Source organism: Amblyomma mixtum, chromosome 2 (assembly GCF_055824585.1).
Source record: "Amblyomma mixtum isolate Tamu chromosome 2, ASM5582458v1, whole genome shotgun sequence".
Classification (NCBI taxonomy): Eukaryota; Metazoa; Arthropoda; class Arachnida; order Ixodida; family Ixodidae; genus Amblyomma; species Amblyomma mixtum.
The window spans coordinates 271,776,921-271,848,097 of record NC_143013.1 but is presented as its reverse complement, the minus strand read 5'-3'; the positions used below and the strand labels follow the sequence as shown (position 1 = coordinate 271,848,097).

The window sequence follows — 71,177 nt, the reverse complement described above, 5'->3', positions numbered from 1 at the left end:
GTTCCCTAGGCTTATTAAACTGGCGACCAAAAAGCCCTACTTTTGACGCGCTAGGGACACTAGGGGGGCTGGAGTCCCTAGGTTCATTTTCTCATTTCAGTCGGACCCGGTTGCGCGCGTTTTTTCCCATTGTGGCTTGCTGCAGTGTGCGTATGCGCCACTTACAGACTACACTCCCAACTACATTACATTTCCACTATTTCGACCCTCTCGCTCTCAAAGTTTAACTTATGATCAGTACTATATTGTCATTTTAAATTTATTTACTAAAATAAATAAATAAAACATACACCTATACTGGCAACTTTTATTATTTCACTAATTAGCAAGCAATCCAAGCAATCCACAGCCGAAGCGGGGCCGAAGTCGCGCCCATCTCGAAATTAGGGGATGTTCAGTACACAATCTGTTGCTGCTTGCTTCCTTTTCTCACCTAACCTTCCACGAAGTCTCTAATATCGCAGCAGTTAAGCTATCCTTCTTCCTAGCTCGCTTATTGTCTTCACGCTGGACTTCTTCAACTTTTCTCAGCTTTCTGTGGCTTGCTAGCACTGACAACGCCGATGGGCACCTGCTTCCGTGGGTGTGCCCTACCACTTGTCCGACTGTCGCTGTTGTAGCGTTTTCTTCTAGCGCGTAGGTCGTTCATAGTGTGCTGTCGCTTTAACGGACAGCGTTTGGTTGCCGCTTCACATTTCTACCGATGTCCTGTGCTCAGGGCTGGGCAACTAGTGAGGTGAGCGAAGAATTTGACGTCATTGTATGATGCATTTGTCTTGGACGAGCAGCCGCAGCGAGGTGACGGAGTATACTCACCTGGTCAGCGGTAATGTTAACTGCTGCGTGTTGTTTCGCGCTGTAGAGGAAATGCGAGCGCAGCGTCGTATGATTATTTGATAATTTTATGAGGCGCCATTGGGCGAAGCACTGCGTTTTGGCTGTCTTGCAGCGCAATAAAACTTCATGATCGAAGTGTGGCAAAAGTGATCTGTGGGTGGAGAAATTGTTTGGTGTAAGGTAACAGAAACGAACTTCGTTATCGAGAGCCAGCTGGCATCATAGCTTTTAGTCATTGCCAATGCTTGTACTAGTTGATACAGAGCTGCGAACATGAGCGTCTGTTGAAAAGATCCGTCTGTGATGTTCAACGGCTTACATTTCATCGCCATAACATAAACTTAGGGCAATGATTTCTTGCTTTCTAGACTTGCTAAAAAAAGCGCCAGGAGTGTCATTGGTTGATTGCAGTAGCTATAAAATAAACGCCATGTGAAAAGAAAAAAAAAAAAGGGGGGGGTGAAGCAATGGCATCAAATCAGTAAAAGTAAATCCATTGGTGAATTAGTGCACTGTCTGAAAGTTTTCAAAAGGCGATGCATATGCTGTGCTCGTATGGAACTGAGGCCTTTTCCAGTTTGTAGTGTAGCTTCAACATGGTTACAGTAGTAGGTAACTAAATTGTATGTTGAGAACCTCATCAAAATTTAGCTGCACTATTGCTAAAGTTTATGAAGTGGATGCACGGTGTTGTAGATTGAAGACTGGTAATATTTGTATGAGTGCTTTGCTACCATAAATAGGAAAGAAATGCCAACAACAAAAGAACACTTCTACACAATGTTTGCAGCAGCTGTATTAACTCTACAAATGTTGAGGCCGCTAACCACGGACAAAACAGAACATTGAGCATTATCCGGCATTTCGTATCTTCATCTGTGGATCTTCGGCAGGCACCTATAATTCTTTATAAGGGAGCAAATTACTCATTGACATCCACTCAAGTGCAGCCAACACTGTTTCCAATTTGAGTTATTGATAAATCCGCTCTTATCCTACCATATTCTAGCCGCCCCAGTTAGCTCGGTGGGTAGAGTGACTGCTCCGGTGAAGCAGTTGTCTGGGGCTCAAGCCCCGGACCAGGACGAATCTTTCTTTAACTACAAAGTTTGTGTGAAAGCTGTATAGCTTTCTTTTGTAGCCATACAGCTGTGCTTGGGTAGATGCCAAAGCATAATTTGCTCCCTTATTACAAATTTATTCCGCCTTAGGGGATTCTCGTAAACATATGACCAACGCATAATTCTCCTTGAGTGACTACACTACTCATGAAATTTGTCTCACTTACCAAACAGTCGAATGTGCCATTACTTATTTTTTGACATTAAACTTTTCTGCTTACCCATTCTCTAAACTAGAATGCATCCTTCCCACAGCAAGGCGTTTTAATTCAGTACCTCAGTAGCAAAGATATTAAAACCGAGGGGTGCTCAAGGCAGGTGAAGTGGCTCTTCAAATATACCTGGAACCACAGCCTAAGTGTCCCTAGAGAGTGAAGCATTTTGTTATTACTGTGTGTACAGATATCAAAGCTCAGTACCTTCTTGGCATTACATGTGTCTTTGCTTGTGTAGCGCTTATTTAATATGATGGTTTCCATGACAGTATTGGGGTCGGCAGTTTTTATGGTTTCCATGCCAGTGTTGGGGTCAGCAGTTTTTAGAAAAGCTGTATTGAGGACATTGCTGATTTTATTTTAATTGATGATTTTAATGGTATGCTCTCCATTAATCACTCCGTGCAGGGGCTATGAAGATCAATGAGAAGAACTTGGTGAGCTTTGCACTGAGCCAAAGTACCGTTGACCGGGAAGGCTGGCTGCAGAAGCGCGGTGAAGTCAACCGTGCCTACCAGAGGCGCTGGTTCCTCCTCAAAGGGAACCTTCTGTTTTACTTCGAGAAGAAGACTGACCGAGAGCCTCTAGGAGTGGTCATCCTGGAAGGTTGCACCGTGGAACTGGCCGAGAATGAGGAGATGTTTGCCTTCAAGGTATACGCACTTCCTCCCAACATATAAGCCTGCCTGGTGCAGAAAGGAATGATCAGAAAAGCACTGCAAATGAACCATGGTGATGTGCACAGGTGTAGGTTGTGCTGCACTTTGGTGAACCAAGTGTTAATGGCATCTGCCATGTCAAGAACTTCGAGCTTAGTATTTGGTCAGAGTTCCATGAGTGAATGTTTACCACTTCAGTAAGAAAGATTCTGCACACGTATTGTGGTTGTTGACATCATTGACCGTGTAAAGCCCGTGTTATCACCTTGTAGGGGTTTATTGTAAAATACAAAAAGGAAGGAAAAGACTTTTGCTGGCTGTGGCATCTGCCATAGCAGCTAGGAGTACCTCAGCTGCGGCCAGTGGAGATAAAAGTGGCAGGCTCTTTTTTCTTTAACGGCTGTTGCGCTCAGTTGAGGAGTCACAGATGCAGCTCTTGCTGTAGAATGAAATACACAGACTGTTTTTCTACAAGCAAACTGTGATGTCAAGAACTTTTTGTTTATGAATCTCTGAGTCTAGAGGAGATGCCATTAACCACTTCCACCAGCCAGTGATCATTGGGTTCACAATTGTCTTTGAATCATGTGGTAGAAAAAAATGTTGCATTTTTAACCCTAAATTTCTCATAAGATTAAAGTATAATCTCTATGATATGATCCCGGTTGATGCAGGTTTTGAGTGCATACAAATTTGCAAAGTTCCCTGGCCAGAGTGCATTGCGTATGGGCAAGATTTCGGATGTTCCGAACACTGTCCCACACCACTACAAGTTATATGAATTAGCAGGTCATGATCACGCCATTCAGCACTATAGTGCTGCCTGTACGTTGCGATTTCCAGTCACCTGGTATATGCACCGTAAGCAGTTAGCAGTGGCACGCAGTCTGCACGTGCTGAAGTCGCGGTAAGCACCATGAGCAGTGAGCAATGGCACATGGCTGTAAATAGATCCAGTCACCCATAAACAGATCTGCATAAATGCATTTTCAGTGCTTCTGCATGTGGACTGTGTTAGGCTTGGATGATACGAATTTCAGATTTGTGGTGACCCCATGAGATTTGTATCATCGAGATTCCAGCGCAAATTTATTTTAGTGTGAAAGCACTATTCCAATGGGTAAATTCTGAGCAAGATCTCGCTATGTTTGTGGCTTTGTGCCAAGTATGTTGCAAGAAGTGAAATAAGTAAATAAAAATAAATCTAACAAATATTTCCGCCACTGGGATTCGAACCCGCGGCAGCGTGCACAAGTCAGCTTCGCTGGCCAGCGCTATTGCCGCAGCCAATCACGCCTCGTGTTAAACTGCCACATTCTTGCGCTGTGCGTTGCACATCGTCGTCTTCATCAACTTCCATCTTCGATATGTGGCATGAAGGCAGAGAATTCTCTGTCTTTGTTGTCATTATCGTTCATACAGTTCTGCTTTCACACATTTATGGAATTTGGACAAAAATTCTCTTGTCATTTTTTTTTTTGCTGTTGAATGAACATCAACAGAGCTTTTTAAAAAAGCTGTGCAAATTAAATTTTATCTGGAGCTAAAACTTAGGTGGAGTTGTCATCAGTGCCTCTTTAAAATGTTGTTGGCGCAGCAGAATTCACTAATAGAACTACCACTGCGTAGCCACAAGTGTGGTACACATGGTAATGAACACAAATGAGCGTCCAGAAACTTGTGTTCTGTGCTCCCATTTTGCACATTGCAATCTGATGCTCCTGAGCTGTCTTTCAGGTTTCAGTGAAAGCCCATTAACCTTTTAACCTCTGTACAGAAAAGTGCACAGTCTTCTCTGGCCTCATGACTGACACAGCCAGTCATTGGCCATTCAGAAGGCATGGCAACTACACTTCCTTAGTTACGGCTTTGTCAGCAAACAAAGCAAACACATGGTTTAAATTACATGGGTTGTGATAAGGTAACTAGCTTGGCATCAATGCGACCATGTGAATACTACTTACATCCGCAAAGGACAGAGGTGCTGCCACGATAGCTATGGCAAGCCGTGGACCTGTATGTTGAGCTTCATGTGACAAATCTGTTCATGTGTGCCGAGGTTTTCAATTTCTTGATTCAAGCAGCTTTGCATGATAGCTATTAGGGAATGGGGGGTGGGCACTGGATATGGTCAGTTAGAGCATTTGCAAAAAGAGCTACACATTATGACACTGGGGGCACTTTCTGAGGCAGAACTTCAGCCTCCCCCCCCTCTCTCTCTCTTTCCTCCTCCCTGTGTGGCAGGTCGTGTTCCATGGCTCTGGCAACCGGATGTACATGCTGTCTGCTGACACACAGGAGTCAATGGAGGCCTGGATGAAAGCGCTAGCATGTGCCTCTTATGACTACATGAAACTCATGGTTGCCGAACTTCAGCGCCAGCTCAGTCAAGTAGCGGAAGCAGAGCGGCTTGCCAAGTGTGGCAACACTGTGCCCCTGCTAATTGGGGGACAGCTACCTGGGAACCGTTCCGACAGCTGCCTGTGTGTGCGAGACACTTCATCCGGTCGTGCAGCACGGTTCAACCCTTTTGACCGCTGGAAAGAGGACGGCTGCAATGCCAGTGATAATGCCGAAGTGCCCAAATCCGGCAGTGCCATTGTGGCCAGCACTCCAGCGTCATCGCGCTCGTCGACAAAATACACATTTACCGAGCTGCATCGCCGTCATGGGATCCGGTTTCGGAAGCTCATAGAAGAGCGAAAGCGTAAGGAGGAGAAAGAGCGCGGCCTGGATTTGCTCATCGATCTTTGAGTGCTATGTGTTCTGAAAGAAATTTGAACTGTACTTGAACTGTGCTTGGTGTTGATGAAATGCACACAGTTTACAAGCCATGCAGTCAGCACCACAATCACCTCTACTAGGGCCAAATGTTAGTTCCTTATGACTCCTAAATTCTTGTTATTTCACAAACCAAAAAAATGTTTCTTGAAACCTCACTTTTTCATTTCGTTTTGGCACTCAGCGCAACCATTTTCTCTCTTCCACGAAGCGTAAAAATTTTGTACAAATGGAAGTGTAGTGCAGGGAAGTGTACAGATGTCCTCCTAGCTTCTTATTGTGGATGTGAAGTTGCATTTTTTTATGTGCACTGCAAAATTAGTCGACTCCCGTGGTCATGGCTGCATATCCAACTGAATGCACACACTTAAGTGTGACCTAGGGGGTTCTTAAAGTGTGACTTGTCGCTTTTTTTTAAAAAAAAAAACAGCGCTCGAAAATTTAAGACAGAGGCAGAGGTGTGTGATCAGGGTGCCAAGTTTGCGTGCTTCCACTTTTGTCGACATTTTCTCAGTGCTGTTTCTCATTTTGTTCCTCCATGCCTTACTAACTCGTCTATACATTCACTCACCACTTTTTTCTTGCCTTGTCAGCATTGCTGCGCTATACTGGTGGTAATTAATTGCTGTGTACAGAAAAGTGGCATACTATTATTATTAAAACAGACATCTTGATGCGAGTGAATGGGCTTGTAATGTTGATGGTTCCTCATGGGAAACTTGTGTGGAACGATCGATCTTTTTGAGAATGATGGATGCAATTAGCATGCAGTCTAGTTTATACAGAGCACTTGAAAGCTACTTTGAAATGAAGGCGACCAGTGTATTGCTAAACTGGGCCACTTCAGCATATCTCGTCATGGTGGGTCACAGCATGGTCTAGAGAAAGTGACTTGTCTCTTGCGGCCAGCCCGCCAAACGATGTAAAAGCTTGTGATTTTACAACCTGTTGCGTTTTTTATGTGGTGTAATTTTCAACAAACTAGAAACATTCGTAATGTATATTATGGCGCGATTGCTTCGAGGAGCGTTTTCAGCATGACAGTGACATAAAGATGCCCAACTCTGCATTGCATGCAATAGGTGCCAGCTGCTTTTTTTTTGTCAGTGTGCATGTGTTGCACTGTGATAGATCTTGGTGACGCACACTGTCTCTTGAAATTATTTTCATTTCAGCCGCTCTCTTTATTACTCTTGAAAGCTTTCCTAATTGGGTGCTGTGGCAGAGCAAAATGTCTGTTTATTTAGTGCAGGCAAAGCTTATTATAATGACACTGAAGAGTCACTGAAATTTCTAGCTTCTGTTTCCTAATTTAGGTAAATGACCCTCGGTTCAAATATTTATGCCAAGGGGGCTGCTCTTGAACATATAAACAGGAGCTGGCAGAGCAACATGTCCAGCAGCCAAATGACCAGATTTTAATGGAAATTTTCTTGACCTTTGCTGATAATGCATGCTGTGAAAAGAAAGAAATGCAAGAATTTAATCTTACTACAGTAGCAGTAACTGTCATTTGGAAATCAAATAAGTTTTGAACATTGCTCCATACCACTCCAGTGCAAACATGCACCATGAAAGGACTACTTCTTCCAATGGTTTTAGCTGTAGAAGAAATATAATTAAAGTAATTAAAATGAAGCATTGAATAAATGTGTTTCAAAGGAAGGGGCATGCGCACGGGGGGAGGTAAGGGGGCAGTGGCCTTGCCATGTTCTTCCCTGCTTCCTGCTATGCACAAGCTGGAAGGTGCTACAGTGGATTTATCCCTTCGCCCTTATCCCTTTTGCTGGTTATGATGAGTCTTGACTGTGTAATGACAATATCACTGGCAATATGTTTTAACCTTTATTACGACAAAGTCGAACTGAAGAGGTGGAACGAGATAAGGGAAAGTACTGTACGGCCCTCTTCTGTCTTTTTACTTTTTCTTGCAAATTAAGGCTTGAATTTTATGTTGTGAACCGGTATACTAGCGTTGCATTTCCTGCTGTTTAAGTTTGTTCATCCATTTCCATTCTTGGCAGTAGGAAAGCATCCAAGAGTGTTTGAAGACTAATGCTTATTGCACTACTATTGCTGCTTTTTCATGTGATTCTCACTACTGAATGGGGTTGCAGCAAATTGCACATCATGATGATGTTCATAATTTCATGCACCCCTTTGTGTTCGTACTATCAAAGTTTATTTCATTTAGATGGGCTCGGAAATTGTTCACTGTGCTGTCTTGGGGAAGTCTTCTCTGCCATTCCTGAAAAAGTTACTGGCTTTGCTCCATAAAGTGAGCAAAAAAGATTTGAAATCCTTTTCTACTGTTGAAGGCCATGCCCTAAAGTGCATTTACCGAGGCTCAAAACGAGCGTTGTGAAGGAGCATCATGTGGGGAATCGATGATAAAACGATACTCTTTGACACAGATTACCACACTCCGAAGAATGTGAAATGCTGTTATGTTCATTTAAGAGCTGGTTGAACCAATTTGTGATTGTCTCTTTTGCACTAAGATCCTATACAAACACAGCAGAGATTTGTAGAACGGCCATTTCTAGGACAGTGTGTTGGAAGGGGTCCTCCTTGTCTCGGTGACACTCTGCATTTCAGGGCTTCAAAAAGTGTAAAATCTGCGCTAAATATGGCTTAAATACACAATATTACTTGCCGTACTTTTATATGTGTGCCCATCCAGACATTTGCTAGTTTAAACCACCCTCACAAAATGCCATGAAATTATGCACAAATCCACCACAAATGCTTGTTTGGTTAGCTGGAGAGGTGCAATATATGTTGAGATGTATGTTGTTTTTAGCACCAAAGCATTCACAGAGTATAATGGTTACTTAGAGAACACTAATTATACACCAATTGAGCTCGTGTGTTGTCGGGGCTCAAAAACTATTGCAGAGTTACCTTTTACATGGAAGATTATACTCCATCTTACAGCTTGCTTGCAGCAGAGTGGAACAGATGAGCACACTTCTGCACCTTTGTGGTTGCTTATGCACTTCACCACTGTTGTTAAAGCTCTCACCTCACATTCATAGCTTCCACTTCATTCTGAACTAGTTGTAAGATGGAGTATGATAACCAGAGCAAAGAAAATTGCTGTATTCCAAGAGGAACAGACCTCTGGGCTCGATCCATTTTCACTCAGTGTCTTGCTTTGTCACCAACTCATTCAGCATTACTATATGCATCAATGTACGGGTTTTTATTAAAAAAAAAGAATAGAGCCACACTGTGTTATGTAGTGATGTAGAATCATTTTTGCGGCAGGCTTTCAGTGATGCAATTCTCACCTGAAAGATGAAAGGTGCAGACCTTCAAATGTGCATGCTCCACATTTTGCTTTTTTTTTTTCATGATAAGATAAAAGTGTGCTCTGCCAAGTTGTGTGCGTTCTCATTTGTGTTATTTTCACAACACATTTGACAGAAAGGTGGCACGAGAAAGTTCCAGGGTGTGCATCTAATGACTTTTTTTTACTACTGACGATGAAGTAGTGTAGCATTTTTGCTTGTGAAATTAGTTTTCTAAGTCTCTATGTGGAGTCAAATGAATGACCACTTGATAAGTGCAGGTTTTTCTTTGGTGCATTCTTTTTTAAGTCTTCGTACACTCCCAGAACACCCAAATCATGTCTGGACCCAAAACATCAACTATGAATGTACCTTTCAAAATAACCCATCTGTAACTCCATGTTTTGCTTTTCATGCGAAGAGCGCCTTGCGACAGTAGCTTTGCTATTTTTTTCCCATTCTTGAAGTTCGGCAAAGGCTTGCTTCTGGAGACGGGGCAGACATACCGCACAACTTGGCCTTGACAAAATATAGCATGACGGTTGTAACCACAGATGTTAGCCAACAGAAATCCATGGACCTCATGGCATTATATAAGGATCGCAAAAGTTTCTTTACGGATGGATCAAAATTTCGTGATCATGTTGGCTGCGCTACAATAGGAGAGATCATGCGATTGATCAGACCAATAAACCCAAATGCATCTATTTTCTCAGCTGAACGTTTTCCCTTTCCTGTTAGATCAAGCTTTCGCGCCGCATGCACCCCTTGCAATCTGCCAAACATCATGTTCAAAAAATGTATGTGGGCTTCACATTGAAAAATGACGCTGCCATTCTCCTTTTACAGTTTATATAGTAGTATTAGTAGTACAGGTGGCAATGCAGTGTAGGCAGTTTATGGCTGACAAGAGTTAGGACCCGTAGCCAAACTTTTAGAAGTAACAAATGAGGTGAAGGGAGAGAGAAATATATTTACTCTCAAATCTTCTCTACACTTGCCAGTTGATGGATATTATGGAGAGAAAAGGAAAGGCAGGAAAGAGGGAGGGGAGTTGAAGGGATGTTTGAATTTAGGTGTAGGCTAGCATGGACTACTGTGCAATAATTAATGAATGTGCATGGAGGGCACTAATGTTACTACACCTTACGTTTTAATGCTACAATGAAGAAAGAGGCAAGCTCAAACTTCAAGTTCACCTCTGTGATACTCCTGAAGTTCTTGCCAGGTAAAAAAAAACAACAACTATTATTGAAATCTTTTCTTTCAGTTATAAAGTACTAGTTATGCCATGAAAACATACTCTGTTCGGAAATATGCTGCTTTTGCGGACAACGAGAGTTGAACATGCTTGTTACAAAGAGGAGGAGAGGAAGTAAAATAAGGTAGCTTGTATAGCTGTAGCTTGTATAAATAAGGAAAAATGGCTTTTCATTAATGTCCCCAAAATGAGCAGAAATTTCTGCATCTTGATGGAGAATCTGCTGACAGTTGTATGTTCTCTTATGCAAATAACCAATCTTACTCTCTCGGCTTTTCGGTCCATAGTGTCTTTTGCAGCTGTGGAGTAATATAAATAGCCGTGGAAAAAAAAACACCAACAAATGGAATGGCTATATTTGGCATGTGCTTTACTTACTCCACCAGTGCTACTTTGTTTTTGTAGCGAAAGCTACACTAGGCTAGCAGAAGCGTATTTCGCGGTGCCTGCCAAAGGCCACTACTGCACATGCGCCGTTACCAAGGCAAAAAGTACCATGGTAACTATGGCGCTGCACTGCGTATGCGCAGAGTCGTGCCACGCAGCTGGGACACAAGCCACAAGCGATGCGCTCGCTTTTCAGACGCGCACCATGGAGGAAGGAGAGCGGCCGTGCGCGTCACGGCAGCAGTACAGGCTGCATGAAATTGAGTCTTCCTACCCAGAAGTCGTCACATGGTGCAAGACCGGCCGACAGCGTGAAAACGAGGCGAGAAAGGCTAAGCGGACGACCGAGACACCCGAAGAACGAGAGGAACATCTTGCGAAGAGACTCTGCCAATCTGCTAACGATGACGACAGCGTGTGTTGCAACTGAACTGTCAGTAGATGAAACTGCTTTCGCTACGTATATCTTGGCTTAGCCGAGCTAAGCCACTGCCAATTTTTTTTCCATGTTTCATTATTTATTGGAATTCGCGCGAAGTTAACAGGCTAGAAGTAAAGCCCACATCAGAGGATTTCAAACCAATGCTCCGATAAGGCTTTGAAAGAGCGGTGGACTGCTATGTCTCAGAGATGCATATATTGGTACAGGATGGAAAAACAACACAGTTGGTTCACATACATATAGTTGTAGCACAACAAAGAACGAAATGCAGAACACATCCAGCTAAAGTTTGAATGCAATATGCTGTATATATAGCCTACTAAATGCTTGAAATGTACAGCCCCCGTCAAAAGTATACAGCCCAAGGGGTTTGCTTACGGGGCCTGCAGCGTGCCCAGTTATGCATCCTAAGCGACCATACTCTCTCAAACCATAAATGGCTTCGAGTCCTCAATCCTTCCAAGCTTTTGACTGCTATACATGCTAGGGAGCCGCGCTAAACAGTTTAGAAGCAAACCCCTTGGGCTGTATACGTTTGACAGGGACTGTACAACGCTATGAAATAAGTACAGTTCATAACATCCATTTTAATTCTAGCATAAATTGGTCAGGTGGCTGGCTTTTCCTTCATCGCAGTGTCCTGTACTTTTTAGTTGATACCTTGCATGCTCATCATTCTCTTTCCCTCACAGACAGCAGAATTCTGATCAAGTTTCCTTGGAATGTTGTGTACACAATCACTAATCACGGACTGTAATTTACAACCGACGTATATGCAATAATTAATTCAAACCAAGACTTTTACATGGCTTCAGTTCCTGAAATTATGAAACGGCAACTAGTAATCCTACGAGGTGGAGAAGTTGCAGTGATGAGTTAAGGACATAGATGTATACATCGACAGCAACTAAAAAACCAGTGAGGTGTCTCCTTCAAGACACCATACTTGGTTCCAAATGAGCTAGTGATGTCACATTGAACGCTTGTCTTTCATATCCAAAAAAATATGTAACCCATTGGGGCTCAGGTTTTCTACCTACCTTTCGATAGGCATGTTTTTGTACTACAATGCAACAAACTTCCAAATAAAACACCAGCTAAGGTCCCCGATAAATTTTCAGGGTATACTTGCCCGAATACAGTGTTCCCATCACTGATGATCAGGCATATTTTGTATTCTACAATGCATTATCAGATACACAAACCTTGTCACCGTTACCTCCAGATAATGCCAATGAGTAGCCATTAATGCAAAAGTGACGGGCAGGCATGGGCCACTACTGTACATACAGGTCTTTGATGACCTTTCACTCTACTCAATGCGAGTACCACTTGCACCAGGAATATTACACATACAGCAAGCACTATATTATCTTCTGCGCAAATGCTTCATATAATAAAATTCTGTACCAAACTTGGTGCACATCTTCAAAAAAGAAAAAAGCTGTCCTTTTTCTGATACTGCGAACATACACTGCTGCAGAAAAAAAATAATCAAGACCTGCTGCCGCAAAAAGAATGTTGGGAGAAAAGAATGTGGTACTCCAACTTTATCACACTCTTTTCTCTCCAATTCACCTACCAACCAGGCATATCTATGTCAAAATGTTCACGTTCCGAAAAAAAATGTTAAGCAGCAAATGATATGACTTTTACACATTGCCTAGTCCGTACACAAGTTTTCTCATTGTGTACAAAACAAAGTTACCATGTTTTATCACCACCATTTATGGCATACGAGTACAGCTGCCCAAGCTAGCACTGAGGTGGGACAGCTGGGAATGGTGCAGTAACTGTCTCTAACGGCGGACACCTGAACCGTGTCTTGAGGGAAGCTATGAAGGAGGAACAAGGGGAGGGAGAATGAAAAAGAGTAGCCGCAGTGGAGGGCTCAGGATTAATTTCGGCCTTTTGGGGTTTTTTAGCACGCACCAACACCACACAGCACATTTTGCACTTCACCGCCCATGAAATGCAGCAGGCACAACTGTGCTTTGATCCTGCAAGCTCTTGCTCAGCTAGCAAACACCGTAAACGTTTGCACGTGATGTCACAGGTGCCATGGTGGAGCACAGGGCATACCTTTCACAGTGCCCTACGTGGCAGGTGGCGATAATTGGATTAGAAAAAACATGCAGGCCCTCACCATGCCCCTAGTCATGAACATGGCAGCCATTAATAGCTCCCCCCACCCACCGACTCGCCAGCTAGATATCCCAGCTAACAAACTTGGCTCACAGTACTACCATTTAAGACCAGGGTTCTCGATCTTTATAATGTAAAAGCATTAGGAGGGCCATGCAGATGAAAACCGTCCGGTGTCGGCCTCCACCTGCCAAATGTGACAGGTGGCGTAAAAGGGACAGCGCCAGCCCTGTCCACTTCTTCGTTTGTTGTCTTTTCGCGCTGCATTCTTTAACAAGGGGTTCCCGCCTGCTTACCACCAGCCACCTGGAAAAATGGCGCACCGGTAACAAAAAGTGGTAAGGACGCTTCAGTGATAGGCGATAGTGGTAGGGTTCTAGTGATGATAGTAGTTTAGAGAACTCACAAGTGGCGGTAGTGGTCATAGCGGTACAGTTCAAGCTCCATGCTGCAAAACGACAGTACAAAGGAAGCGAAGGTAGAGAAGAAAACTCATTTCCTTACCCTCAACTACCTCTGTCGTAGAAACTGAGTTGCTGACGTTTCTTATATCGCCTCATGTTCGCCGCATGCAATTTACGATACTGGTCATGGCCAATTCCCCCTTTGGGTATGTGCCATTTCATCAGGATGACGACAAGCCAATTGATCGCCTCCCAATTCTTTTAGCCTCGGGGAACCCCAGTGTCTTTCAAAAGGTGCCGAAGAGCACCGCATGCCAAGGAACCTCACGTCTTGGGTTCCATCTCTTCTTGCCTGACATGAATGCAGACACGGCAACTCAGGAAATGTCCAAATTCAATCAATACTTATCGGCTGTACAGCAAAACAATCTGCTAAGCAATTGCAGTATGATTAGAACCAAAATAAAGTGGTAAAGGCAAAATGGCAATTGAGGCATGCATTTAGGTGCTTGGAGAACTGCCGAAGTGGCTCCAGAGTCCAAGGTGTCCTCAGAACCCAGTTTGAGAATCCTCTAAGATTGCACCATAACAAGAAGTAGCGGTTACTATATAGTAACATCTAAAAAGGCATTACCATAGCTATGCAATGACAAAATGCACCGCCTGTAATAGCACAAATGCTTGTCATGTTAAAGTATCATGATGCTGTAATTCCAGTTCCGACAAAAAAAAAAAGGATGAGTAAAGCTACGTCATGCACAGTACTTTATTGATGTAAAAACAGCAAGGGAATTCATTAGGCCTGCTACAGACAATAGGTTACAATGAGTGCACTATGCAGACAATGGGAAGAGAGACTGGCAGCATAAGCTGCAATGAACATGAACAGTAATCAGAATGCCTTACGCTTAAAAAACAACAGAGCTATGAATGGTCAACAGTAAAAACTATGCGGCCAGTCCAATGGCAAGAAAAAAAAGAACATGCTGCAGGCAGAAAGCCGAGAAGGTGCTGACATAAAGAGCACAAACAACAACCGCACACAGTAAAAGAAACGAGAGTGGCTAGGAGCAGTCCAGCAGATGAACCCTTTGTTCAGGCACTCGGGAGACACCGAAAGATGTCTGTCAGCCGGACGTTCGGGGTGATTCTTGACACCTGTTGCCACTGACGCAATGGAACGCGAACGCCCTCTATATTCACGTAGGTATTAAGTGGGTCACAGCCCCCAAATACAACGGTTGGTCTTCGGCAAGTTGATGCAGGGCCCCATGTCCTTCTGGCAATACCTGCAGGAACCTCAACTATCAGGTAGCAGGGGCTGGCAATTGGTTGCCGGTCCTTGAGGCTTAGACTGATTGATGCCTGAAGCAGGCGGTCAGATTCAGTGAACTGGTATGCCGACCAGGAGGGCACACTTTCAACTGTTTCAACAGGGCTGGTCTGTTTGGAAACATCTTTTCCGCTACCAACTGCACAACTGTCACCGCTAGCGCTGATGTTGCTAATGTTCAAGACATCAACATTGTCTTCATTGTCCAATTCTTTACCTTTCGGTGCTTTTTTAATCCTCTTGCTGATCACAACAGACTGTGCAGACCCAGCAGTCAGAGCAGACTCTAACATGCTCATATTCCCCTTCACGTTTGTTAGCTCAGAGGCTCCATCCAGCTCATCACGATTTTCATGCAAATTTTGTTCAGCAGGAGTGCTCTCACAGCTATCTGCTGGAAGTTTCTGTTGCGCAGCTTTTCTCTTAGTCTTACTAGCCAAGCTTGCTGCCTTTTTCTTGTTCACGGTCTCAGTATCTGTCGTGCAACTATGTTCAGAACCTTCCACATTTTGGTCCTTGTTATCTTCAAATGTTTCAACGCTTTCCAAGCTTTGTTTTCCTGACCTTCCAATTAGCCTCCTTTTACTTGGAGGCTCCGCCGACTGTACCCTGCTGCCCTTTTTCACCTGGCCGCTCTCTGCGACTTTCATAGCAGAAGTGGGTCCCCTAGTTGGACCACTCCTCCTTTTTGCGAGAGGGCTGTCACTTTCACTATCCGAAGCCAGGTTCTTGGCTTTGACTGCAGCTGTAGTTTTTCCTCCAGTACTCGTCGTTTTCTTCCTTTTTTGTGCCAGAGGAGTGTCACTTTCGCTGTCTGAAGTCAGCTTCTTGGTCCTGACTGCAACAGTGGGCTGGTCTTCGGAACGCTTCCGCCTCCTCCGTGCAAGCGGAACGTCACTTTCGCTGTCCGATGTTAAACACTGTTTTAGGTCCCGTTTCACAGGTGATGACTCAACAGAAGACGCAACAGAAGCCTCACTGCCATGGCGACGCAAGCGGCTAGGGCTGGTGGCGTTGCTCTCAGCCAGCTTTTGACTGACTGTTCTTTGGCGCGCAGTCCTACGCGGTGATTGCAGAGCTTCGTCTGGTGCTTTTATCTCGCAAGGTGAATTTGTGGCCTCTTTTGGATCAGCGTCTACCTCCGCCAAATTAGGTTTCGTCTCTTCCGACTTCTTGTCACTAGACTCGTCCGCAAGTTCTGGTTCTGGTTGTGCAACAACAGCACCAACGGCACCCGAGCACTCGGAACTTTGCTGGCTTTCCAACTCAGTAGCGCCGCCGTTGGTTGCTTCCGCTGGCTTTTCGCCGTCCTGAGAAGTAATTTCACCGGTGCATGGTACTGGAACTTCACCTTCCCCGCCGACAGGTGCATCGGTCAACACGGTGCTTAGCTCCGCTTCACTAAGCGTGGCCACCTCACCAGCGGTGCCGGGAGATGAAGCCATGGACTCTGTCTTGCGGTCCCACTGGTCACTAGAATCGCGGTTTGTTTGCCTCTCGCTCTCCAAAAAAACGTCGGTAGGCACTTCAGGAAGCGGTTCGTCTTTTTTGGCTGTAGCGTTCAGCTCCGATATGATGTCTTCAATAGTTTCCCCGCGATCGCCATTGCGTTCGACGCTCGATCCACTTGCGTCGTGCACAACGCTTACGGGCTTGACTACCTTTTGCGGCGTCCCGTTGACAGCATCGCTATTCGCCGCAGATTCCATCGCTGATCAAACGCAGATAATCGCAGAAGCGTATGATAGATGCAAACTAGTTCGATCAACCGAACAGCAAAAGTGTCCGCACACGACACCAAGAATGGCCAGGAAACGATCTTGTTAGACTGCCCGAAAGTCGGACAGTCTACACAGAAGCAACGTAACGGTTTGACGGTAAAGCGCAACAAGACTGCAGCAACAATTCAACTAACAGGCAGTACAGTTAAGTCTTCAGCGGCGTGTAAACATGGTTCGCCGTGATGGCCCTGCCAACGCAATTATGCGTATTACCTTGTACTGGGCTCAGTCAAACAGGCGCTACGACAGTGCTCACTACACGCGCACAAACAAAAGCAGGATAACAACGCAGAAACTTATAGGGCAGAATTTAGCGTACTGTAACTTGCGTTTACAGCGTTCTGTTCGTGCAGTAGCAGGGTAACCGGTAGCACGACAGCACAGCCTAGCCCTAGCGCAGCGTGGCGCGTCGATCGCGAAGCCAGCGCTGGCGAAGCCGTGCGAAGCGCGTTTCTCTCAACGCTACTCTCCTCTCCCAAATGATTTTGTCAGGATTTGACGCGGGCAACAGATTTGGTCGTTCGACCGCGTTGCTGGGACAATGGCTTTTATTTAGGTAACTCTGTAGTTGGCAAACTTTCAATTTGTCTCTGCAGTAGCCCAATTAGTACGGTTACTCCATGCTTGAACCTCATCACCCAGCTCCCTTTCTTATTTCTTGGCGGCGCGTGCGGCCGACAAAAAAAAAGGGGGGGGGGGGGGGGGGGGAGGGGCTGAATTTTTTTAATAAATGCTGTAAAATGGTACAGTGAAAGAGGTCTAGCCAGAGTGTGTTATAATATCGGCGGCATCGCTGATACAACCGGATTTAAATGGAGTCGCGGTTGGAGCAAGTTGTGCATGCGTGTGGACGCGCGTTTTTTTTTTGTTTTTTTTTTTAAACAGCAGTTGCGACGCAAGTTTCGCAACAGGAGGTCAAAGATTGCGCTGATCACAGCAACAAGGTCCGTTTCAATGCGACATCGGGCGCCATGAAGACAAGTTTGTGTCAAACATGCATTACTTGATCAAAAAGAATATATATTAAGTAATATTGAATCCCAGAAGCTCATTCTTGGAATCTTTGTAGATTTCAGCAAGGCGTTTGATACCCTCAATCATAACACCCTCTTTGCAAAACTTGAACATTACAGTATACGTGGCCATGCCCTAAACCTTTTCAAGTCATATATGTCTTCGCGTTCACAATATGTTGTCATTAATAACTGCCGCTCTGATGTCCTACAAATTTCAAATGGAGTGCCACAGGGTAGTCTCTTGGGTCCTATACTTTTTAACTTATATATAAACGACATCACTATTATAAACAACGAGATAAAATTTACTATTTATGCTGATGACACCACTTTGTTCTGTTCCTCCACTGATATAACCAATTAAACGATTCAGCGAACTTAGTATTGACTGCTCTGAAGGAATGGTCATGCTCAAACTCCTTGACAGTAAATAAGGAAAAAACAAAGGCGATAATATTTCTTGCTAAGGGCAAGTTGGTAGAGAATGCACCGCCTATCTTTTTCAGTGGCACACAAATTGAATATGTTCAATCATTCACATCACTTGGCGTAGACTTTACCCCTTCAATGTCATGGGATGCTCACATAAACGAGGTCTGCATCGAGCTTTCTAAATTCATAGGTATCGTCTCTCGCCATAAATATATCTTACCTACAAAGACAAAACTTGACCTTTACTGTGCATTCTTTTTTTCATACTTAGGGTACTGCTATTTGGTATGGGGAAATACTACAGTGTCCAATTTGCAAAAGCTTTTTCTTCAACAGAAGAAAATGCTACGAGTCATTACAAATTCCTGCTATGACGACCCAACTCGTCCCATTCGAATAAAATACAAAATAATTCCAGTTCCTAGGTTGTTTAAGTACAGGTTTGCCTGTTTTTATAAAAAGCAGACTGCAAGAGATGACCCCTTTTTGTCCCGTATTGTGCAGCTGGTACCACACAACATACCGTATGCCACTAGAAACGCTGAAATGTTTTCGGTACCCAGATGTAGAACAAACTATGGTTTTGCTATGCTGAAATATATACTACCAAGATGTTTGAACTCTTCTCTTTATAACAATATAAACACAATGTCTTTTCGAGCACTTCGTGAAACTTTTATTGATTAGGTTGTATTAGTACTGAAATAGATATGTCGACCGTTTTTTTCTTTCCTTGTCATTGTTTAATATATCTAACCCCCTACCTGCATTGTAGTACAATCTGTTTTGTTTGAGATGTGAATTGTTATTTGTATGCCGCAAGAACTGCCGCTGCTGTCATCGTCGACTTTTTCGGGTGACGAAGCCGTCAAACGGTTATTGTGAACCGCTTTTATTTCGTCACCCACGCTTTCTGTAATGGCAAAAAGCGAAATATTCATTCATTCATTCATTCATTCATTCATTATTCATTCATTCATTCATTCATTCAAGTAAACGAAGCACGCAACAAGTACGCTTTTATTTCAACTGTAAAGAGCTTAGGACACGCTGAACATTGGTTCCACTAACACAGTGTTACATAAGTTTCAGAAACTGCATACAATAATAACTTAGGGGTAACAGTATATATAGGCACTTGATTTTGTACACTTCAAAATAAATCTTCACAAGCACTAAAGCACTGAGAAAATGCATATTTGCAGACATAAAAGAGGGCGATACAAATGTAAACAACAAGAATCTAATGATGCAGGCGGAATGGCATGACTTAGACAAAGCTGTGAAGTCCCCCCTCCCCAAGGCTCATATTGGTCCTACAGGCTTTTTGATTTCTGAAGAGAAAAGAAACTTTTATACTTCACTGTTTGTCTAATCAAGGTCAATATTTGCTTAGCTAGTGCACTTTTCATCACAAGGAAAAGAAAACGGTGCACAGAACACATTATTTTCTAGCTTCCTTCAACTACTTCTCTTCGGTTTCCTTCCTATACAGCTAGCAACATACGTTGATGGGATGTGGGCTTGCAGAACAGAATTTATTTCAGTAAAGTCACGCTAGCCAATCATTCGAAATACCAGCAGGCATGAAAACACATGCATGCTCCATCCTCTGGGATCAATACCAGGCAAGTGGGCCATAATGAAGTGCTGCGATAAATAAGTTTTCGAGCACATGCATCCCAGAAATTTTTGTTGCCGACTATACATTTTTTTCATTATAATGTCATTCTGTCCATGGTTTAGTTGCGATTCCTCACGGACTGCAGGTGGAAGATCTAAATATAATTATTCACATACATAAACTAGAAGCTGTAAGAAGTTGCAGGGCCTTGAAAAACTTGTTGCAGTATAGAGCCAAATGGCCCATTAAATGCACTACAGTCGTGCTCAATATAACCTGCAACGTACGGCAGCGACTATAGTATGGTTTGCGCCTCATAGTAATGGAATGTGCCATTATAAATGCTGCAGACAGCCATAACACTCAGATTACAGCTAGATGCATAATCTTAGTCCACCACCGGGTTAAGACTGTTTTGTGAAGGAAGCTCTGACCATATCCCATATGTTAAGTCACACTTAGTGCGACTGTATGTTCCCACAGGGAGTTACCCCACAGAAACGCCGCAGCGAAAACCTACTTCAACCTCTTGCTGCTCAGCCTCCACCTGCTTAGTTCGAGTGTCGGGATTTTTGTACATAAACTTGAGTCAAACCTTAAATGCACAATCTACGTGCTTTTTCTAAATGACGTGGCACCTGTCATTTTCGCTCAAGAGCCAACAAGTGAGGACCCTTTTTCTGTGCTGCACAGCAAGGTAATGCATGATTTAATTTATGCTCTTCAAATTCCAAGCTTCACTTTGCACAATGAAGCCTGCAAATGCACTGATTATGGCTCAAAGACTAGCGCCTGGAGAGCGTTCTGTGGCACACAGTTTGCTACGAAGCAACAGTTCACTATAAAGTTAGTAATGCCATAACTTAACTATCTCCTAGAGTCCACTTAAACGTGACGCAAGTGGGTGTGGAACCGGGGTCTAGCACAATTACGCTGCGCCTATCCTTTAGGTGATAATAACAAGGCAGAAAACTTAAAAAGCTTGTCAGCTGTATCAGCTACAGCACAGCAGATACTATCGCACTCAACCAGTAAGCACAGGCCGCCGCGGTGGCTCAGCGGTTATGGTGCTCGGCTGCTGACCCGAAAGACGTGGGTTCGATCCCGGCCGCGGCGGCTAGAATTTCTTTGGAGGAGAAATTCTAGAGGCCCGTGTACTGTGCGATGTCAGTGCACGTTAAAGAACCCCAGGTGGTCGAAATTTCCGGAGCCCTCCACTACGGCGTCTCTCATAGCCTTAGTCGCTTTGGGACGTTAAACCCCATAAACCAAACCAAACCAGTAAGCACAGCACTTCGTACTGATAACGGCACATTGTTGCTGCTTTCGCATTCCACAGCTCACACACTACACACACACACATACTCTGTCGCCCTCTATTGTTTTTTCCCAATACCCATGGTGCTGTATATTTCAAGCAAGGGAATAATAATCACATCCATCCTAGTGCAGAAAGCTACAGACTTTTTTCAAACTTATAAAACTCTAGTTTTATGGGTTTAAAAAGCTTTATAGTATCTTTCTATAGCCAAACGGGACCTTTTTTAGTTCTCTTTAGTTCTTTTTTAGTTCTTCACCAGCACTGCTAATCTTTCTTGCTCCTGCCCCCTTGCTTTCATCCACTTGCTTCTCTCGACTTTTCACTGTGTCAGTAATAATTACATAGACATAGCCTAAGAGAGCTTTGAAACAATACAGAGGCTATCACCTTTTTGTATCTGCAGAGCAGGTAAAAAAAGCATGGAGAGGTCACTATGAAACCAGAAATTTTAAAAACCCATCTCCTCAAAGCCCAATGTAATCAGTGCCACTCTAAAACCATGGATCACACTTTGGTGCATTCTTACACGTTGCAAGTCACACTGAATTTCGGTACAACGAAAGAGACAACCAGATCTTTGATATTCTCAGCAGGGCACTGTGATATTTCTGCATTTTGGCACATGCTAGTCATATAAATGCCATGAACCCTGTCAGCTCATGCACTCACTTTCAGCCATGCTTTGGCAAAGACTGCTTATGTCTGCTATTACAACAGACTCTTGGTTCTGATGCTAGGCTTGCACACCTCGGAGAATCCCCGCAGGGTCTGTCCAAAGATATGTACTGCCAACTGCAGCGATAAATGCTACAGCACAAGTGTTGTGAACACAGCTGGTCTGTTCTCTGACTTGAGGCTATAGTGGTGGCCAAGATGTGCTAGCCACCAGTACAGCAATGGGGGACCGTTTCTGAGCTGCAGTTGTTAGCTTGGCCCACTTTTTCCTTAGCACAGCGTTACAAACTGGACACTTATTGCACTTCTCGTGTGCCCTGCTGCCAAGAGCTCGCTGGCGTGCTCTACTGGTGCAGAAGCTGTCAATAACGTCGGCTCTTCCCTTCACCTATTCACTAGCAGGGGGAAATTCATCCGACGTTCATTTGCAGCCACTTTCATGATATGGGCTCGGGTCGAGCACCAGGCTTGCAGATCCGGCAGAATCGCTGCACAGACTGGCTGATGACACGTCCTGGCAGAGTTTGGAATCACTCATGTCGTCTGCCAAGGCTTCGAGAATGTCAAGCAGGAGATCTTTGCTCAGACTTCGTATCTTTGGCAATCTCGCAACCTGGAAAGAAATGTCATAATGGTTGAACACAAAACAAAGAAAGGTACATAGGGTAAAATTTTCTTCGTAAATGAAGTTATGCAGCCAGCTCCAGCTAGTTGCCCACTCATACTGGGGTAAAATTGTTCCATACAGTGCATTTGGTTAGCTGGTTAACATATATCTAGCTGATTTAGTGCGACAAAACAAGGTGTAGGGAAGGACAGATAACACGCTCGTGTTGTCTATTCTTCCCTGTCCATCGTTTTTGTTGCCCTAAACCAGCAGAATTCTTCACGTTACCAAAACACGCTTCTAGTTCGCTTCAGCTAAATGGAACCGTAGGAAAAACTGTTCTGGCCAATTTCAAATCGCTCTAGTCATATCTCACGATTATGGGGCACCTTATGTTGCTAAGCACATGATATGGGATGTGCACACGTAGTAATAACAGATCGGTGTAGTTAAGCGTAAAGTAAATTTTTATGTCTCAACTTGTAGCAAGTTCCCTGATAAATTTTCAATGCAAGAACAACAAGAAATAACACTGCAGTATGTGAGTATTCACGGTCGTTTTATCAGCACCATGCTAGTGTAAAACAGAATATAACGAGTGCTGCATTTCTTGAGAGGGTTCTGAAGTAAACAAATATCGTCTTGTGTACAAAAATACATTGCTTGCTAACCTTTGGATAATGATGCACGATCAAGCTCAGGGCATGCTTCTTCATGTCAGTGGCTTGGATCCTGTCAGCTGCTTCCAAGATCTAATCATAAAAATAAAGAGAACACAGAATAAAGTCTCTTCATTTGAGTCAACCCAAGAACTCTAGTTACCTCTAAAAAATGAAAAGTGAAAGAAGAAAACACCCAGCTTAAATATGGGAGTTCACTCAAGTAACAAGTTATTCCAAGCAAGTCATACGCTGGGAAGAAGTGTTCACGAGGAATTACGTACACTGTCTACACAAGGATCTGGATTTACATTTGCATGTAGCATGACCCACAATGTGCTGGCAGTGAATGTAGAATAGTATGCAATTTACAGCAATTTATACTGTGCTGTAACACACCACACCACACATGCAGAAACAATGCAGAAAACCCTGCTTCTTCTGTTGGTGGCCAAATGCATGTCTCTTCAATGGCGACTCACACTGCTTTGTGAAGTGAGCTCCAACCACGTGCTGGTCATAACAACTGCATCTCTGTGTACAGTGGGAGCAGTGCTGCGTGGTGCAATATTGCAGTTTATACCACAAAGTGCCAGAGGAAAATGTTAAGACTACTGGTAGCTCCAGTAACTGATTCAGTTTGGTAAGGCTTGTCATGTTGAGGCATCTCAAGAATAATTTTATCTAAATAACATTACCTTTTATGGTTTGATTACTCAAATACTATCGCCATGCTGCCTTTCACACTAGCACTCTTGAAGTTACTTCAGGTTTCAAAAATATACTGAATTGTTTTACTCTTTGCTGTAGAAGTATTAACCTTCCTGAAAAATCACTTTCCTGAAAGTTTTGTTTGCCCTTAAACGAATTTTAAACATTAGTGCAATATCACCAATTTTTGCAACATCATACCAAGCATCTCCTGTCAGCAGCTGCTGTGTTGCCTTTGTTACCATAATGCAGTGGAAAACCTTAACACAATGGTTGAGTTGTGAGAAGTGCGATGGTTGATATCACCCTCTTGCCATTGGTAGTCTCTCCTTACAAAATGCACATGAAAATTTCCAAAATTTCCTTACTCCCTCAAACAAAGCAATTAGCTTAGCATGTTATTTTCCTGAAATAATGTCTCTAGTAGCACATCAAGCTAGTTTAACAAATGTGTAATTTAGTTTTAGCTTGCCTCTTCCCCATTACAAATTTGGTTTTGAAAATACGTGAAAAAGAAAAAACTCGACAAAAAGACTTCACACACAAGATATCACGGCTCCCACCAGCTCAAATCAGCTAGTGATGCTAATTGTGTTCAGCTGAAGCTATGAACGGATAGCAAGTCTATGTGTGAACATAGAAGTGACACTTTGCTTTATGAGCACAGCGTCTGGATGAAGATAAGGGAGCCAAAACATCTCCATCGAAGTTTGTCAACTATAATCGACACAAACATTTTCAACACATTCTCACATACTTACGCATGAATGCATTGCCATGTAACCCTCAGCTGTACGTCTTAGATAAATGTTCACCTGCTTTCCCAAACACGAACTTATGTTAAACCATTACAGAAAAGTTGTGATGCAAAATCACTATTTTGTTTTTAGTCCATGCTGCAACTGCAATGTTTAAAAAAAAACTGACATAGATGAATGCAGAGCTCATAAGCACACTCAAAAGCAAAATATAAATATGCAGCATGAGCGCTATATATATCACCTCTTAAAATAGCTATGGTGTCTTACACTCGACAACTTTTTATACACTAGAACCAAAGCAGCAGTCTGGAGAAATTGAAAGTTTGTATTAAGTGAGTCTAAACTGACAAGATTCCTCTGTACACAAATTTGCAGCATCTGAACAACCATGCATTGCAGCCCAACATAACAATATCTTCACTTAATCTATAGCGCAGAAATCCAGAGAAGTTCAAAGTGCCAAAGAATGGCTTTTTGCTTACCTGAATGACATTTTCAAAAGTTACATTCATCTCGAGATTTTCCTTGCAGAAGGCCTGCAAGCGATTGTTGGTAAAGCCATAGAAGTAAGGCGCCGAGAAAAGGTACCTGGAAACCGGCTGTCAAGGAAGATGCTCTGTCAGCACACCTGAATACAGACAGTAAAGCGCAATGCACAGCTAGCTACAACAGATCCAGGTTCAATGAATGTCGAACATAATGTTCCAATCTGACACGCTTGGTTGGTCTTGTTTCTACCATAGCTTTAACTTCATTTACCGTGTCTCTGGCTAAAGCGTACATCTGGATACAATGGTAGTAGGTCATCCAGCTGGTTTGCAATTTCGTACAGCAGATGTTTCGGCAGCAAAGAGTGTTTGTTGTCTTTAAGTATTCCTTGGTAACGTGGTGATGCATGAGAACAGCTGCAGCAATGTCTGTAGCTGCCATTTTATTATTATACTGCAATTTTATTATTTTACAACAGACTGAAATCTAGTACACTATCAAGGTCTGTTGTAAAGAGATTTTATAATAGTTCCACTGACAAACAAAATGACACATGCAGCTCCTAGCAATTTTGTCTACAGCATGCTAACATTTTCCACTGATCATTGGGAATATACTCCATGGGTTAGTGGGCTGCATGAGGCCTTCTATAACATGAAATAGAGGCCCCTCTATTTACAGCAGCATATGCACAATAATAAGTTTCATGCTCTGAGCAATTGGTTTATGTCGCCACTGTACCAAACAAGACCATTTGCACACTCACAGCAAGTTTTCCCAGAGCCGTATGGTACTAGACAGGCACTATGAAGCAGTTCACGTAAAGAAAAATGTCTAGCTATTCAGAAAAAAAAGAATGCTACTCAACTATCAACTCACAGTTGCTTTCTTGCTTTAAGCATGCTTCAACAGACTTTCTATTTTGACACACTTTAAGGTACAGTGCTTGGGGTTTAAGGTAAGTATAGCACAGGATGGCAGAAAGTTAGGTGGGCGGATGTGATTAAGAAGTTTGCGGGGATATGGTGGCCGCAGATGGCAAAGGACAAGGTTAAGAGGAGAGGCATGGGAGAGGCCTTTGTTTTGTAGTGGCTGGTGATGATGATGATGTGTGGGGTTTAACGTCCCAAAACGACACATCAGCTGCAAGGGATGCCATAGTGGAGGGCTCCGGGTTAATTTGGACCACCTAGGGTTCTTTAATGCATACTGACATTGCACGACACATGGACATTTTTGCATTCTGTCTGCATCAAAATGCAGCCGCTGTACACGGGATTCGATCCTGAGACCTTGGGATCACCAACCGAATGCCAAAGCCACTGCGGTAGGTTTGACACTCTTTAAGAATTCAGACAAATATTAAATGCTTGACAAAGCTTACAGGAATCTGTGGTGAATGGTGTGATATATATCCTTTCCTGCTAACATCTCGCAAACAATAATTTTGGCACTGCACAACACAAACAAGGTAAAGAAACAAATAATGTTGTTGCTTTTCACGTGAGAGCTGCAACTGGGTTACAAAGTGCCCCATAATGGTGGACTCTGAATTCATTATGAACCTCTGGGGTTATTTTAACGTGCGCTCAAAAGCAAGGGTGCTTACATATGTTACCTCCATTGAAATGTGGTCTCCCACATCAGGAAGTGAGTCTCTGAACTCACACTTAGCAGCAGAACATGACGGCTGCTAAGCCACAACAGTTCTGAAACACAAATGTGATAATCTTAGTATTATATTACCAGAATAATAACCCGCCCTGGTAAACACCCATACTGAGCTGCAGAACACTATACACCACAGCTCAGGGTGCCGAGGAACTTTGCCATGGCAAATTAAAACTGATGTGAACTGGGGCTGATCTCTCAGCCCAAAGAATATGTTTTAACCACATCACTACCAAGACAATGCACCACTAGAAAGTTTGGCACATGGAATGTACCTGCGCATATTTGAAAATCAGCATCACAGCTAAGTGTAGAAATAAGAGCCACTGCCAAGGTTTTGCCCCAATACAAGGATACAAGGAATCTTCTGGTGGCATGCTGACATCGCCGTAGTAGATGTACCTGAGCAGAGTGTTGAAGGACTGAAGAGATGGAATCATCTCGCCAATAGCAATCTGAAATTTGCAGAAAAAATCTACTCACTCAAAAGTGACAATGAACAGCACTTCCTTTCCCCTCACAGACTTCTTCAGCGGTCTAAAGTAAAAAAAACTTTGAGATCACTGCAGCGACCTGCTTGGAGCAATGCGAAAGCAAAACATCCACATACTATATTGACGTCCGTGGCTGTTCTGACGTCCGTGTACTATATTGACGTCCATGGCTGTTTTAACGTCTAAGTGTATTTTTTCGCGCTTTTTTGCGTTTAATTAACAAACTACTAATCGCACCTCATCAACAAAATTTTTTCCATGGCAACATTTTATCACACACTATCTGTCACAATCACACTTTCACACATTTATCTTCAGGGAACGATGTAATCGTGCGGACAAATTTGTGGACACGTTCCGTAGACACTTTTTGCTGATGTGATAAAGCCATATAATGCTCGCACATTAATGAAACATGCTGTGCAAATATCAGATATACTACACCCAGGTGTTCTTGCAACTTGTGCTGTGAAAAAGCAAATGCTCATGTCATATTTCAGTTCCTTTTTCGATATGGACGAAACATGTTTTAAACACTAAGCACTTTTGTTAACCCATTCTTCTCATCGCTCAAGGGCATCTCAGATTACATCACTGCATTGTTCCTGACCTCCTGCCTGCTCAGTACAAATAACAACATCAAATATACTAAATGCTTAGAATAAGCACGACTAGTGCAGATCCCTTTATGCAATGTGCCAGACCACTGACATTTGCAGACACGACTGCACAGTTTGATCTGCACTGCTTCACTTTGATAAATGACAGCATGCGAGAAGACAGTGCCCATCCAGCATAGAGTTATGACCGCTTACAGTTTCTTTTTCGCAATTCTGCTCTGAAACTCACAGAACAGAGAGAAAAGCCACATGCTAAACAGAACATAACAATAAACAAATGAAATAGGGAACACAAAGCAGAAGTGTAGCTACATCACCAGACAGACACAATAACCACGCATCAAACAATACCTAACAAATGTCTGAAAGTGACAGCTGAGTATCGGATCTTTCCTGAAGTAAATGACATTTAAAACTCCTGCACTCCCTTGCTGGTCAAAGTAGAATGTTATCAAGGTGGGCTTGAGAAATAACAGATGTGAAGGCCAAGGAAGCAACACTTCTCAAAGTATGTTATTCATATTATCCAAGTGGGCTTTGAAAAAGTGCACCCTCGTGAAAGACAAAATACAGTTGCTACTGCACTTCTTGATCCAAAAGGATGGCAAAAAGTCTCAAGTATGTTTAACCACTTGCCCACAATGCACAATAAAACATTCCGTAATGCACACACTTCTCCCTTCACCTTGCATCATTAAAAATTATTGTGATCCCTGCTTTTCACTCGTCCTTTTCATATTCAAGTGGTCTACCTCTGGCCAAAGCAGCAGTCTGAACACGTGCTGCATGCAGTGAGCTTTGCCAGGTTGCCTGAGAACTGAATTTGTAGGAAGAAGCAAGCATGCTCTTTTAATCCTCGGTTCAAAGAGCAGGCTACCTGCCCGATTACTTGCTTTCTGCATCATGGTGAAATGCTATGTCATTAGTGCCAAGTATTAATAAATTTGTGAGTGTAACTGCATTCTTACTGTTAATTTCTCTTAATCAACCAAACATTCACTGTACAAGAGACACTCAATTTTTTAAAAACGAGACACTATGCCAGCCAGCCATTTCAAACAGTAGACAATATTTTAACTGTAAGCAGCACGTTTGGCTGGCCATTAGAGAGAGAGAGATACAGAGGGGGAAAGGCAGGGAGGTTAACCAGAAAGGTTTCCGGTTGGCTACCCTGCACTGGGGAAGGGAATGAAAGGATTAAAAAGGAAAGAGAGAACGAACAAGAAACACAGTCACAATCTAGAAGTTTAAAAATATAAAATGAAGTTCTGGTTAACTCCTCTGCAAGGCCAGTCTATGATGAGCTGCTCCGTTCCAGCAAACATACTGTATTTACTAGCGTAATCTGCACACTTTCTTTCTTTAAATTAAGGCTTCAAAAATGGGGTGAGCAAATTACGCAGAGCTATTTTGTGACCCCGCCCTAAAAAACCTCTACAACAGTTGTAATGCGCAATATATATACCGCGTGTTACCACCTGTACGTTGCCCATCAACTTGCAACCTTCACCGGCTAGAAAATGTTGACTAAAAATGTTATGTAGTTCCCCGCAGGTCAGCATAATGGCATGTGCGCAGCTCAAAGCAAAAAAAATGCGCAATGAAACAATTGCAAAGCCAGCTCTCAGAAGCAAAAGGAGATAAACAGCGATAAACTGGCGCACTCACATGTGGCCCGGCTCACCAGCGGCAAACCAAACAGCAAACGATTCGGTAGTTTCAGATTTAAGTGCACACCAGCAGTTACCGGAAGTTTGCCCTCATAACTGTTTGTATGGTAAAGCGACAGCCAGTGCGAGTGAGCCCGGTAAACGGCACCCAATTCACCCCCTCGCCACTTGCCCCTTTCGTAGCCACACATGGTGACAGAGCCGCACCGACCTCTCTAAGCCTGCCTTGTGCACACCTGCATACTTGCTGGTGGCCTGGCTCAGCAGACAGCACAAAGTGTTCGAGTAAAGGTTTCTTTTTTAAATAACCTGGGTAATAATAACGGCGGAGTGAATTACATGAGTAAATACAGTATTTCTGGACAATTAAGCAGTGATACTTACATTCACTGTGTTGTGGTCGGGCATGAAAGACCTGAACATGGCTTCAAAGTAGCTGCACCGAGCCACAAGCACCGACTTGTGAGCAGGGATGGGGTGCCCATCAAGCAGCAGAGTGATGTCACAAAACTCTCGACCCGTCTCCTTCAGGAATATCTCCATGTCTTGCTCCAATGTTGTGCCTGCAGAGATGAGATGGCTCGTTAGAGGGTTTGCAAACAGTGGGGAAAAGAAAAAGGGATGATGCAATTTTAATTCCTCAAACAAGCTACTGCCCATACTCATAAGTTTTTTTTTTTTTTGTCATTATTCACTGAACATGTAACACAAATTAAAGCTTACCACAACACTGTTTCCTTTCAATGATGATTTATAAATGCCTGTTTTTCTACACTACTCTACGCATAAATAATGCACACACACACCACACACGACATTTCACTGAAATTGGCATGAGTTGTCATTGAGAAGTGAAATATAAGTAGGGTAATCAAAACAGAACATAAAAAGAGAGTTTGGTTGCTGAAGGTCAAACAATAGCATAATTTGTTTTAAATCATAGCATCACTTTACAAAACCAGACAGGTCCAAGTCTTGGTGTTTCAAAAGTTGCTGAAACAGCAGTCACAAGTGTCCATAGTAAAAAAGAAACAGAGGTAAGAATGTGCAACAAATGAATGACCCACGCCAGCCTTTTTGTTTCCAAACACTCGGTTTTCCTCACCATATCAAAATGACCTGCAATTATAACTACCATCCTCTTTTTTGACCTAGCTTTGAATCTCCTGGACACAAACATGCCAAGACAGAACACAATTTGTAAAAAAGAAAAAAAGAGGGGGGGGGGGAAAGGGAATTTGAACACAATGTTCTGCTATATTTACTTTTATTTATTTGTTCTGGCAAAAGCTGCCTGTTTACTTGGCAGATCTATTCTCCCAAAAGCAAACACACACTTGCCCACACTTGGAAGCTGTTAAGATCAGGATGATCACGGCTCTCTGCCCTACTTGCTATCACAGACCTCCCTATATAACCCACTGCATCATCGTGAGCAGTCTCAAATATTAAAGAACTGCATGCACGCAATCATCACTGTTCAAGAACAAAGCAAGCACGCGGTGCGAATATCTACTAGACAACACATCCCATGCAACGAAACAGAAAACAAGGTTTTGTGCAGATGTGGCCAAAATATTACGGAGTGTGCTTCGGCGCTTGAAATTTTTTCATGTGTTCTGTAGAGAAGATATGATGGTTTTTTGGGTTCACAAGCGAGCGTACCAGTGGTATGTGCTAAAATATGTTCAAAGTACTTCCTAATTTTCTTTAGGTAGGGCATGCCAAGAGTTTGATTACTGAATCATACTCCGTAATATCTTGGCCGGGACAAACTAACAACACTGAAGTAAACACAAGTAAGCTTTATAGCCTAGAAGTTGCATTCACGTTTACTTATCATATCATTCAGTCTTAGCTGCAACCTAACATTTTCCCTTTCCCACACATTTCCCCATGACACACTCTAAAATCCCTAATGGCACCTTAACAGGTTTATTTACTGATAACAAGGACCCCTTGCCTGCATAGTCAAACAGTGGCTCAAGCAGTGAGCGTACAGAGGGCATCTGCCGTCGCCGTATGATCTCCACCATGAGTGGCTGGGCGATAGTCTCAAACTCCTTGCTCATGACAATCTGGTTGTAGGTGCTCTCCTTCACAATGAACTTCAGGCAGAACTCCTGCATGCAGGGGTGGCACACAGGTTACAAAAAAGTCCTAAGGCACCAGGAATGCTGATACTCGCGTTAAAAGTTTTGTACTAGCACAACCCCCGATGAGAAGAACTGGAACATAGTGCAGCTGGACCCCTCCTATGGTCAATCCGACTGAAGGAACAAAATTAGGGAAGTCTTTTTGTTACAGCTTGATTTAAAGCACATGCTTTGCTAAAATCATGACCTCCGAAACAAAGACGGTCGCACTAAAAATTAAAAAAAAAAAAGCGATTTCAAGACCAGAAAAATGCAGCTGTAAGCAACAGCACAGAAACACTAGCTATACTCAGAAAATTACGTAAAGTTAGGTGAAAACAAAGCAATATCACCACCATTGTTTAAAGAGATTAATGCTTGCTACACCATCAACCAACCTTGATGAAATCCAGACGGAGGTCAGATGCATTTTGCAGAGCAACGAGGACATTACGATGGTTGATGGCTGCTTCAAGATACTGCACGCACAGATGTTCCAGGCGCCTCATGTGGAACTGCCAATGCAAAAGACAGGGCTCGTGAGAATATAGGTTGGTCCTCCCACTATTGCACAAAATACACATGTAAAACCTCCTCACTGACATGACGTTTAGTAAATGGGCAGATAACGACAATGTTAGAAAATGGAGTGATGAGGGGACACGCACTAAAGAAACTTGTCGGCACAAAATACAAGTGACATGTTCCAGCTTCCACATAACCTTGCTTTCACAACTGGCATGGCTTCAAGAGATAGCGGATGCCAAAGCAAGTTAGCTGCCGGAGAATGTGGTATTTGTGTTCTGTCAACATGGCCTAAGGAGGCTCCAAATGCCAGTAGCAGTTCTAAGCCTTGTTTAAACTGTTTGCAGCCCCCTTTACCGAAAGGTTCTGCAACATAGTTTTATTACGATTATGACTGAGACTATATTATGAGAACAAAAGTAACTGCGCAAAAGGACTACTATCACTACTATCCCTAGTCCCTCACCGCACTCTTCTAAACTTTTATGACTGAGACCCCTAGTTTCCCGTGATTCCATAATTACATGAGAAATAGCGGATTTTAGCATTTTTAGTGAAACTGTGCGTTGGCATCCACAATCTTTATTTTATATATTGTTTGTCAATGTCAGAGGAACACTAGAATGACGGGGACACAGAATCTGGTAAGGAAAAAGTTCTGCTGACGCCATGACAAGCTTGATCCCCAATTAGCTCAAGCAAGCTATTACGTCAAGCACTGCTGTTTTGGAAGCAACGTGCCCCCCTGTATCTATGAGATGAGTCATGGTACTAACATCTGTTGAAAGCAATACAACCACACTTGTACAAATATAAGGTGGGTTTTTTTTTTTCTTCAATCATCTGCTTCCGAAAGCAGATGATATATTTGGAACTACGAATATAGCGTTAATTTTTTCCCGCTCTCCTTGAAATACCAACAGTGAGTTCACCCACTAGACGCATGAACTGCAAGGGAAAGCCAACTCTCAAATACTTTGGGCTTCTTCTGTGCGAAAAGCCGCAAGCATTAACAAGTGCAGCAGGCGTGCCATGGAATACTGCAGAGTCTTTGTTCTCAGTTTGTGTAATTTTAAGATTTTCCGCCGTAAAAAATTAGGGGCCTTAATCATTACATATACAGCTGACAAATGTAATTATTTATGGTACCAAAAACCAATGTCAAAGCAGAGATACGGCTTCAGAGTTCTGAGGAATTCGAGCTAACCTGAACAGCCAGCCTGTAAACATCCATCATGAGAAGAACAATGCGGTCACTCATCGGGTCTCTACCTGAATCGAGAAGGAATAAGAAAAATACAAGGCACAGGACTCTTAGAGGTGCTGAGACAAAGTTTTCAGGTTCTCAAGGGCGTTCACAACTTTTCAGGAGTGCTCAAAAAACAAACTGAAAAAATGTGCAGCGTGCAATTAAGGAGGGACACTGGTCTTGAAAAAAAAAAGTTTTATTAATGAAGTCACAGTTACGAAATCTTCAGGGAATATGTATTTTTGTGTGCTGATTCTAAACATGTCATTTCATTTCATGTAAAACAATTCCTTGAGCACTTATGCACTTTTTATGCTAGTATTTTGCGGAGAGTTTTGAAGAAAATTTGCTGCGGGAAACTCGCTGAAATGTATGCCATTGGGTTCTCTTGATAATGAGGAATACAATAAGGGTAAAATTGTCTTCCTGCCTATCACAGAACTTAAGTTATAGAGTTTTGAACTTGTCGCTTCATAAATGAGAAGGAAAGTGTGTATGCCTGTTTCTGAAGTGGCAGCTTCAGTACCCTATTACTCAAGTTCTATGAGAGCCAGGATGATAATTTTACCCGTATTTTATTCCTTGGTGTCAAGAGAACCAAATGGCATACATTTCAGCGAGTTTCCCGCATCAAATTTTCTTCAAAACTCTTCGCAAAATACTTGCATAAAAAGTGCATAAGTGCTCAAGGAATTGTTTTACATGAAATTAAATGACATATCTAGAATCAGCGCACAAAAATACATGTGCCCTGAAAATTTCATAACTATGACTAAATTAATAAAATTTTCTTTTCAAGACCAGCGTCCCCCCTTAAACCTTTATCTTCTGGCCTCATACAATGTCAGTGCACATCAAAGAACCTCAGGTGGTCGAAATTTCCGGAGCCCTTCACTACGGCGTCCCTCACAGCCTGAGTCATTTTGGGACGTTAAACCCCAATAAACCAAAAAACTTTAAGGTCATCATCATCATCAGCCTGACTACACCCACTGCAGGGCAAAGGAGGACTGAATCGGCATTTTGATAAAACAAAATTTGAGAAACTAAACTTTATCAAAAACACTGCATTTTAAAAGTGGCCTCATACTTTAAGGGGAAGGTGCATTAAAAGTGACTACATATACCTTTTTAGAACACATCCTTTTGTTAATTCTGTTAAACTGAATATGAAGGCAGCAATGCTAAGCTAAATTGAAACTGCATTTTATCGATGCACAACATGCACACCTATTTTTTTGTCTTGCCAAAAAATAGGTCATAAAAGATAGGTATTGTCTAGTCAAGATACACATCTATCTTTTGTCTCAAAGCAACATGAGATGTTTTTTAACAGTTAATTTTCGCTGATTGCCCATGATGCTACAAAATTTCTGATGATACAATTTTTTTTCACAACCTTGCGAGATTCGTATCATTGAGATTCTACTGTATTTCATTCAGCTTAGTCATGCTGGATTAGTTAACTAAAGGGGTCACTGACTCAGTCAAACACAACCAAAACAACCAACATGACAAAAATGATTTAGAGGCCTATTACTACATCACAAGAGTATTTCATTCAAGCACTCTAAGAAGGGCTTTTTAAAGCTCCATAGCAAAGCCAAATGGTCTAATATTGCCTCAAAATGCTTGCAGAATAACATACACCTGCTATTGTAATTTACTTTAACTTTGGGCATCAGACTTTCACACCAATGTCACACAGCCAGCCTACTCAGTCCACTCCATCACACCAGGTTAAATTTAAGTGCTTGGACAAGAAACACCCACTTCAGTCAAGCAGAGTTGAGTTATTTTTCAGTCTCAGTTATGAGAACTCTACTAGATACATTTAAAGAAAGACCGCCAACACTGTTGAAAACATGTAAACAAAAAAAGCTCTCTCAATGCATAATTACAACCAAATGTAAACTGCACAGGAACACGCATATGTGTCAAAGAGAAAGCACAAAAAGTATAAAGCAATCAAAGATTTTTTCCTGTACAACATAACCAAACAGAGGAAAGTACTCCATCAAATATTTTTCACAAGAAGCAGACTCACTCTTTTTTGTGGGGTCAATTCGATCTGTGTAGATGTACGTGAGCACAAGTTCAAATGCCTCCGGCACAGCATCTGGCAACCGCACCTGAAGCATGGCTGATGCCTGCGCTGTGCCGCTGGCCCCCCATTCCAAACTGGCTTCAGCCTGTGGACAGAACACAAGGGATCCCTGCATGCACAGACATTTCGATTGGTCCGGCAAGTTCGTATTTCACACAAAGGGAACTCGGTAAGTTTTGCCACCTGGATGGCAAGTTGTTTTTCAAGTAATGCAGTTGAAAGACGCTACGTTCAAGTGAAATTTGGAATCTTCCCTATCCCAGGATCCCACACAGCCCCTAGTTCAATTTAGTCCCTACTGGTGGTAAAACACTCTAGTGAACGAAGCACTAGCCACTGCGAGCCATTTTAGCGGAATGATCTTCTTGTGAAACAGCCAGAAGTTTATGACGCAATGCCCAGGCTGTGAGGTGGGTGAGGAAGAATAGCCACCCTAATTTTTCTGTCTGCCAAAAAGCACTGACTAATGCAAAAGTGGTTTTGATTTGATTTGATTTATTGGGGTTTAATGTCCCAAAGCCACTCAGGCTATGAGGGCTCTGGAAGTGAAGGGCTCTGGAAATTTTGACCACCTGGGGTTCTTTAACGTGCACTGACATCGCACAGTACAAGGGCCTCTAGAATTTCGCCTCCATCGAAATTCGACTGCCGCAGCCAGCATCGAACCCATGTCTTTCGGGTCAGCAGAACGCAAAAGTTGCATTGGCGCAATGCTACTGATGAAAAAATTGAGAATTGAAGTGTTCATGGAAAACAAGGCATTTCAAACTTTCATTTGAATGCAAAACCTTTCAACTCCATCTGTTAATAAAAAAAAAAATTACGGCCCAGGAAGCAAAACTCACAAAAGGCTCCCTGTGTGTTGACAATTATGCTGGCTGACTGCTGGAGAGATATGCAGCCTACCTGGGCTGTTGCTTGAGCTTCTCGGGCTTTACGGATCTTGTCGCGAAGCCAGGTTGACCGGGCAGCCACGAAAGCAACATGGGCCACAATGGAGACTTCCTCCTGCACAAAACGGGCTTTATTATTAAACAAAAAAAAAAAGATACAAGTGGTGTTTGATGAAGATCAAACGACAATCTAGATAGCAATTCACTGTGGCATTGCATTAGATTTGAATAAAAATTTAATGCTTATTTTTTTATCACAGGTCATTAAACAAAAAAGGAAATGAAAAAAACCTAAAAATTTCTGGCTTCTTAATTTTTTTTTTTCCCCCAGTTTTTGTTTTAACACAGACGTAAAATGCATGTCAAAGCCTAGTCTAAACTAAACGAAAAGTTGAAACAGTTTTGAAAACAATACACTCAGGTAATGTACATGCTTCAGGACTACCTGTACAGGTAACTGCCATGCTAATGCTTAAAGAACAAACAACTATGTTATCTCGAGGGATATCATAACAAATGTTAGAACACCCCCCCCCCCCTTCCACGCCCTCCCGTTAAGGCAGAATTCACTTAATTTGCCACTGACAACACAAGCACTAAAATGTAGTGCAGGTACTATTCACGTACACAATGGCAAACAGCAAAGAAAAGGACACAGGCAAGCTTTTTCCCCTGTTGCTGTTGTTAAGTCACGGTACAGCATGAATTCATACAAATTAGCCAAGCTACCGATTTTTTTTGGCACTAATTATACAGCTTACTAGCTGGAGTCAACAAAACACGACATTCTACTAGTATCCTAGGTACACTACAATAATAATTTATTTTATGCTAACAGTTCCCAAGGCCTCGTTATTTGCTCCGGTCACATATGGCACTTAGTTCTGTATTCAATGGTGCTATTATGCCTGCATTTAAGTATGGTTTGCTCAGCTCACAGGCTGTTTTTTGTTATGTGCCCACTGCTTTTTGTGAATTTCACCCATCTACTGTACCACCTTCAAACGGTCCGGCTCATCAATGTAATTACAACAAAAGTTATGCAAATACAAAAAAGCTCCCATGCCACTTCATGCTGCCTATACAGACACCAATCTGATCCCACTCACCAGACCCACAAGAAACTGGACGTCACAGAACTGCTGTGTCTCAAGCAGGCGCCCGAAGTCATCATGCAGCGTGCACTTTGGGTAACAGGAGAACTGGAACCGGAACATCTCACGGCTGCGCACATTGTTGTCCACTGTGCCACCAAAAATATACTGAGCCTCCCCAACCACTGCTGCTGCATGGAACAGCCGACCGGAGGGAACCTGTCAGCAAGAGACACCCGTGTCACCATGCGGTACACGGTTCACTTCACACTCAATGGGCCAGGGTAAGAGAAAACGCCATTTTTCTGTTTACCTCAATCTTGATGTCTAAGATGATAAAAGTGACATGCCTGTTAGGCATTTGTGGTATAAAAAGGACACTTTAATTAGGCATATCCGGTCTGCCAAAACCTTCAAAGTAGAGAAAGTGTCAAGAAATAAAGTCTCCTTTAAGTTTACTTCGTGGTACTGAGCATTTCATCACAGCTAGGTACTAGAAGGCAAATTTTTTTTTTAGGTTACTCTGCCCTAAGAAGTTTGTGAAAGAAAAAATAATTTTACATTTTTTTTCAAGCAAAGCCTCTTCTCATTACTAATTGAGGCATCGGCAAATGAGAATGAAATCAAAGACTCTCACTGAAAGCTTACCTCGCTATCTGGGGATGGCTGGATGATAGACCATGTCTGGGAATCTAGGTCAAAGCTGAAACATGAGTAAGAGTTGTGAATTCCACGAACAAACAAGATAACTCTGCAGTCACTGCATATTTAGCAAGCAAGAGTTCACCTTTTATACGCCAGAATTATAACGGAAGGTTGTTAGACAGGAAATGCTCCTTTCTACATGTACCCATTCATGTCCAAGTCTACTGAAAACATCTGAACATTTGTGTACTTTTGTTATGCCCGGAATTATGCTGTATGCCAATTTTGCGCCATGGGCCAGAAGCTTCCACCTCATCTTCAACCTTCAGTTCCTGCTCCACTTTCTATGCAGAATGAAATGAAAATCAACAAAGAGAAGAAAATGGCATGAAATGACAGAATGATGGAAGCAAAACTGCTACATACATACTTGCAACACATCGTGTCCTGAGCTTATATCAGATGGTGTCAGATAAGTATATATACTAGTGCAACCGAATTATAGACTTGGTTTGCAAGCTTCTGAAACACAATCCACTAATACTGCCATTACTGCCATTACTGTGTCGTTAAGACTTTTCCTCTCGGCAGTGCTAGCAAGCTAGAAGATACAAGGGCTGGAAGACAGCAACTCACAAAGTGCTCATAATCGCTGGTCAACGAAAGGTCATTGGTGCCCCTTTATTAGCATAAAATGCTTGTAGATCAAAAACTCCTCGTTTCAGCCAAGCTTTCACAGAGACTCGAAGTTTTCAAACACATTCTAAATGGCCTTAAAAGTTTTCACAAAGCTTCATAGTTTCCTCAGAAACTTGCCTGAACCTGGTCTACCTTAAGTCCCAAAGTAAAGTCCCCACGACAAAGCCTGAAGGTTCTCATAGCGTGCCACTCAACATGATTCATCACTGGTTACTAAATATAATGAACCAAAAAACATGCAGAGCTGACCAAATTAAAATGTCAACGCTGATCTCAGTATTCAAGAGCCAGTGTGGCCTACCTAAGCCATTAAATACTCCGCAAAAGTGCTGCTTCTGGTTTATAAGATGTAGTCAAGAGAAGAAGATAATCCTCAGACAGGGTTGCGATGATGTATCAATCGCAGCAAACATTTACTGCCGTATAGTGAGACTAACTTTTCCCGTTAACTTAGAAGAGAATGAGTCAATAACGGCACTTGATATCCAGTGGTACAACAAAAATCATTCTAGTGCAATGAAGCTGTGAAATACAGAGAGAAGTTCAAAGAATCACCAAAATAGACTAACAAGAGCACTTCAATGACCCTTCATGGGGCACGTGTTATTAGCTGCGCCCATTTCAGGAAAATGGTTACGGCGCTCGGCTGCTGACCCGAAAGACGCTGGTTCGATCCCGGCCGCTGCGGCTGAATTTCGATGAAGGCGAAATTCTAGAGGCCCGTGTGCTGTGCGATGTCAGTGCAGGTTAAAGAACCCCAGGTGGTCGAAATTTTCGGAGCCCTTCACTACGGCGTCTCTCATAGCCTCAGTCGCTTTGGGACGTTAAACCCTCAATAAACCAAACCAAACCATTTCAGGAAAGGCAGAACTCACCAGTGCAGGTCATTGGGCAGTGTGCTGTCAGCGGTGCCTCCAAAGACGTACAGGTGTCGATCGAATGCAACCATGGTGTGGCCGTACCGCCGTGTGGGTGGTGCCGGCGCACCCCGCAAGATGTGCTCCGTGGAAATCCTGCTCCAGCTAGAAGGAAGCACGTTCCACGACACTTTTATTCTAGAACAATAAAATTTCTTACAGCACGCATTTAAGTGAAGTGCGGCACAGCAGCCAGGGTGAACAACTATGCAAATAGATATAAGCCCATCTGGTGAACAATGCAAAATAAGGCGCATAGAAGAATGTCAGCACTATCCTCTTGTTTCCTGCCTCCCTCTATTTTGCACTGTTTATGACCAAACAGCATGTGTTAAAACAGAACTGTAGAAGCAATTGGGGCACCATGAGGCCAATTAATACACACCATATAACCTTCTAAATAATGATTAATATCATTTATAATTATAACATTGTCATTATTAAATTATGGTACATAATGACAAATAATCATAATTATAACAGGGTAAAAAAAAATGACAAAGCTGCCAGTACAACCTCATCACAAGGAAACAGACATCATTACAGTGCCTTTCTACAGATGGTTCCACACATATCAACTGGTGATGCCAGTTTGATGATAAAGGTGATGACAGCACTGTATGCACATTACAATGCAAGCCCCCATGACATTTGCAAAAGCCACATGGCAGAGGCATGACAAGGGTTGGTCTGTTTGGCCATGCTCATCAAAGAAAGAGTACGCATAATTTGAACCGTTGCGTTGACAGGCCAGGGATTCATTCTTCCGTCAAACAAACTTAAATATGTCTCGTGCGGAAAAAGCCCATTTGTGGTGATTTTCCTCAAGGTGGGGTCAAAGAACCAGATCCCAAGCATTTCACCCTGAATAAGCCAAGCACCAGGCCAGGGGAAAGCTTGTACCCATTGTATCACCGGTGGGTACCCGGCGGCACAGGGGATCAAACCCCGCACCTCCCGCATGCAAGGCGGATGATCAACCACTCGGCCACCACTGCAGTCTATTGGCTTGAGTCAATCTACATGGACAAATAGGCCGCACTTCCTGATAGCAAGTGCATAGTGTAGCATGTACTGTTTCTTTTTGTCTGCCAATAACCGGAGCCCTCGGTTACACAACTGTGGTGTTAGCTCCGCCTTCTTTTAACAGGCTGCTAAAGCGCTTATGCTGACCTGAAACACATTAGTTCATACAGGCTTCATGAGACAAATTAAGGGGAGACGACACGAGATGTTCATGGGGCGAAAGTAGCAGTTTGAATAAACCAGAACTTCAAATTAAGCAGGTTCAAATTATCCGGATTCTACTGTGAAACCAAGACATACAGATATAATATGCACTAAGAGAAGTCTAGCGATATGAACAGAAAAGCTTCTGTGGCTTATGAACAGAACATTTTAAGCAGTGCTTACTAGTGAAGTATGATTCTAAACTGAAGTCGTAAGCACAGTGCACAACACTAAGATTCTTCTCTGAGTTTGGCAAACTGATCAGGTATAAATCCTATGCCAGTCAGTTGGTGGGCTATGACGGACAGGAATAAAACAGTGCAAACCATGTGCTGTCTCCATGCTCCTAATGTGCAGTCTGTCGTCTTGCACTGTTCTACTACCTGGTTTTGCAATGCGTAGCACCCTTTTAGTTTGGAACTGAGAGAAGGGTGAATCGACACTTCTTCACTCACTATTTGTCCTTGAAATGAAACTGGAAAAGGCTGTTAGTGATCTTTGCGCCGCTCTGGCCAGAGAAGACAAACATGCTGTCACGAGCCACGGCCACCGGGAAGTTGCAGCACGTTGGTGGACAGTCACCTCGCTGAGGTACCTGCAATGCATCCAAGCAGAATGAAAGCCACAGCTGAAGGTGGCCGCAGACACTCCCTGCATTGCAATTCCTTTAGCTTAATTGTGTCTAGCACTGAACCAAACCAAAGCAGCCAACCTAGACGGCAGTCAAAACTCGTTAGTTCCAAATTCTCTGTTTTACGCACACATCTATGGACTACGCAATCTCCAGACAAAGTAAGTGATGACAGAGCTGTTCTGCTTCTAATAGTAAATTTGGTCAGACAGATGCATATTAGTTTAAAAAAATGGATTGTATATAAAGCCACATTTCGAAAACTTATAACTTGACATCAAATTTGATAACGATGATCATAAATTTTAATGGTGCAAGGGCCATTTTGCCAAACAACGGCACGGCACAAGGCATTTGTGTCTACTCAAATTGGGGTCAAAGACCCGTTTTTCAAGCATTTCACCCCAGAAAATACGTGAACCAGGCCAGGGGAAAGCTTCTACCAAATGGAATCTGGTGAGTACCTGGTGACACTCGGAATCAAACTCGCGCCTCCACCATGCAAGGCTGATGAATGCCAAATTTACTGCATATGGAAAATTTTATGCACAATCCTAAGTCCCGCAGTATTTCAACATCACCCAGCTTAAAAAGTAATTTATGTAGCACTGCTGGCACGAACAGGCTTTTGAGTATAGTATGAAAATTGCTTACATAATCTAAGCAAAGCTGTCAATGTTGCTTCAATTAAATAAGTTCAGTTTAAGCAGGGTTTTCTGATAACTTCTGTCAACATCAATTTTTACACACGATGACGTCACATGCGGCAGGCACTGAGTAGCTGAAGTGTAGGATGAATAGTACAGCGACCTTATTTGGGACAAACAGCATACATTCCCAAAAACCAGGCACACAAGAAATTTCCACTGCACACTGTTGGAATCAGTTAATGCAACAACTACTCCAATGAAAGTGCAATGATTTGGGGTTGATGTTCTCTCAGAAAATATTCAGAAGTGTCAGGAGCAACTATAATGAAAAACTACACATAACGTAATTACTTTCAGTGCAGGTGGCACTTCATACAATTTTCGGTTGATACACTTTAACAGGTGAATCAGTCACAGATACAATAGAAAGCACACATTGTATACACCACTTAATGAATGAATGCAAAAGACAAGACAAAAGTACGCCCAGTATACATTGATATAGCTTACTAAGGTTAGCAACATGTGATCCACCCATAATATTATCACACAGTATCCCTCAAATGTATTATTGCTTGTCAGATTCAAAACAGAGGTGTATTTTATTTACGTATCTTGAAGTACCTCAGTACAGTACGGCTTCATCTGGAACAGCGAACCCAATGCAAGATTAAAGAGAGTCTGACACAAAAAGGCACAGGTTTCAACTAATTCACTAACAACTAAGAAATAATCTCTTTTTCATCATAGGTCCCATTCTGGATACAACTCATGCTTTTTAAAATGTCAAGACTGCAAGCAGTAACCCGCACTCATCATCTGTCATGTGACAAAGATGTAACATCGCACATTGGCCGAGCCACATGTTTTAAAGGGACACTGAGGAGAAATTGAAGTTGGCTTGTATCGACAGAATACCAGCTCCTGATTACAAAAACGCCACTCATACTGACAAGAAAGCTCTTGTAACGTAGAAAAGAGCAAGAACCAAAATACAGGTATCGCCGCCACAGGCCAAACTCGCAAGTACAAGCTTCATGACGTCATAGGACAAAACAGTGTTGCTAGAATCAATAGTTCTAGCAACACTAGGACACGAGAAGCCACGAATCACTGAGGCGCAGCAAATGCATGCGCAAATCTCCTTGACGTCGCCAGATGGCGCCACGTACCCGACAGCTACGCGCGCTCCCGCAGCGCCGGGACCAATCAGCGCTTGCTCACAGCGGTATGGGGGCTCCCGGTATTCCACTAACGGTAACAAGGTACACGGTATGCTAAAGGTGTCTATTTGCGAGAACTTAGTTGACGACTTCGAGAACGGGATCCATTGTAACGCTGGCAAAACGCCGGTGCAAACGTAAACGAAGCGACGGCCGCAATAGCCGATAGCCTTCAACGTGCGGCCGGCGGTAGCTTTCTTTACGGCTGCTGCTGGGCCGCACTGCTGGTGGCCGGAAATCACGGAGTCTGCGTTACGTCATGTGCACATCATGTTTCACGTCGCTTAGTCCTGTGTCGTCATAGGAGAATCCCAAGTTTGAATCAGAGCGGCGGGAAAAACTTTTTCAACTTCGAATCCAAATTTCTTAGAAATAAATGCATCTTTCGCTGCCAACAAAGTGGCAACAAAGCCATGAAATGCCGAACTATCGGATTTTGCTATAAAAAAAATATTAATAGAGCTCTCCTCAGTGTCCCTTTAACATACTTTTCCCGCAATATGGTCTATGAAATAAAATGGTGAACATTTGTGATTCGCCGCAAACACGGGGAAGTCAAAAAGCAGAAATCACACAAGCGATAATGCTTAATTAATTGCAGCTCAAGGAAAAAAAAAATGTTTACCAAGGAAATGCAAATAAAGCATTACAAACTTAGCCAAGCATATTTTTCTCAGCTTGTATTAGAAGGTGCCACTCAACTCAATTAACAACACTGCTCACAAAACTGTTAACTTTTGCACGAATTTTCGAACTCACTTCTTCCCAGGTCTTGGAGTCGCCTAGCAAGGAGACACACCACATGTCATTGAGCCGTGCATTGCCATCATAACCGGCAAAGATCCAGAGGCGACCATCATACACTGCTGCCCCATGAGCTGACCGAGGCACTGGCATGCTTTTGTAGAAAATAAAAAAAAGAGAGAGAGAGAGATGGCATGTTTACTCATTAACATAAACGAGCTTAGTTGAAAGCCCTGCCTCAAAAACTGTCATGGCTGTGTCAACATATAAGTGCTCTCATTCAACCTCTTCTGCAATCAGCTTGAGTAAGACTAGTTACAATTTAAAAAAGGAATGAATGTTTCACCATTTAATCAAGCTACAATTCTTTTCATGCTTATTTGCAAATTTATACCTTCCCCTTTGATCAACTGATACAGAAATCAAGGAACAATCCCTATCATGGAGTTTAAGGAGGCAAAAATTGGTGCCCCATATTACATTATACATTAAGACACAGCACAGAGCACGCAGGGTGCTAGTAATTTAGTGAATGAACCTTTATTCCTCCAAAGCACCTTGTCATTGCAATGTGTACTTCTGTTCATTTGTACGGTCTCCCTACAGTGATATGCGCTATAATGCCCCGCTGAAATGGTCTTCATGCATGGACCGTTCTAAGAGTCAAGGTACAACTTTAAACTTAGCATCAGTTGGCGACCGTTCAAGACAGCTCCAGTGATGCTAGAACCATTACGCTTCCAACACTGCCCCATTGATGAAGCTAAAAATGGCATCAGCTAACCAGAAATCAAGTTTTCATACTTCCTTTCAAAGACAACAATACGTGGAGCATGGCAGCTAGAATAATGAAAGGCAAAGTTCCAGTGAGTCACACATCTTACTTTACAGGCTAAATTTGACAAAATCCATTGCACAACCTATCACGTGCTACACAGATGGTAAAAGGTATGTGCTTGAAGCTGAACAGTGAGCAAAGTCACCATTACAGCGTTTTATGAGCACTTCATTCATCAGTGACACTGCAATACTCCCCTTATGAAATACTAAACCAGACCTGACAATAAAAGGACCCATTAAAAATTTAGCTATGTATGAATGTCTCTCTAGTCAATATCTCCTCTCCTAAGCTCCACTGCTAACATCATGATTTCATCACATCAGAGTTGAGTGTGATAGAGCCAACATGCATAGATGTGCAAGCATCTTTTCTGTTCTTCTAATAAGCTCTCGACTCGTGTCCTGTTAGATCTTTTTTTCATGTTTTTGTTTCTTCAACAATCAGTTTTGTTATGATGACAATTAGTAAAAATGTTCTGAAAAAATGCAGCCTATTTATAACATATGTCATACAGAAGTTCTGAAACAGATTACAAAATATTCAAATGTGCAAATGTCAGGATGGTACGTACCGGCCCTCGAACTTCCACTCAGTCCACTGACCAGTAGTGAAGTTGTATTCAAAAAGGTCATTCTTATTGGCCAGGTTTGAATTGGAGTGAATGTCTCCAGTGTAGCCCCCTAAGGAATGAAAAAAGGCACAATGACAAAAAATCGTTATAACATAAATAAGTGAATTTTTGCCAATTTTTCACGCGTGATAAAGATATTTATCTAGTGGCACTCGCACATTCATCTATAGGCATGCAGGTTCCATCAACAGGTACTAAAAATTTACCCATCTAGGCACTTATCCAATAGAGTGGTATAATTACAGTGCACATATGCAAAAAAAATATTAAACCCAAAAAACACACATTTAAATTGCTCTTTGCACATCATGGCTACACAAATCAGTTCTTTTGAAGGTTCTATGCAAGACAGTTGCAAGGACACATTTGGCAGTATATGGAGAAACTTCCAAGCCTTTCACTTTTTCCTGAAGCGAAGAACTAACAGCAATAGTTTTGCAAACAGCTGTACCTATAGTGAATACAGCAAGGTGCTTAAATCTGTCCCATTTACTTCCTGCAAGGACTTTCAAAAGGCATCCATTACAATGCAATGCCAAAAATTTTATTCAGATATATTGTTGGGTCATGATAACTTTATCTACATGGTATTTTTGATACTCATTAGCTAGTTTTGCACATTTTATGTATGAATGCTTATACATACCAAAAGAAAAGCATGATGCTCTCCTAGAGCAAATTTGACACTGCTCAAAGAAAATAAAAACTCACCAAAAACAAACATGCTTTTCTCATGGACAACAGCGGAATGGTGGTAACGTGGAGCTGGTGGGTTTCCTGTGGTAAATGCCCTAGATAAAAGCAGAGACAAATTATATTCAATCCTCTCAAAAGGTGTCACCGGAGAGAAGAAAAACAGGTGTAGAAGAAATGGTTGGTTGGTTTATGGGGTTTAACGTCCCAAAGCGACTAATGCTATGAGAGACGGTGTAGAAGAAATGGCTTGAAACTTGCCTTCCCCACGACTTGTCTCGGACATCAAAGCGCAGCAGATCGTTCAGCATCTGCTTCCCATTGTCACCACCAAAAACATAAATTGCGTCTTTGTACGCCACGACGGTGTGCTTGCTTCTCCTGGAATGTTTCCATTTTGACATCAGAACACACTGTGATAAGGACCGACTTGCCCGATGTCACAGATTGTACGGAACCAGCACTTAACATCCCTCTGATAAGGCGAAGGTGTACTGGCTGATATGGCCCGGCAACAACCAAAACAAGTCTAGGAAAAACGCCCCTCAGAGTAGCAGATTTCTAATGAAGGAATGATTAAAATTTGCAAGCCATCATGGTCTTGGAAGAGCCATCACTCCAGGTCTTCAAGAGCGACTGCCTTTGTTTGGCAGTCACTCCAGGTTTGACCTCTAGATGGGGGCGCACGTTTCCTCAATTAAAACGGTCAAAGAAGGCTGCAGTCCTTTCCTTCAAAACAGCATGACTACACTGGGGCCGATGCCGATAATCAGCCCTTTACAAACAAGTCAAATTGTAGTTACAACCACATGTATTACTGAAATTGACATCTTTCAATTCTTTCAAATGCTGCAGATATTTTCGTATTCATCAAGCGCTCACATTATGGAGTAAACACTGAGAGCAAGCTTAAACTGTTAACTATGAGCTGCACTGTGACAGCACTGCCTGTGGTTAACAGCCAGCCTAGAAACCTGATCACAGACAGAGTTCATATGTGCCAAAAGACAGCTCTAACAACATTAGGCGTAGCCAGCCAGCATATGCACAAGCATGAAAAATGATATTGTGTGTCCAACTATGCTGATTTCTTTGCATTTCCTTAATTTTAATGGAGCTAGCTAGAGCATACTGACGATGTTAAATTTTCCCTTTTAACGCGACAACATTATGGGCTCGTGTCACAGAAAAGTCAGCGTAGTAGGCCGTGGAAGAAAAATCCTTGAAAAATTCCGAGAGAGGTGGCAGGTGGGCCACCTAGGTCAAGTAACCTTGTGACATCATCACAACCTGCCTACAGGACTGTGAGCAAACTGCTCACCATGGCAGGCAGCAGTTAAATTAATGACTGTTCATGACAGGCTGCTCACGAAGAATAACATGGGTCTCACAAGCCCCGCTAGTAGCAGTGACACATCATTTAACCATGGCAGCACTGTACCAGAAGTGGTATGAGGCCACCCAGGGATCTATAAATGCAAAGTAGTGAATGACAAATTTCGCATATATCAGCATTAACCCAATAACACTATCATATCATACCCTTAATAGAGCTTAAGTGTTGTCCCCTCCGGTTTCTCCTTTCACAAATGGTCTACAAACTCATAGCGAATTAGGTTTTCTGTTGTCAAGAATATATTTCCTTTTTAATTTAGCCCACAAAAATTATCACAGAAGAAACAGCACAAAACAGCAATACGTGTTTACCGGCTGAACAAGGCAGATGTGCTGCCACAACACTGCTCTCAAGCTGCTCTCTGACCAAATCACTAGCGGAAATAACACTGTAAAAAGTTGAATAGCCTGCTCTAATCATACGAGCATCCGGCACACAAGCTGTACTCCTTAAACAAATGCTACCAAATGCTGAATCAAATCTGACTCAACACTAATCTCATTTCACTTAAATGTAGTTAGCCAATATTAGATATGTCGTGACTTCCCTCTCCTACCATTGAGGCCTAAAGGGCCACAACACTGCAACAGACGGCTTGCACGTGATGCCACAGGTGCCATGATGGCGCACCACATATAGCCTCCACCAAGCTTAAGTGATGCAAGTGGTGATAAGCAGATTATAGAGGTGCACAGATTTGCGGTCACTAGGGTGCAACTCAGTTTCCCATCATGCAGTCATTTCTTTTATTCACATCTGTATGCTGTAGCTCATGCGTGGCTTCTGTGTTTCAAGCAATGACTGGTAACAACAGGTGGAAATAAGTAAGCTTGTTGTGTTCGCCTACAACACAGAATAACCACACAGGTAGGCTACAATCTGCCCAGACCTCAACGTATGCCTGACTCGTAATGCGTGAGCACGGTACTCAAACGATTCGCATTGACAATGGGTGCGAAAATATGCAACACTGCGAATTCGTTCTGTGTTGAACCAGAGGAAGGCAAATACACAGCAACTGCTAACACAAGAGGATCCAACAAGAGGAATGGCAAGCTACTAGAAAGCTTGCAGTGCCCGCTTACCTTGCTCCCACAAATTCGTCACAGTGCGGCATCTGACGCCATCGGTGCACTGTCTCAAAGGGCCCAAAGTCAAGCGTGAGACATTCCGCACTTTCTGGCCAGTTGTAATCGAAGTCCAAACCAGGGGGCCTCGCAATGGCCATGTCGGAATCCTCTAATCCAACACAGACACCGCGCTGCGACCTGCAGAGCAAACGAGTGACATCGGCAAACAACAACGACACTCCGGCAGTACTTCAGTTTAGCTAGCCATGGTGGAAAGGCTTCAAGGGCATTGAAGGAGTACAGGCGAGCTCTAGCATACGTGTAGTACAGCAGCAAGCAAGCACAACAACAAAGTGGGAACTGTGCAAACACTTCACACAAGACCAAGCGAAACATCGAAACAAGCATACAGCACGGCAAATCTTCACCGAACTTCTTGCGCCACAATTCTAAAGCGCAACTTGCTTCCCACAACTAGAAGCACAACAGGCAAATAGAAACTAGAAACTACGTTTGTCGTTCGAAAATGACACATATGTTATCACCCACCTACGATCGAGCTAGGAAGCCACAGTGCGGGTCTCTGCACGGCGACGCTGCCGTACTTCAAGCCATTTTCAAGCAACCAAAAAGCTCAAACGCTCTTGGCAGGAATACGCATGCGAACTAGAAACCTAAAGTAACCTAAAGTGAGTCTTGTCGTTACGTTCACAGCAAAGGTGGCGCATACGGTGACAACAAAAACTACCGCATACACAACCCACGATGTCAACAAACCAACAAGCAGACAGAAAGAGCCAAGTGGAGTAAAACATGTGTGTGATGGCGCCTAAGACGCCTCTTATGCGATGTTATGCTTAATTCTGTAAAACTTCACACGGTGTTAGCTTTGAGCGGCGAGAATGAGATGACGAGAAAGAAAGCCTGCTATCATAATCAGATTCCTGCAAACTGCACTTCGAGATTTTTATTAAACCCTCAGAAACCACGTTTGACCTGTCAGTTCCTCCCACCTTTACTGAATTCATACATCCACACTATCTATACACCTGCTGCTTTGTCACGTGATAGAGTAATCACGTGGGCAGAAAAGCGAGAGCGCGGAAACGATCAAGGCGGAGGGGTGGAGGCGTGTACGGCGTGCTCTTCGAAACGAAATCGCGAAATCGTCGGCAGTTCCCGTGCGCGCGCGCACCGCTGTGCACCGTACTGCCAGCCGCTGAGCTACGCAGGCCGATCGTATCTGGTCTTCCTTGCTGCAGTTGTGTTAGTTGTGTGTCCCGAGTTTCCGGGCACCATGGGGATGAACTGTGTTAAGGCTACAGCAAACTATTTCTTTGAATACGACACTCTGAAAGTCGTGCACATCGGGAACAAAAAAATCGGCGTGCTCAATAGGCTCATTCAACTTTTCATTTTGGGCTACATCATTGGGTAAGCACGTACGTTTTTTGAACCTATGTCATTGTTTCGTTTTGAGGAAAGTGGTCAGTGCTGTCAACTGAACATGCCGCCAGGCTCATGATGAAAAACAGTTTGACATGCATTGTAACGTATGTAGCGTCAAATTATGACGTAGTACTGGATTTCGCGTTTTCTGCGTAAAATTGCAATGTGTTGTTGCAAGACCTTGCGATCGAGAAACCAAATTTGAAAACTCGTGTGCGCTGTTCGTAGAATTAATTGCTGCGGCAAACAGGCCGGCGGACACGAGCGGTGAAAGCTGTCAACTTCTTTAGTTGGTAGTAGTGTTTGTGCACCCTTGAAGGCGGAGTGCAGCATTTCCGCTCGATGAACTCTCGGTTCGCGTAGCGCGCTGAAGGCTAAAGGAAGCACACACGCTGAATGCTGCGGTGCTCCCGTGTGTGCGAGCGTTCCACAATTTTCGGCTCGCCCTAAAGTTTTACCACACCCACAAGACCTCACAAGCTTGACTAAAATGGACGGTTTTTTTTTTATCCACATACGTTCGTCCATAGTGCAAGATCAGTGCGTTCGTGTGTGTCATTGCAGCGCGGTGCGTCGAACCCTCGATAAAGAGCGGTATTGTTTTACGGACCTTATCTTCGGGGCGTCTTGCCGGTTTTCCACATTTCGTCGTCTCGGCGGCTGCTATACGTGACTATAGGCAGATTGCCCACGAAGCATTCTTTGTACTATACTGCAACAGCATATTCAAGTGGGCAACTTAACCAAATTTAATGAAAAAGAATTTACTCATGTACCTATGGCATTACGTAGTTATAGTTAATGTCTCTGTACCCTTATTAATGCTGTATTAGGTAACTGTTCTCCTAGCTTAAGCCCATTACTAATAATGCCACAGTGAAACTCGTCTCATGACAAGAACAGTCAGCGTCCTGATTAACACTGTTAGGTTCCTTCTTTTTCACGTACACTGGACTTTGTCAATTTTTGCTTCTGCAGCACATTGCATAATGTTATCGAAATCTAAAAATCAGGTTAAACCTGATTTTCGCTTGAAAAGCTGCCTTGCAAAATATTAAGCTTGCCCGCACAAATTACTGAAAGTGCTGTAAGAAAACCAGTAGTAGTCTTAGAGCAATTTTCTCTTTTAACACTTTCTATTCTCGCAAGGCTTCACTTCAGGATCAGTTCATGCAGTACTTAATCATTAAAAACAGGCCTTCAGGACACACTTATTGACAGCCTGCCGCATTGGCTCACTGGTTATGCTGCTTGGCTGCTGATCCAAAAGATGCGGGTTCGATCCCGGCCACGGCGTTCGAATTTCGATGGAGGCGAAATTCTAGAGGCCCGTGTACTGTGCGATGTCAGTGCACGTTAAAGAACTCCAGGTGGTCGAAATTTCCAGAGCCCTTCACTACGGCGTCTCTCATAGCCTGAGTCACTTTGGGACGTTAAACCCCATAAACCAAACCAAACACTTACTGACATCGCTAACATTGGTACTGCTGTTAGCATCATTGGTGCAGGCAGGGGCTTATTTTTATTTCCTTTTCGGTTGTCCCAACCTATTCTTTGTTAGCATTATTGTATCAAGTATTACCCCATGGTAACACAGTACTGCCCTGACACCGTTTTCTTATTTGTTGGTACACATCAAACCTAAAAAGAGATTTTCATTCACTGCAGTGGCTCAGTGGCTTTGACGTTTGGCTGTAGGTCCCAAGGTTGCGAGATCAAATTCCGGCTCATACTTGCTCGTAAATGGTCGTACTTACCGTAGTTAGCATATTTACCGTACGATGCTGCTAAAACACTCTAATAGTCGATTTCAGCCAAATTTAAATTGAGAATTAGTTGTCATTTTTATCCCTGAATACATTATTGTTCATGGTACACTTGTCATATGTAGTAATAATGGTCGTACTCCGTGCAGGTATGTCATCATCTACCAGAAGGGCTACCAGCAGTTCAGCTCCTTTAATGCGGCCACGACAACAAAAGTCAAGGGCATTGTGTCCACGAAAAACATATCGGATGATGCATTTTATCCATTCCTTTCGGACAAGTCCGTATACAAACGTGTCTGGGACATTGCAGACATTGTTGTTCCACCAGAGGTAAGGCACAGTTGTATATTTGCGTACTAATTTAAGGACTGTTTGTTTATTATGAAAGCCATCGTTAATAGAAAAGTTTCACTGAAACGACTTCCAGTCATATAATTAGCTGCGTGTGATATGGTCACTTTAAAAAGATATGGGGATGGGTGCAATTAGAAAATGTTCGAGTTTCTTTTTTTTTTGTTGGATGTAGTTTGTTTTACATTCTTTTTTCGTCTGTAACCTTGCAGCTATTTTATTATGGGTGAATCAAGTTGGTTTGTTTAGCAAGCTTGAGAATCGTATAATTAAATTTTCTAGGTGTACTCATTGCAGCCAAACAGTTCAGTAAACAGAAATTGGAGTCTGCAGCATGTATATAAAATTTTATTACCTATGTAACACCACAAACGGTATATCTGCTTGCTCTGTGTTCACCTCGCTTGAGTTGTTGATAGACAAAGTAGTAGAGGCGGATGGATGCGCTAACGTTTGCTGAACGCAACACATAGGTGGGATGTGGCAGAAGGGCTGACGTTAAAGTGACTAGAACTAAATATTTTGTAACTTTTACGCAGAGTGGGCACAATTTGTTTTTTCTTCAAATTAGAAGAGAAAAAGTTCACATTCTACATTCTCACACATACTTTATTGGCACCTTTTGTTATTAGTGAATTTAACATTTCAGCACCATTTGAGACATATTTTGCGGTGATTCCTTCACTGTTGCCTTCTGTTGTGCAACTGCCATTCTTCGTTACTCCCTGTGACATCCAAAGTGAGAACATAGCATACAATCAAGGTACAGGGTCCGTCAAAAGTTCCAAGGCCACAGGGTTTGCTTTTGAGCAGCATAGTCGGGCTGTTGAGAAACCCTCGAAGCTCAAAATATCTGTAGAGAATAGAAGAAGGATCGTTCTACCATCTCAAAACCTCGATAGCTGTATTGGAATCTTAAGTGCCAGGATATACCGATGAAAAGCGGACCATGTGGCCTGGGAACTTTTGACGGACCCTGTACATTACCTGCTCTCATATCAAGTGCCATGCTGTTCAATAAAGAGGCATAATAAAAGAATCATTAGAGAACACAGGCCTTCATATATTTGCAATGTATATTTGTTTTTGTTCTGACCTTTATCCTACAATGACTGCCTTAGAATTTCCACATTATTTGTAATAGGTTCAATATATCATGTCATGTTAGCAGACTTTTAATGCTAGCACGATATAACACTATATTTATTCCCATGAAAAGCTAGAGTAGTTGTTATGGTTTCCGGTGTCGGGGGTGACCCATGTGCTAGCATGATTTGTCCGCATTGCAGCAGTTTTGTCTGGGTCATTCAAATATAGCTACATTTGCATTGGCACCATTAAAAGGTTGAATCATACTTTCTATATGCATGCAATGTGCATGCTTGCTGGATCATGAAAAATTAAGAAAACACATCAAATTATAAACTGTTTTTAGCAGGTGGTGTTGTCAATGTTTTCATTTCATGAAACATAAAGCACACAATATATCATCAAAAGAGTTGCATCACAATTTTTAGGTAGCTCATTTTACTGTTGCATCTCGAAAGCAGTCAAAAACAGTTTTACTTCTGTGTTATGCTAGAAGTCCACTTTACTTACGGGATCATACCTTCGAGAATATGTTCCATGCAGTATTCTAGCTTGATGTTAGAGCTAGTGTTGCTTTTCAAAATGCAGAGGCTGTGATAACTCTTATTGTTATGCCGTTGTAAATATCCAGTGGTCATTGTGTGCCATTAATGTTTTAGCCAACAGCGTCAGCAAATATGAAGGTAAAAAAGGTACTACAGAATCTAAGCCAGTGAACATTATTCCTAAACAAAGTAGTTTAGGCCCACCGCCTGGAAGAAAAAAGAACATATTGAAATTTGTGTTTGGCATATATTTTGATGTTGCTAATATCTTTGGTTCTTACTCAGGAGAGTAACCAGTTCTTCGTTACTACAAACTTGATTATAACACCCAGCCAAGAAATAAAAAATTGTCCAGAGGTGAGTATATTTTCTACACCTTCTGGTACTAGAGACCACTCACTATGTTAGAGCTTTTAGATATTACAGGTCACCTTGGCAGTGTGACCACAAGTGATTGCAGTTGTTCAGATAATTATCTCTGGCTTCTAAGAAGCAAGCTAAACCGACTGATAGTTCCTGAAAAATGGGTAGATACCTTGCTGCATCAGGAACAAGAACTGGTATTATTTACTTGTATGAATTGTTTTTTGGCGGTCAGTTAATTACAGCAAGAATTGTCAATAGCATAGCCTATGGAACGGAATGGGAACATATAAGACACATGAGAAATACAGCATACTAGGAATACTTCCAGTGCATGAGCTATTTAAGTATACTGTGTTGACCCGCTACTATTATTCTAACAATTTTAAGCTGTTAGTAAAGAAAGATGTATTACTACGAAAAACTGAGAAATATGTTAAACCACAAGTCTTTACAAACTATGGAAAGAAAGCCAGAAATTATTATGTACCTCAGATATTCAATGAACTAAGTGAGATACTGTACGATTTAAAATCACGAGCTGTAATGCTGAGAGAAGTAAGGAAATGGTGTTCAACTTTGACTTGTAATGTGTGATTTTTTTTTGCCAAGTGGGAAAATTGACTGGTTTCTTTTTTTGATTTTTTTTACATTTTCTCGTTTTTATATTTTGTTCGCATAGGATTGTATTACTTGTATTTACCTTGTGTTATTATTTTTCCCCGTTATGTGAATATTGTGAATGTATATTGCTTTATATCCTAGTTTAAGGATGCAACACTGGCTGCCTGGTCTTCTAACAAGCACTATGTGCTTAGATTGACCAATACTTCTTTTTGTAGACTTTGTTATGAAATAAAGACTTCACTTCACTTCATTTAAGTGTCGCAATTATGTATTAACATATTGCTTGCTTCAGGACCCCAGCATCAAAGAGGCCCGCTGCAAGTCTGAGAATGACACAACTTCTTGTACTCCTGGGAAGTCTATTATGATCGGAAACGGTACGTCTTTGTGTGCTGCTGGGACGGGTTTTTGTTATTTTTTCTCTCATGAAGGCTTACATTTGTGCTGGGCTCTGCATTACTGATATTCATGCAAGTCATTCAAGTCATTCTTGACTCTGCTTAAGCTTCAAAAAGTATATTTTTATGTTTTGCCATAATGGTGTCAAATTGAAATAAAAGAAGCCTTAATTTCACGAGTATTTGAAATAGAGAGAAGTAATGGGCACTGTGTATGGTTCAGAAGTTAAGCTTGAAGCACTGAAAACACCGTCTAAAGCGCTGTTGCTCATTTAAAATAAAATGCACGTGCTTTATTAGCAGTCAAAATTTCCTATATTTTTTGTACAGTTATTTCCGTCCTCTCCACCACCTGCATATGCCTTACCCCCCATGCAGTCTCTCACATACAGACAGACAACTGTTTAAATGCAGCGACAGTGATAAAATGGCAACTAGTATTATCTTGTGGCGAAAAACAGCTCTTACATGAGACAGAGGAGAGTGGAAACACGGTGCTCTGTCTCGTGCAAATGCTATTTTTCGCCAGATAATGCACCACCCAGCCCCACTTTTTACTGCAAATTTTGTTCAGTTTTTTAAACATTTGCAATGAATATGTGTCATTTGAGAATAGCATTTGTTACTGTAATAAATTGATTTAAACCTGTGAAAACTATCATTGTCAGCCATGCTGTGTCCACTACAGATGAGACTTCTCCTGATGACCTGTTACTCTTATCGCGTCTCGACTGCGCTTAAGCTATCCAAGTATATTTCCCAAGCTTTTCCAAGGATCGTTAGTGCCTTAATGCCTCCTACTGTGTCACAAATTTGTCACCTTGGCCAGGTGTTTTAGAGTGCCTAGGGAGCGCTTGTTAGAAACAATGCACCCATTTTAAAGTTGCCATGCTTCTTGCTTGTTTTTTCATTCATTTTCTTTGTTGGACATGGCAAGGTTGGAGTATATGAAATATAAGGAATGCCACACAGTCTTCATGCTTTTGGCTAACAGGCAAAAGTACACATTTTCTGAGACCAATAATGTTAGTACTATACCCAAAAAACATCAACAAACAAAGAATTATACTGAGGAGCTATGTAGAAAAGAGAAAGAAAAAAGCCTGAAAAGTTAATGCATGCAAAATTTCAGATTATGCAGTTCTATTTCTTATAACAGGATTGGTGATGCTGATGAGGTTTAGTACTCTTACAACACTAGCAAGTGCCAAGTACATGGAAAAATTTTCGCTTGCTTCTTCCTTTGTTGATCGGATTCTGAGGCCTCAGTGCCTCCAAGAAAATCTCTTGATTGCTTCAATTCAACAAGCACTGCTAGTTGTCACAGTCTGTCATGGTAGCAATGTTGTTTTGTCAACTATTCTTATAGTATTATTAATAATCATTAGCATCCTTTTTTTCTGGAGGTCTTAAGCCTTCACAATCTTACAATAAGTGAAGAAGCGGGTGTTTTATCTGTGTATTTGGTACTTGCTAATGTAATAAGAGTTCTGAAGCTTATCCGCATGACGAATTCTCCCGGAAGAAAAGGCATAATCGCTGCACAAAAATAAAATGAAATCATATGTTGCTCTGCATCATATGTGGTCAAATTCGCAGTGGTCATCGCAGTGGTCATCACAGTGGTCAAATTCATCTCAACAGGTCTGGCAGATTAGAGCACAAACTCCTTGAGGAGTAGGATTTAGGAGCTTATGGTTCATTCTACTTTTCCTTTTTAACGTCGTGTGAGCAGTTTACAACACACTTTGATTGTTTGTTCTGCAAACTTGTTTTTTAAGCCTATGAGCGTTTGTCTTCCACCATGCAGGCGTCATGACAGGTCGATGTGTGAAGGCTGCCAAACCAAATGAAACTCTGCACGTATGCGAAATTTCGGGCTGGTGTCCAGTGGAGCAAGATTATGGCCCCTTGTAAGTATTAGGTGCTGTCTTTCTATTTCATTCAACTGAAAAATCAAAGTTAAAAAAAAAATAGCTGAGCTTTATTCGCCCAACTTGATTCTTTAAGGCCTGCCATAGTGGAGTGCAGTGCACTGGTTTTCTTGATCTCCAACAATATCTGACTGCTATTGCTAGAAGTGGAATGCACAAACCTTATGCTCAACTATAGAACTTGCAATGGCCGCTACAGTGGAACGCGGTAAAATCCTTATTCAGCAAACTTCAACCGACGGTACATTGCTTTTTGCACGGTGATTGGGTTCTTCTCGAACCAGTTTTGTGACAACTGGCACAGATTCAAACAAACTGTTTTGTGGCGCTGAGAGCTGTCACGGTAACGGTAACGTGCATACGGATTCAATTATCACTTCTCGAGATGTGCAGTGACCTGCTAATTGATGCCAGCCTATCTTTCATATGTATATGACAACATTCAATCTGCTACATCAGCAGGTACAACCTGGATTTCTCACCAATTCTCTGAGACTTGTTCGTGTATATGAAACAGGCAAAGCTCTTGATAAGCGTTGCTAGCAGCAGGGAAGTGTAGAGGCTTCAAACAATTCTATGTATTGCCCTACAGGCCTGTTTAGAGATCATGTACTTCATGGGACACATGAGGTGTCAAAAGTGGTAGGAGAATATTTGTAACAGCAAAAATTTTGTTTTTCCCGCATACCTGATAAACCAGCCAATATACATGTCTAAAACGTTAGCTGAGCACTGCTGATAGATGAGTCAATCGTAGCTGATGTAGCAGTTTTTGCCTTTCATATATTGTGGCATGGCCTTTCCAGACCTGCTGTACTAAAGTGAACCTGCTTATCACTAAATTACACCTTCGAGTGCAATATTCCTATTGTACTGTTCACATATTTGAGGCGCTACTAAGGCACTCAGCTTGGTTGCATCACCTTTTATCTTGCTGTATGTGGGCTTGGCTCAGGGGGCTGTTTTTACGGCAGTTGCTAGCAAGAAGGACAGAAATGGACAAAACGAAAAGAGCACTGTGCTTGCTCTGTTCATTTCTCTGCCTTCATCTATATTTTTGCTTTGCGTTATGAATGATATTTCATTTGTGTTTCACTGTTCTTCACTTGGACATGCAGCCCCTTAATTTTATCAGTTTTGAAAGATCACTGTGACTAGGTTTATTGGACAAACTTGAGTTTCCTAACTGTCGAAAGTGTGTGATTTAGCCACTAGTTTATCTTTTTTGCCACTTCATTCTACCAAGGAGGCCTCTACAGATAGGCAACGACATGTCATTGTTGTGAGCACAAAATTACTGGGTGTATTCACAGATGCAAGATGACTACGGTGGAATTCCACGCACCTCCGTGATGAGTAGTTTTTTGCATGCTGTAGCTATGTTGTAGCCACTGCACTGAAATTCACTGCTACTAGAAACAACCTAGAACTTGTTTCGTTAAACAGGCCTAGTTCCACTGCGATCCCATTTTAGTGCCACAAAGCAGTTTCTGTCCTTCATTTGATCTACTTCTGTACCTGTTCTCAAATAATGGTGCTGGTTTGGGTGCTCTTGACCATGTTCTGCCTCATCACATGGCTGTGACACTAGTAATAATACAACTGAATATCGCATCTATTGGGGTTTGTGAATAATTTGTCAGGTTTAGTTTAGTTTAACTGGAGTAACCAAGAGAGGAATTTTGATTATCAGAGACCTAGGAAACCAAGTGTACCAGCATAGCTAAGTTTACATGAAAGTCCTTTTTAGTCAAGTTTGGTCTACACAGAGCTGACCTTATGTGCACTTCTACTGCTCTAATCCATATGTCTTCTTCTTGTGCAGAAAGGATGGCACACCATTGTTGTCCGATGTCCGGAACTTCACGGTCCTCATCAAAAACTACATTGAATTCTCGCTCTTCCATGTTCGAAGGCAAGCATTCTACCCCTGCTGACTACCAACTGCTTTGATATCGACTATATTCTTTGTTTGATTTGGCAACAAGAACCATTAAGAGTTACTTTGGGTATCAATGTTGCAAATGTTTGTTCCATTCACTTTCCACCTCTAAGATTTGCTGGCAAAATCTGCAACCTGTGGCTTCAGCATTTAGTACATTTATAAGATCTGTGTTACGTGATCTCATATCAGTTGTCTTGTTGCCGTCAGGCTCTTGGTATGCAGTCTGAAATGCATTTGTTCACAATGGCAGATGCATATCAGCGGGCATAGTAATTCAGAGCAGGCTTCGGCATTTGAGCTTTTCTTGCACATTACGTAGACAAAATATAATAGTTCTTTGAATTTGTAAGCAAACATACCATGGATTTTGCTAGCATATCTATTAAGTACCTCCTAATCTTTGCTAAGTAGTGCATGAAAGAAATCTTATTCCGAAGTGTGCTCGATATCATTTGGCTGCAATTGTGCGCTTCATTTCATGTTGGTGAAGAAATGTGAAGGGCACTAATACTAGACAGCTGTTGTGCTTTGATGCTTGTGATTTGCATGTGAAGTCATTATAAATTAAAATTAAGGCTTCTTCATGTTGCTTCATTAAGAATGCCTTCCAGGCATCGGTTGTTACATCTTCTGACATCTTTTGCTTGCAGGAGCAATCTTCATGACATTGAAAACTCAACATATATTAAGTACTGCCGGTACCACCCGGAAAAAGACCCGCACTGCCCTGTGTTTCGCATTGGTGACATGGTGGATGCTGCGGGTGAAGACTTTGATGATGTCGCTACCAAGGTAAATTTACTGCAGATTTAGCTAACTTTGCGTATATCACAGATGTCATGCGGTTGTTACAGAAATATGCACAGATTTCAACAAGGTCTCTCGGATGAAACAAAGATACATATTTGAATTCTCTGCAGATTTGTTTTTGGCTCGCTAACTACACATCACAACCATCGTTTGGGCGATGAAACCGAAACAGTCAAGAAGTTCAGTTGTAAATTATTTAGTGGTTGTAGGCGAATACTGCGGGGTGATGAAAGTCTTAACGCAGCCTTTAAAATATAAAAACGCTGAAGCAAAACTTTGCTGCAGCTCTATAAGAAAAAATAATAAACTTCAGCAAGGAACTACATTTCACTGCATTAGAAGAGATGGCGTGTTTCGGCTCCATAGCTTTTCCTGCATTGCTAAAAAAGTTTTTGGGGAGTGTACGCACTGCTACCTGTCACTTGCAGGGGTATGCAGTCAAGTTAAGGCTCTACTTTATTATCATTCTTGCTCTGTGTGGAATGTTCAGTATAAGGGAGAGTGCCATATGAGTTTTATGTTCTCATCGAAGTTATTTCGAGAGCCTTCAGCTGAATCATTGTTTGTTATGATGCTGTGGTGCTCACTGAAGTTAATAAATACATGTTAAGCCTGGGAAATATGCTGTGCTTCTTTAGTGTATTAACATTTTATTCATGAGTCTGGATTCCCTTTTTTTTTTCTTCTTCTTACAGGGTGGTGTAATACAAGTGCTAATATCGTGGGACTGCAACCTGGATTATGATACCAAGTACTGCATTCCCAGCTATTCTTTCCTGCGGCTGGATGACCCCAAAACAGCACTTGCTAAGGGCTGGAATTTTAGGTGAGCTCACGCTAAAGGAGCCTGCTCTTAACCCTTTGTTGCTCAGTGTCATGAATTCATGACATACTTTTGCATGCTATGTACTTTTTAACTACATGGAGTTCGGATGGAAAGTTTAATGCCAACATGTCGTCAGCTAGCACTTTTCTGTTAAAATGTCGGTGTCATTGTGGGCAAGCTGTGTGGAGAAGGAAACGGCATGAAAGTGCAACTTGTTGCCAGCATCCAACAATCCCTTGTCTATAATTTTCTGAGAAATGTTGCAAGGAAAGCAGAGAGACATTTGTTGGAAAAAAAATATTGCTTTCCCTGGGTCTTCGAGTTGGTTTCACGCTTTCAAACAGCTCGGAATAGGCGTACAAATTGTCCCGAATGCTAATTATTGCTAAGTGGTAGCATACTAATTTCTGAAATATTAGCAATGCTAATAAAATTTGCATATTGGCTTTTGAGTGTGCAAACATTACACCAGCATGTGAGGTAATGATTGTTTTCTTGGGTTCCTTCATAATTTGGGTTTAAGTGTCAATTGTTGCTGGTCAGGCTGATTGTATAAAATATTTGCCCGGTTCTTTTCGTATTAGGAAGTCAACTTCATTCGCTTATTGTTGCTCATTCCACTAATTCTTTTCATGTTATGGAATTGTACTTCACTCTCATCTGATGCAGTTTTGCTAGTGAGGCTGGTACTGAAGGAATGGAATGAATTTATTTATCAACTTCTTCAGGGAGAATTTATTTCTGCATAAATTTCATATTTCTGTGTTAACTATGCTCTTGCCGATGTGCAACATACACAGTGAATGCTTTCTTGGCATGTTGGAGATTTTCTCACTCGTAAATAAAATATGAAAAATTGTAGTATCAAGTGAAACTACGATTCCTGAAATTGTATTGCACTGATTATTGGCAGATATCCCAAGTACTACAACGAGAAAGAGCGAAGCCTCGTCAAGGCGTACGGCATTACCTTTGTCATCCTTGTCCAAGGCAGGGCGGGCAAAATCAGCCCCATTCCTATCGCCATCAATATAGGTTCAGGCTTGGGACTCATGGTTGTGGTAAGTACATGAGGACACCCTCAACTGGTGCTTTGTACGATATAGTTAAGCGATGCTCTGTGAAGATTGTGTTGAAATCTTGCATTGTTCTGATGGGCAAATATAAAGCCATTTGCTAAAGACCTGCTGCTGTTTGGTAGGACACAGATTTGCTTGAGAGAAGCTGAAAAGCATGAGGGGGGCAAGGGGGCTCTGCCAAAGACAGTTTCACCTCTTTCCTTGAAAGCCTTCTGCGTGCCTACAAGTAGACATGTCGATAATTAGTTCACATGACATGATTTATTTGAATAGCAAGAGGAATGAGGGTGTGCTTACATATTGCTGTGCAAGTCAGCTCTAATTCATGTCAGGTAATTTTAGACAAAGGAGATGTCATTGGCGATACCTAGAACAGGCATCCGTCTTCTCTGCCTGAAACATGCTCTAACAACTGAAGTGTGCAGAGCATATTTCACCTTCATTGTGTTTTCCTTCCACAGGCCACAGTACTGTGCGACCTCGTCGTACTCAACTGTCTAAAACGCCGTGATTTGTACAAATCTAAAAAGTACAAGTTCGTTGCCAGTGAGGAGCAGTACAATGTAAGTTGACTTTATTTTTTTTTTTTAATCCATCTTTAAGGGAAAGTTCCGAACTTTAAACTTTCTCTGTTAGCCATTGAACGCAACAACTTAGTTTCACATCTGCTTTTTTTACACAATTTGCTGCTGTGCATGAAATTTATCCATTTTGCAAGGGTAAATCATTGGCTGTGCTCTTGCATTCAGTGCAAAGTGGCATATACCAATAACTGATTAGTCTGGTTGCATGTGGAATTTTAAGCTGCAGTGCCTCCATGTTCGTGGCAATGAGCAGAGACAAGAAAATTGTTATGCTACTTTACTATTTACTTGAGTCGAAAAAAAAAAAAGCTTAAACAAATCATCACTTCGGCTTATTAGTCTTTGGACACTTTAGGCCTTATAAAAGGAATAAAAGAAAAGAGCCATGCTGACTTTCACCTGCTTTTGCCCTAGCAGCCCATTTAAAAAAAAATGTGGCACACAGTTGCTCCATTGAGCTAATGATGCCTCTCACTTAGCCACCTATATTTTTAAGCTAATATTTCGCTTTGGGGCGATAGCTAGAAAACTTCGGTTACAAAGATTTAGAGCACAGAGACACACCAGTGAATATGTTTCTTTGCATACTCATTCCCTGCCAGAGCTTTTTTTTCTTCAGAGTTTTAGAATTTTGTCATGGCAAGACCTATTTCTTTCTGTGGCTGCATATCTCGTGCTACTTGGACTTACTGCATGCTTTGTCTAGAGCAGGGGCTCTCGAACCAGATCCTGCGGTCTGCTTTCGTTGATTCTTTGAGCACCCACTTCGGCTTGTCCCCCCTTTTCCGGTGCATTTCTTGCAGGCGCGTGCAGACAAACACAGCACATGGTTTGTTAAAGCACATTTCAGGGCGTTAGCTATTCTTAACTCATTCCCTGTCCACAGCACAAACCTTGGCAGCACGCCAAGATGCTGTGCTCCAGTAACGGCGCGGCATGGTTATGTTTTGATGGGAGGGCAGACTTTGGACCCCTCCCAGTTCAGGGGGCGCAAAGCTCTTTATTGAATAAAGTTCACTGCTACCACCACCGTTGGTGGTGGGTGCTCATCCAGTGAACTTGGCAGCGTGCTAAGACCGGGCACGTCAGTGTAAATACGTTTAGAATGCTAGCAGGGCGGTGCGGAAGAGGCATGACGCACAAGGCAACTCGCATTGGAGTACTGGCACTCGTCCGCGTAATGACCGTAGGCACGTGGGCCACACCGCCCCTCTAGCTAAGCCACCGAGTCAGCGCCGTGTTTGTCTACTCCTCTATCTCGTCCTGTTGTTTAGCGCTGTTTATATGTACTTGTCGCCATGGAACACCAACTCGCCCAATCTGCCGTTCTTCTACACCGAGCCAACACCAAAAAAGCGTGCACATCTCATGGGGCTTTATTCGGGGGAGGAGGCTATGTTCAGGGAGATTCCATGGCATTGGCGGCAACAGGGCAAAGTTTTGCTGCCGGCAAGCCCATTTTCGCTGGAAAGCCAGTGTCTGCTGAAATAGAAAAAAATGCCGACGGCATGCTGCCGCTGAAGCGAGCAACAGCAGGTAGCCAAGGAAAGCAGGAGAGTCGTCATGCTATTCTGTGCGCATCCCAGCCCCGGTCGAGCACGCGAGTGCAATGAATTGTTTGTCTTTTGACTGCAGTCTTCTGCGTTCTCATCTTGGAGTTAGAGGTCTGAGCATGAGTGAGAGATGGGCGTTTAACAAAAAAACTGATTTTCGAAAGCAGGAAAACAACCAAATGCTTACAAAAGTGAACAAGATGGTAAAAAGAAAGCACGAAGGGTCTATTCACAAGCAACACCAACTGTTTGTGACATGGGGTGAGATGTGGGGTGGGGGGAAGGAGATTTCCTGGCGCATATTGAAGACTGCTGAGGTTCCATGAGGCAGGAAGGTTTGAGAACCCCTGGTCTTGAGGATGAAAAAGGTTGTCGGGGTTTGAAGACCCGTGATTTCGAAAAAAGAAAAATATAATGCTCCACGTCTGTGCCTTTCCTGAATATGTACCAACAAGCCCAGTTACAAGTGCTTCTGAGATAGATGCTCTATTGGATGTTTTAATGCAGTAGGTTAAAGTTTTATGAATTAGACATTATCAGGCATAACATTTCAAATAATATTGCCTTCCTTTTTGTAATGATTGGGCAGTTTGCTTCAGGGAATCATTTGATGAAACTACAGCCATGTTCACAATCTTCTGTTTTCAGTAATTCATGACCTTTTGATTTTTTATTCCGCTAATGCCATTCAGTGAAATGCAACTTTGTGCACTCTGTATGTGACAGTTCTGAACAGATGTTGATGCATGCATCTCTTATTGGGTAGTTTGCAGTTGTGCAGCCTGGTTGACACCATCTTCACTTTCCTTTTTGTTCCAGGGCTTCACAAACCAGACATTTTCTTAGCTTTTTCAAACTCTCATTTTCAAAGGGACAATCAGAAGAGCCTCTGTGTGTGTGTGCCCTTCATGTAATAACCGAATCACGTACCTCTGTTATGTTGAACATTTTAGTGGGACCATTACTGTTTTACTATGTTTGGCTTGTTGAATTGCTGTTGGAAGGGAATTGACTATTTTGGGATCTTTATATATGTATGTGAAGGTTTTGAAAAGGTTTCATATATTTGTACTTTTATAGTCCTGAGAATAGCACTTTTATGACAATAAATCAGTACTTTCATGTTATAAGTAAGAATTTTATCTTGTATTCAACTTCAGCATGCATGTGAAGTTTTGTCTAAGTAGTTTAAGAAAAAAATGAGCTGTAAAGCTTTGTTTTTGACATCTTTAAATTGACTATGGTATATAAAACAGAGACAACAGGAGAAATGATGGACACTAGCAACAGATTTGCATCACCTGAATAAAAACATGCTATGCGGAAATGAACCTCACTTCTTTTTTCCATTTTAGTCTTTGTTTTGATCCTGCAGATCTCATCTTGAGTCAGGCAAGACATTTTCATTATCTGACAAGTGCAGCTAGTAATGACGGACAAACAATTTGAAAGGCCTGGGAAAAAAATTGAAAAAAATTCAAATTAAAAAAAAAACATTACATGAAAACTAGCAAAGGCCTTTCACATTGCTGAAAGAAACATTCGTGTGTCGGCCATCTCCCTCTTTGGTTGGTGGGTAATTAAGTTACCCTCCTTGACTCTGGATGATAATTGTAGGAGCAAAAGGGGAAGATTGAGATGGGACATAAAAGTGAGGTTTTCTTATTTATGGCATGTCTTCAGTGCGCTGAAATATGGTGTTAGTCAGTTCACATTGTGTGTTTTGTCGTTTCTTATGTGTCGTGCTGAATTAAGAGCTGTTAATGCACCTACACACCTGGCTACCTAGGTCGCTTTGTTTCATATTTGTGTTCTTAAGGCCCATGGGGTTTCGAAGACCACAGAGACAGGTGACCAAATTTAGAAGTTAGATGGTTATCTGGACTGTTCCCATTACCAGTTTCCTGCTTCCTTTTCATGACTTGTTTCATGGGCTATTTGGTGTACTAGGTAATGTCAAATTTATTATGGAGTACTACATGATTTCTTACATATACTAGATTTAGTGTATTTGGTGGAACTGTTGCATTTTATCAAACGTTCCATGTTCCACTTGGCCAAAACAGGAAGCTGGACTTCTCTACTTACCCCTAGCAACATTAATATTGAATAGCATTTCATTAACTGAGAGAGCGAATTAACTTTATTCAGCAACTCTAGGTTGTCACTGAAAATAGACAAGGGCTGGCCCTGAGCTCATCTAGACAAGCACAGAAACGAAACCTTGCGTTCATCTACATAGCTTGTTGTATATAACTTGCCTTGGTGGCTGAGTGGCTCCAGCTTTCGACATAGAGCACAGGTTTACAGGTGCAGTGCTGTCCATGGTAACCTCATTTTAGCGAAGGCGGAATGCAAAATTGCACATGTGCTGAGATTTCAGTGCACATTAAAAAAGCCCATGATGGTCGGAAATAGTTCGGAGCCCTCCACTACGTCGTACCTTGTGGACCGCAGTGTTGCTTGAGCACACAGAAAAACATTAATTTTTTTATTATTATTAACTCAAAATGTGCTACATGGCTGATGTAGTCTTTATGTTTTGTGCTGTATATATTTTGAATAAGTAAGCAGTGTTTGGCACTGGAATGAATTCTTAAATGAAAAAGGGGACCAAAGTGAACTGGTCTGCTTATAGCCTCATGCTGTATTGATACTATATATAGCTACACCTTTGATTGCATAGTGTCCTGTTCCAGCAGAACTTTAATCCTGCCCCGGCAAACTTCAGGTGTTAGCTGTGTTCTTTGCTCCAACTACTGGTTGGTTGGTTTATGGGGTTTAACGTCCCAAATCGACTCAGGCTATGAGAGACGCCGTAGTGAAGGGCTCCGGAAATTTCGACCACCTGGGGTTCTTTAACGTGCGCTGACATCGCACAGTACACGGGCCTCTAGAAGCTCCAATTACTGGCATTCTTTATAATATTGGGATGGTTGTCAATGCTGTGCATGCTGCGAGTTTGCGTTTATTTGTTAATTGCCTAGGATTTTTACTAGGTGTGACCGAAATTAATGTTTACCTGTTGCTTTATTCAAAATATATTAAGCTTTCCTTCTTTTCTTTTTGTTTTCGTTTCTGTGCTTGTCTTTTTTTTTCTTTATGTCCTTGTGTCACTGTTAGCAAGTGAAGGTGGCGTGCTTGGGAACTGAGAGCTTTTATCTGAGGTCGTGATGCAACTGCCTTGAAGAGAAATTACAATGGGTGACCTGAACATCAAGAAACTCGGCTGTGATGAAAAACTGTTGACAACAGTAGACAAGCTGTGCCTGCTATAACAATGCAAATTGTATTCTGTTTATGTATGAACAAGCAACTGTTTTTTGTCTGTGTTTAGCAGTGTTCTTGTTTTCGATTTTATGAAGCAATTTCTAGAAAGCAAATTATTTTTGACACTCTTGTCCAAATGTGAAGTGGAGTGTAAGAGAGGGCACTTCTTTGTAAGTGTTCTGCTTTGGGTGACTTTTGTAATAAAAGGTATGAGATTATTATGCTCTTTGTAGGTGTCGCTGCCCGTGATGTTTGCTTGTGGTTGTATCTTTAACTTCCTGGAGCAGTACATGATATTGAGTTCTGGGCAGGGTTGTCAACTACACAGTACAGTAAGTGGCTGACAACTATCAGTTTTATGAAGGGGCAGATTTATGGTGGGTGGCAAAGGTTTTTCTCTTCAAACAAAAAAATATTATGCAAGAAAATTATGCTGGACGCCATTTTTTCCTCAAACGTCCAACAACTACATAGCTGAAATGAGACCGCCCTTCTTAAGTGACCATAAATCTGCCCTTGGATTTATGGAATGTACAGTCGCCGTCAAAAGTAAATGGAAAGCGACTTTGTCAAAAAAATTCAATTTCTTTAAATCTAAAGCATAATGGTCCATGTTTGTTGGTGCACAGTGCAATTCGCACAATCACAATTAGTCTGCACATATGTGTTCAAGGATGCATGAATTGAGCGGGCAATGATTAAATTTTTTCGTTAATATTGCCTTCCATTTACTTTTGACGGCACCTGTACATATGAACTGAGTTCATTTAACATGCAGTGATTACAGTGTGTGCCCCTCAAAAGGTCTCTATTGTTTAGCAGCTTGACTTTAAACCTGCGAGTTAATGTGTTTATTCATCATCACCATCAGCTTGGTCAAGTCCACTCCAGGAGAAATGTTGCTCCATTAATCTCCCATTACCCGCTCTACTGTACAAGCTACAGCATTCCTATTGGCACAGATTTAACCTCGTATCTAGTCACCCGAATTTCTTCCATCTTGACTACATTTCTGTCCCCTTAGTATTCATTCTGTCTCTCTTCAGCAGCCACCAATTATCTGTTTTGCATATTAAATTCATTTCTTTCTTTAGGTAATCAACTTTTGATTGTTGTCTATTTCATGTCTCTCCTAATGCCATGTCTATGCTTTCCTTTTTCTATCCCTTGATGTGTTTTCTTGGTCACATTTCAAGCTTGTTCATGGTTCTCCAAGTTTTATCATCATGGATGAATACTGACAGGTTTTTGCTATTAGTGCATACGTTTCTTTTGAGAGATATTGGTAAGCTCGAGTTCATCATTTACAAGTGTCCACCAGATGCATTTCAACCTGTTATCCTGCTACAGTAGAACTTTAAGTTATAAATTATTTACAGGCATGATTTTCACATCGTGTAACCTTACAGCTCGTAAGTCTGATGCCGTGCTGGCTAGAAAGCTTTTGCTGCTGAAGCCTCATAATTTGTACAATATTTTGCAGTGCAGATGTACCAAGTTGGTGTCAGTTGCGTCCGCGGTTTTCTTTTTTTCCGTGCTACCTCCAGTTTCCTGGGAAAATATTGTTCGTTACATTCGTGACTAGAATGTAACCTGATAGTTCTGATAACACGGAGCTTGTCACAGTTGAGTGACCATTATCACCATGCAGATAGACATCGCCTGGGCATTTAGGTTATGCTGCTTACAAATCTCCACAGACTGTAAGAGGAAGAATTGACATAAGGCAGATGCTTAGATGGTCTGACACAATTAACTGCATAAGGAGAATGCTCTCTTTAATTTGATGCTTTTCCCTTTTCTTCGGCCCATTGCCTGAAGTTGTGCCAATTAATTTTGGTTTACTTTGGCTGGCTTTTATGGCTCGCTAGTGATTTTATGCTTTACAGTTGCTGCATTTACACTACTTTGGCTGACTTTATGGCTTGCTAATGCTTTCTTTATGCTTTCACATTTGTTTCATTGTGCACATTTCGCCTACTTGGCGCGCCGCGTTGGATCAGCCAATGACCCGCGTCCGCTGACGTGATCCGTTCCTCTGCCGCGTGCTCGCTTTCTTGCGGCCTTCCCCCTCTCCGCACTCGCAGCTCGCAGGGGTGTCGCTGCGCCCGCATCTCTGCTAAAGTTTAAGGAGCTGTACTCTCCTCCTCCACCGATGCACATTCCCCCTCGCGTCGAGGGACTGCTCTCGCGCTCAGCTCTCTGCAGTAAAGCCCCCCTCTGCAGGCGCCAGGCGGTCGTGCAGAGAAACGCACGTCGGCTTTTTCGCCTAACGGAACTCCTACTGCTTACGCTGTAAAATAAGCTTTTGGTCAGCGCCGTGTCAGGACAGTCATCTTTAGTCGGATACGACTGAAGAACGAAGCCGCTTTTCCCCTTCAAAGGATCCCCTTCCAGCCAGTGGCATCGGTCAGTACTCATGAGCCTGGTAGTGTAACAGTGCGAGGAGTTTCCTCCCTGCAATGTCACGCCGCTCCCTGCATTGTCACGTTAGCAGGCTCATTAGAATCGGCCGACGCCGATGGCTGGAAAGGGGGTCCTTTGACGAGGATAAAGACGCTTTTTTCTTGAGTTGTATCTGACTATAGGAGGCTGCATGCACAGCGCGTGCCGTTCAGATAGTTGTGTGCGCTTCCGGCTTCGCTTAAGTGGCCGACGACGTATCGAAAAATGCGAGGCCATTTATTAGAGTAGATCTTTTTTTTTTTTTTTTTCACCTTCGTCGCTCGTCGGCTTGCATGCACAGTCCCACGAGCACTTGCAGCTAACCGCTGCCAGTAAAGGAAGTGAGCGGTCACTTCATTTTATTTGTATATTATTCAATGCCTGCGCCTCCAGAGCGAATTCCTTTTTGTTGCTTCCCAATTGTCGCTGTGTGGCGGTTTGTGCCCATCTCCCCGTTGTGAACGTTCAAGAACGACATCTTGCCGGCGCCGTCACAGTATTGGCACGAACAGCACTACTAAGAACTCTGTTAATTAGCAGAAGTCTATTACAAAATATCCTCCGAATTTCCTCATTTTTCTTGTTTGACAAATATCAAGGTTAATGATCGAGTAACTACAGCCAGGTTACAGGAACCAAGCCATTGTCAGGCTTACTTGGTGTGCTGCTACGTAAAGCCATTAGCTTTGGCAGTTTTCAGATTCAGAAAGCGCATAAAACACTACGATCTGCCTTCGGCGTATTCACTGCTTCTAAAAATCATTCCGCTTGCACTACTTAAATGCTGGCTTCTCCTCATGTAAAGTACGTGCGCAGGGAAGCCAGCTTTGCAGGCTTGGACTATTTTTTTTTTTTTTTGCCGCTCGAAAGTTTACACGCGCACAGGTTTAAAAAAAAACAAATTGGCGGAGAGTAGGAGTGTGTAGCGTAAGCGCGCAGACTAACTCAAACACTTAGTTGCTACACAAAAGAAAAATGAAGGATAAGTTGGAAGTGAATGTGGCCCGTGCGGTCGGAATGGCGTGCTGAATACGCCTCAGTGGGTTCTGTTGCCGCTGCCGCCGTTTATGGCACAATCAGACATCTGCTGCAGCTCTGCGGAAGCAGGTGAATTGACACTCGCTGATTACTTTGATGCTCCTTTTTTCACTCTAAGCCGAGTTCACACACTCGAAATAATTTTTCTGGATGGTGGAAGGTGGGTGGGAGGGTGATCGAGGGTGGCTGGTGGAGGGGTGTGGAGACGGCTGATGGATGGTGCTTCTGGAGATCAGCTGGATTTCCCACAGCGTCTGTGAAGTTGATTTGATGTTGCTTTTTTCACAAGAACGAAGCGGCTTTTCCCCGTCATAGGATCC

At 42.4% G+C, this 71,177-nt stretch overlaps 6 protein-coding genes across 6 annotated transcripts in view; 3 read left to right on the top strand and 3 right to left on the bottom strand.

Annotated features, from left to right (window-relative positions):
• The window catches only part of LOC149364025 (uncharacterized), a 7,831-nt gene extending 7,820 nt beyond the window's left edge, over positions 1-11 (bottom strand). Inside the window, exon 1 of the mRNA XM_089574016.1 lies at positions 1-11. This exon is cut by the window's left edge and continues 306 nt beyond it. The gene's annotated coding sequence lies outside the window, so the exon portion shown is untranslated.
• A 354-nt stretch (positions 12-365) lies between these two features.
• Positions 366-6,285, top strand: LOC149364024 (sesquipedalian-1-like). Its single transcript, XM_089570016.1, has 3 exons — positions 366-736; positions 2,582-2,826; positions 5,077-6,285. The coding sequence occupies exons 2-3, from the start codon at positions 2,587-2,589 to the stop codon at positions 5,584-5,586; spliced, it is 750 nt and encodes a 249-aa protein (XP_089426142.1). The 5' UTR covers positions 366-736; positions 2,582-2,586; the 3' UTR covers positions 5,587-6,285.
• Positions 6,286-14,297: 8,012 nt separating this feature from the next.
• Positions 14,298-17,081, bottom strand: LOC149364023 (uncharacterized). Its single transcript, XM_089574015.1, has one exon. The coding sequence runs from the start codon at positions 16,585-16,587 to the stop codon at positions 14,641-14,643; it is 1,947 nt and encodes a 648-aa protein (XP_089430141.1). The 5' UTR covers positions 16,588-17,081; the 3' UTR covers positions 14,298-14,640.
• Positions 17,082-18,149: 1,068 nt separating this feature from the next.
• Positions 18,150-18,794, top strand: LOC149364022 (uncharacterized). Its single transcript, XM_089570015.1, has one exon. The coding sequence runs from the start codon at positions 18,243-18,245 to the stop codon at positions 18,792-18,794; it is 552 nt and encodes a 183-aa protein (XP_089426141.1). The 5' UTR covers positions 18,150-18,242.
• Positions 18,795-19,113: 319 nt separating this feature from the next.
• LOC149364021 (leucine-zipper-like transcriptional regulator 1) lies at positions 19,114-49,556 on the bottom strand. The gene is made up of 20 exons (XM_089574014.1): positions 49,332-49,556; positions 48,798-48,980; positions 46,578-46,697; positions 46,335-46,414; positions 45,564-45,672; positions 44,167-44,305; positions 41,359-41,498; positions 39,632-39,778; positions 38,061-38,115; positions 37,428-37,631; positions 36,332-36,433; positions 35,366-35,510; positions 33,277-33,341; positions 31,943-32,059; positions 31,373-31,532; positions 29,794-29,972; positions 26,983-27,080; positions 24,948-25,053; positions 23,006-23,086; positions 19,114-22,340 (listed from the first exon to the last, which is right to left on the bottom strand). The coding sequence occupies exons 2-20, from the start codon at positions 48,938-48,940 to the stop codon at positions 22,149-22,151; spliced, it is 2,382 nt and encodes a 793-aa protein (XP_089430140.1). The 5' UTR covers positions 48,941-48,980; positions 49,332-49,556; the 3' UTR covers positions 19,114-22,148.
• Positions 49,557-49,887: 331 nt separating this feature from the next.
• Positions 49,888-66,634, top strand: LOC149364020 (P2X purinoceptor 4-like). The gene is made up of 11 exons (XM_089574013.1): positions 49,888-50,216; positions 52,147-52,330; positions 54,271-54,342; positions 55,268-55,352; positions 57,184-57,286; positions 59,133-59,222; positions 59,903-60,044; positions 60,758-60,888; positions 61,802-61,949; positions 62,429-62,530; positions 64,924-66,634. The coding sequence occupies exons 1-11, from the start codon at positions 50,080-50,082 to the stop codon at positions 64,948-64,950; spliced, it is 1,221 nt and encodes a 406-aa protein (XP_089430139.1). The 5' UTR covers positions 49,888-50,079; the 3' UTR covers positions 64,951-66,634.
• Positions 66,635-71,177: the final 4,543 nt, after the last annotated feature.

Excerpts from the sequence above, each read along its gene's own strand:
- LOC149364020 (XM_089574013.1), top strand. The coding sequence starts at position 50,080 with ATGGGGATGAACTGTGTTAAGGCTACAGCAAACTATTTCTTTGAATAC. Across the intron at positions 59,223-59,902 it reads TCGCTCTTCCATGTTCGAAG|GAGCAATCTTCATGACATTG; the intron begins GCAAGCATTCTA and ends TTTTGCTTGCAG. Across the intron at positions 60,045-60,757 it reads TTGATGATGTCGCTACCAAG|GGTGGTGTAATACAAGTGCT; the intron begins GTAAATTTACTG and ends TTCTTCTTACAG.
- LOC149364023 (XM_089574015.1), bottom strand. The coding sequence starts at position 16,587 with ATGGAATCTGCGGCGAATAGCGATGCTGTCAACGGGACGCCGCAAAAG.
- LOC149364022 (XM_089570015.1), top strand. The coding sequence starts at position 18,243 with ATGTCATGGGATGCTCACATAAACGAGGTCTGCATCGAGCTTTCTAAA.
- LOC149364024 (XM_089570016.1), top strand. The coding sequence starts at position 2,587 with ATGAAGATCAATGAGAAGAACTTGGTGAGCTTTGCACTGAGCCAAAGT. Across the intron at positions 2,827-5,076 it reads AGGAGATGTTTGCCTTCAAG|GTCGTGTTCCATGGCTCTGG; the intron begins GTATACGCACTT and ends CCTGTGTGGCAG.
- LOC149364021 (XM_089574014.1), bottom strand. The coding sequence starts at position 48,940 with ATGGCCATTGCGAGGCCCCCTGGTTTGGACTTCGATTACAACTGGCCA. Across the intron at positions 32,060-33,276 it reads TTTACAGGCTGGCTGTTCAG|TTCCACATGAGGCGCCTGGA; the intron begins GTTAGCTCGAAT and ends TTGCATTGGCAG. Across the intron at positions 22,341-23,005 it reads TCGTGCATCATTATCCAAAG|GTTGCGAGATTGCCAAAGAT; the intron begins GTTAGCAAGCAA and ends ATTTCTTTCCAG.